Source organism: Medicago sativa, chromosome 3, assembly GCF_051527215.1.
Source record: "Medicago sativa cultivar Bolivia chromosome 3, Bolivia_mono, whole genome shotgun sequence".
Lineage (NCBI taxonomy): Eukaryota > Viridiplantae > Streptophyta > Magnoliopsida > Fabales > Fabaceae > Medicago > Medicago sativa.
In genome coordinates this window covers 68,362,627-68,416,848 of record NC_140751.1, presented here as the reverse complement: position 1 = coordinate 68,416,848, position 54,222 = coordinate 68,362,627, and the positions used below count along the sequence as shown (strand labels likewise).

The window sequence follows — 54,222 nt, the reverse complement described above, 5'->3', positions numbered from 1 at the left end:
TTATTTATTGAATGAATCCAAAAAATATATTTTTATTTATAATAGTGATCGGAAAGTGTGTTATATAATACAACCCTCTCTTTCTCTCTCACACACGGATTGATATCTTAAATCGAACACAAGCTATAAAATGTTTTTATCATTCTCAATACTTTGCATTGAGAACTCCCAACCACAATGATGCATTTGAGTAAGATGGAGATGGGGTGTTGTGAATGGGTAGTTGAAGAAACGAGAAAGAAGGTGCGGTGTGCTTTTATTTTTGTTATAATAATTAAAATTAAATATGTCATTGATTCCTGCACTTTCACCATTTTTTTGGCTTTGTTCATTGCACTTTTTTTTTTGTTTGGCTTCAGTCCCTGCAGTTTGTAAATAATTTGTCATTGGTCCTTCTGTTAACTTCAAGTTAAAAAATTGTTAAAATTAACGGTGTGCCACGTGGCGTGAAATAACTGGTCCACGTGGCACACCGTTAATTTTAACAATTTTTTTAACTTGAAGTTAATAGAAGGACCAATACAAATTATTTACAAACTGCAGACCAAACAAAAAAAAAATGAAAGGACCAAAGCCAAAAAACGGTGAAAGTGTAGGGACCAATGACACATTTAAGTCTAATAATTATTATATAAATATATTACTTATTACGGTATTTTCAACCAAATACAATAAATATAGGAAAATACTGACATGTGGTCTAGACAAATGTTATGATATCAAAGATAAAATTATGCTTTAGAAATTGTGTCAATTTATTTCATAGAGATTGAAATTGAATTTTTCTAAATAAAACTTTTCTTTTTGTGGAAGAGAAATGATATTTGATCAACAATCATTTTTGACAATTTTTGTGATAACTTTCTCCCTCATACTCACATTATCTTTTTACTTTTTCTCTCTTTATTGCTTTGGTTTTTGTGTCAATAACTTATTTTCTTTGTAAAATTATTACGGTATTTGCAACCAAATACAATACATAAACAAAATACAATAATCATACATAGGCAAGATCAATCTCATCTATGTATTTTATTGAAAGTTGCACGTTATTAAATTAATATTTACTCATTTATCGGTGTTGAACTTAAGACTTTAAATTTTATATCCTTTTGTTCAAACCAACTGAATTATTCAACCCTTAAATTAATGGAGGGATTTTCTTAGTACATTGTTTGCGGTTATTGTCAAAAAAATTATTTCTTTTTTTACAAATTTATTAGTATAAGTAAATATAACAACTTTTTTTAAATTAATACATGTGAACTTTGTAAGTAGGTCTTGAAGGAAAGATGTAGTATTATAACCTTTGATTTTGGATCTTCTGATAACTTTTTCTAACCCTTCGATTTTCATGGGAAGAGAGTCTTGTAATTTAAAATCCAGTGGAAAGGTAAATAAAATTTGAACAAAAATTGTTTCACTCAGAAATTAAACTCAAGTATTTTTGATAATGTTTATTGAATATTATGCAAGTTCTTTTTTATTTTGGATACTTTTTATGAACGACTTTGAATTTGGTATGCTTTAAACATGTCATATTTTATTATTGAACCCTCACATTACTTCTTTAGACCTAAATGCAACATTTTTTTATTATTACTACAAAAAATTGTTATGTAAGTATTATTAGTTATTAATAATTAATTTAAATTATGTAAATATTATTATGAATATCTGCTTTTTTTTACGACATTACAAAATATAAGTTTTAAAAATTATAAATTTATCCTTAAAAAAAATATAAATTTAAGTGTAAAAAAAATTAATTTAAGTGAAGAATTTGAATGTTGATACATTATCTCAAATTAATAATAATTTGGTATAATTTTAGAATTTCATAAATATTATACAACATATTATATATGAAATAAATAAGGCTAACAACCCTCTTTCTTATACTCACTCTTTTATTGAAGGCTTAATTGATCATCCGGTCCTTTAACTTAATTCTTTATTTCACAATGGTCCCTTAACTAAAAAACGTCTCAAACTGGTCCCTTATGTCTTCTGCCGTTATCTATTTTGGTCCTCGCAGTTAGTTTTTTGATGTCTAATATTTTTGATATGATTATAACCGTTTGATTGCAGGTCCATAATATATTATACTGAACCACCCATATCTATTTTTTTTCCTTTCTTCTTCTCCTTCCCTATTATTGATCTTCATCATCTTCAATATTGTTCATATAAAACCCAGAAAAACTTAAACTAACAAACCCAGAAGAAAAAAAAATTGATTGAATCCTTCACCATAGAACACAAAACCCGAATTGTAGATGAACTGAAATATTAAGAATGTTAAGGAAAATGAAATCAAGATGACAATGAGTCTGATTCAGGTGGTAGTATTTTTTTTCCCCTACCGTTGCTCCAGATCTGAGAATTTTAAAATTGTAGTATGCTTCAAATTAACAAGTGATTGTATTTGTACTTAATTGAATATTCTCTTTGGTATATGAGCTTTACATCATGTTCATATTTTGGAACTGCAAGCAACTGGTGTTCTCTCGTATTCAATTCAATTTTGAGGTCTTTTAATCCAATTATTTATATATATACATGTATGTTGCTATTGTATATGGCTTTGAATTTCGATTGATTTTATTTTGATTTGTAGGGTTATAAAGGTTAGTTAGGAACTCATATTTCTAAGAATGTTTTTTTTTTTCCTTAAGAAAAAATTATGTTTTTTGTTTGTTGGATTTCTCCAAGTTTTTTGTTTTTTTGTTTGGGTTAATTGAAGATTGTTGAAGAAGATGGAGAAGAAGATGAAGAAAAGTAAGAAAAATATTAGCGGTTAGGGTTCACAATAAAATACAATAGATCCTATATGATCCAACGATTCTCTTTTAAAGGAAAAATCAAAAGGTTAAAATTTAAAAATTTAATAAGGTCTATGGTAGACCACTATTAAATATGGTTCACCTTAGACATTTGATGTTAAAAACTAATGGAGAGGACCAAAAGAGATAACGGCAGAAGAATGCAATATATGGATTTTATGACTAGATATAAGATCTATTTCTAAAGTGACGTGATTCACATATATTTCACATGTTAAAAAAGTCAATATTAAAAAAAGTGTACTAAAATGATAAATTATCCTCATTTCATATGTAATCATGAGTTTTTTCGTCGATATTTTTCCTATAAGTAGATATTTTTTCATCCTCATTTCATATGTAATCATGAGTTTTTTCGTCGATATTTTTCCTATAAGTAGATATTTTTTCTCGGATTCCTCTCTCGTATCCATCTTTTAGCTAAAAACATGAATCTTTTTTGTAACTTTGTATGTACAGTCTCCATGCATTCCACGAAGGATTATTTTTGAATAAAATAATGATCGTTATCATGCAAACATGACAAACAGTCGACGATGAGATTAGCCATAAGACGTAGGCCTCATATACACCCTGCATGTTTCGCCATCTTTAAACTAATGCACCACATAAAAAATTGTTTTGTGTGTGTTAAAATCATAACTATTGTGTAGAATCTTAAATAAGCAATTAAAAACTGATTTAATTCATGTTCCATAGGAATGAAATAGATCGGTTTGAGTTTGCAATTGTTAAGTATGCTCTGAAGGTTTAATCACTTAAGATGCATTTGATTTATAAAACAGTAAGTATTGAATAGATGATACTTCTTAAATCTTATGTAGTGTATATTTGGACTCACAAAAAATGATTGAAGAACAAAATTATGGTTTTCGCAATGAAGATGCCCTAAGCTGTCTGTCCCCTCCATTCAAAACAAAAAAAGTTGTCCCCTACTATTCGATAATAATTATCGGATCACTCATTGTTATGCATGTTCTTCATGCTTGTGTTGCTCAGGGGCGTCCCTGAGGGGGTGCAAACAGCTCAAACGAGCTGGGCCTCCCTCAAGGATGGGCCTCAAATTTTTTTATACCCAGTAGTAATAGTATCTCCAATAAAAAATAGTATTGCTTTTTAGGCCCCCTTAATATCTCCATTCCAGCAACTTCCATTCCAATCATAGATGGCTGGAAAAGGACTTCTAGGCAACGGAACCTCTCAGCCCCAATTATGATAACTTGTCCATTAGGAAGTTCATAGTTTTTCTACTCTAGAAGATTAGTTTTGCCACATTATCTACTCTAGATAATTATCACCAAATTGATCTCTTAATAATCTTACATGTCTAACCTCACCAAATATACAATACGAAGAGTTGATTGATGAATTTGCTTCAGTAAATACACGTAGGAAGTCTCGTTTTGGTGCGAATGAAGACTCTTTTTGAAGGTATTCGCCTAAACTCGTTTTATATTATCTATTGCTCTTTTAAAAAAATACGTTATGATTTTATCACTGGCCTCTTTTCATTCCCTGAGCCGAGCCTCCGAATTCTCAGGGACGGCCCTGGTGTTGCTGCATGTAAGACATCAAATATGGCCAGTCTATATCACAACAAGAGTAAGACACCAATGGTGCTATTGATTGATCATTATCTTCATCGCACGGCACACCACACATTTATAGTACAATCAGCTCCACTGATATTTTTTCCTTTTGTGGCCGGAGATGAAGATAAGGTTTTGCTTGAGCAGCTTAGTGTGGCCTACCATGGGGCATGGGCTTGTTTTTTATAAGATCAACTTAAAGTAATTCAAGCAGGGATGATTACGGTTCGGTTTAGAGATAAAAATTATTGATTAAAAGTACCATTTGATTCAGTTTAGCCCAATTAATTATCTATTTACCAGAGAGATGAACGTAAGTGATAGTTTAGTGGAATATATTAAATCACTAATTTATTTCTTGTGTCTTTTTTTTTGAGCAATTATTTCTTGTGTTTTTTTTAGGAAAAAAAAAACAAGAAATAATTGCTCAAAGTAAAACAATAATAAATGAACAATAAATAAAACAAAGTAAATGGAGCAAACTCAAACTCGTGTGATAGTTTGTTGATTTTATTTAGTTTGGTCTTGTTGTTAATTGTGTTGTAGAATTGCACTCTTTTTTCCTTCACCGGATTTTAGTTCACTAGATTTTAATAGCAAAATTTTTAATGGGGCATTTGTCCAAACTCTTTGTTGTCTTCTTAGATTTTGGTCTAGTTCTCCCAAGATATTTTCTGTATTTTGCTACTTTTTGTTTACTAAAAAGGTTATTATATGATACATTAGATCCGTTAAAAGATAAGTACTGGATAGAACAACATAAAACATGACAACATAACATGAGACATGACAGCACAAGACACGTTTTTATGGTATTGAACAATTTTTGTATTATACCATGTTTGTCATACTAACACAAGACAACACAAGGCTATATTGGTATTTTAGTTAACGTGTACTTAAGACAAAATGTGATGTAGTTTAGTGAATGACAAAAATTTAAGTTTTTGTCATCTCCCTTGTCCACCAGTTTGTCATGCTCGTAGAACAGTTTAACAATGTCGTTTATTTTTTAGCAGATGAAATACACCCATAGTGTTGTAAATGATAGAAGATAAATTTGAGGTGTCAATATAGTTGAGATGTCAAATTCATTTTTTTTTTAAGAAATGTCAAGTTCATCTTATGATCCTCAACACTCTAATTTTTGCTTAAAAAGGTATATAAATGGTCATATGATAAATAACGCAAGTGATTGAATTTAAATGGTGAATGAATTTCATTTAACAATAAATCATGAAAAGATAATGAAGTTTCAATTACTTAATGAAATAATCATCGATAAGATTATAATTAAATGGTCCTATATATTTTTGCAAAAGCCTAAAAAAGAAATTGCATTAAAACACGTACAAGAGGCTTCGAGTAGTACATTATTATTCATCAGTGATGTAGCATGTAGCTATTCAAATAAGAAATGTTTCCGTGGTATACTATAACTGCACATAGCAAATTGAACACAAAATTCACACATTTTAGTTGTCAATCTCATGTCTATATATATTCGTTAATCTTCGAAGAGAAAGCTAATATCGAAACACTTCGCATTTGGATTATATTGTTGTTTGAAAGAAAGAAAGAAAAAATATATTTGTACAATTATTGTAACAACTTTTGAAACAACTTTTTTATTTCATACTTTCATTGTGTTCTTCTTTTCTCTCTATTCTTTTGATTTCTATATCAATATCTGTATTTCTTTATATATCTTTCGTTGTTTTATAAGTTATCTCAAAAATAGTTGTTCGAATAACATATCTCTTTAAAAATTGAAAGGATCATCATTGCATGAACGACTAAGAAGGATATAACGAAACAAGTTACATGAATTTTTTTACGCGGATTGATGTGATTGTATCGTGTGGGGTCTAGATGGGTCAAATAAGTGTGAAAAGTCCTATTTTGAAATGGAAATATTATTTGTTTAGATACTAGTTAATAGAAAAACATCATGTAAAATTTACGACTAAAATTGTGATTCGTTGAGGAAAGTAAATACTTACCTTTTAAAAAATTACACACTCACCATCAAAACAAGAAGAAAAATGGAAAAGGATTGACGAATATATGTCTGATAAACAAGTTTGGCTAAGTCGCCATCATAAGTCGATTAATGTTATAGATGGGATAGCTGATGTGATAAACAAGTTTGGTGTTATAATAATATACCAGTTATAATATAAAAAAGAAGTAAAAAACCTTTAAGCAAAACAAGGCGCAATTTATTTCTTTTTCTTCTTTGAGAAAGATATAGTGAAATGCTAATATCAGCCTCAGTATGAGTTTTAGTATCAGTCTCAAAAAATTAGGCGTGCATTAGACTTACTTATGGGTTTATTTTAAAAAGAATAAGGAAAATGCTAACATGGATTCTTTGGAGCACTTTGGTAAGTCTAGATATTTTAATATTGATGAAGTACCATTATCTTATACATATCCTATATCGATATGTGTCTGATATGTATTGAGATACGCGGGAGATACTTTAAAACCTTTAAATACATTCGAGATACGCGAGGGATACGGCGGTGGGAGCCGAAACTCGTAGGATACGAGATTTTTATATTATTTTGTTATGTTTTTTCTTTGTAAAAAAAAGAAAAAAGAAAACATGAAACCTGATTTTTCTAAATGAAAAACATTATAATATACTAGCGTTAAGACGGGCACTCTGTGTCTGTCTTTCTGTCCATTCTTTTATATATATATTGCGCTTACGTTAGTAAATTATAGACAATTATTTTATGAAATTTTGATTAAAATTATAACTATAGATAATAGATATTTTGCATTTTCATATTATAACAAACTATAGTTTTCTAATTCAATGATACCAATATAACAAATATAATATCTTTAAAAAAAATATAACAAATTCTTATCTTTTTGAATGACACCAACAAAATAGCATTCTTATAATCAAATTTGTTTAATGGTGTAATTGGAATGAGAAAAAATCAGCCCAAAACGGATTATGTTTTTTATATATAGTATAGATATAGCCTAACAATTATTACACAGATGTGGAGTTCCGTTGATTTTTATATGTATCATTTTGTCTTCTTAAAAAAATTGAATAATAGGTGAAAAAACTTTTTGTCTTCATTTTTGAAGGGAGATTTATTTTATTACTCTTAGTAATTTATTATTCTATTAAATGTTATATTAATTTAATAAATATGATTTTTCAAATTTTATCTATATGAGAGTGTAAGATGAGGAAACCCAATTTAGGCAATTAACTACCAGGAATGGGGAGGGGGACCCAAATTCCAATCTCTATTGAGAATGGGCGCATGATTTCTGCAGAGATGAGGAAGGTAGGCCCCACCCTATGTCTTGTGTAGTGATCGCTTCTTTTTTTTAAGTAGTTGATGGTTAAAAATTCACATTTTATAAGGTGAATAAGTGGACGTTTGTGGTTCGAACCTCAGCCTTGTAAATATTATGCAATGTTCTATCAACTGAACTAAATTTACGATAACAAAAATATGTTATTATTGCTTGCATAAATTATGTTGATATCAAAACAAAAATATTATTGCTTGCATATATATTATCATTGTTATTTCTTCAAAAAAAAAATAGTATTATTATTGTTATTATTTTGCGAATTTATGTTGTTATCAAATCAAAAATATCATATTTGTTATAACACAACATGTACATGGTGGCCTGAAACACGAAATTAATAATTAGAGGTCAACTATACAACAACCATGTGTTCAATTTCACACACATTTAGTACTATCAAAGCAACTTCCTTGGTATACTATAACTTCCACATACAAGTTTCACTGCATCTTCTTAGTCACTAAATTAATGGTCCCACCCTCTTCACATATAACGTGGCCTTCAATTTTGGTCCCAATCACATGAAATTTTTTATATAAATGACCCCCCTAATCTCATTCTTAACCACAACACAAAATTTCTCATTTTTTTCCCTCTCACTTAGGTAACTACAACTAATTCCAATGGATAACCTACCAAAATGTCGAGCAAACTATACCATACTCACTCCTTTAACTTTCTTGATGAGAGCTTCTGCATCTTATGCAAACCGAACCTCAGTCATCCATGAAGGAACCCGTTTCACTTGGTCACAAACTTATGACCGGTGTCGCCGCCTCGCTTCCTCCCTCCGTGCTCTCAATATTGCAAAGAATGATGTTGTAAGTTCGTCACTAAATCGTGTTTTTCAAGTAGTACACAAACATCAAAGTATATAAGTATTCAAATCTCAATAAAAATTCATGCATTCATATATCTTGTATTTGATTGCAATTTTTTTGCATTATCGAGTATTGTGACTTAAACGAGATTGCAATTTAAAACGTTACATGTTCATTTCCTAGATCAGCGACCGCAATCTAGGATATGATATCAAGTAAAATTGTATTGCCAATATTTGATACTGCATTTTGTCCGCAATATCAAATATTGTAATAATACACTAACTCAACGTGACTACAATTCAAAATGTTACATACTATTATGATTAAGATTCGCGCGATTTATAAAAACTAAATTGGTTTTTGTTTAATAAAACAGGTATCAGTTTTGGCACCAAACATTCCAGCAATGTATGAGATGCATTTTGCAGTACCTATGGCCGGTGCTGTCCTAAACACCATCAACCACCGTCTCAATGCGGCCAACATAGCCACCATTCTTCGACACTCTGAGGCGAAAGTCTTCTTCGTAGACTACGAATTCGTATCAAAAGCAAAAGAGGCCTTAAGATTACTCATGGAGGAAAAGGATCAAAAAGAACAATACTCATCACTCCCACTAGTGATTGTGATAGATGACATAAACACTCCCACCGGAATCCGGCTAGGAGAGCTCGAATACGAGCAAATGGTTCATCATGGTAATCCAAATTACCTTCCTGAAGAAATTCAAGATGAATGGTCACCAATTACATTGAATTACACATCAGGTACAACTTCAGAACCAAAAGGTGTTGTTTATAGCCACAGAGGAGCTTATTTAAGTACTTTGAGTTTAATCCTTGGTTGGGAAATGGGTAGTGAACCAGTTTATCTATGGACATTACCTATGTTCCATTGTAATGGTTGGACATTCACTTGGGGTGTAGCTGCAAGAGGAGGTACTAATATTTGTATCAGAAACACTGCAGCATCTGATATATATAGAGCCATAAATCTCTATAATGTGACACACATGTGTTGCGCACCCATCATTTTCAATATTATTTTAGGCGCGAAACCAAGCGAAAAGAGAGTCATAAAATCTCCGGTGAATATACTAACTGGTGGAGCACCACCCCCGGCGTCCCTACTTGAGAAAATCGAGCCACTTGGTTTTAATGTAACACATGCTTATGGACTAACTGAAGCAACAGGGCCAGCACTTGTTTGTGAGTGGCAGAAGAAATGGAATGTGTTACCGAAAAGAGAGCAATCGATGCTTAAAGCGCGACAAGGGGTTAGTGTTTTGACACTTGCTGATGTTGATGTGAAGAATCTTGAAACAATGGAGAGTGTGGTAAGAGATGGGAAAACAATGGGGGAGATTATGTTGAAGGGAAGTGGAATCATGATGGGGTATTTTAAAGATAAAGAAGCGACGGCGAAAGCTTTCGGGGATGGTTGGTTTAGAACTGGTGATGTTGGTGTTATACATAAAGATGGTTATTTGGAAATTAAAGATAGGTCTAAAGATGTGATTATTTCAGGAGGTGAAAATATTAGTAGTGTTGAAGTTGAAAATGTTCTTTATAGTCATCCTAAGGTTTTAGAAGCTGCTGTTGTTGCAATGCCACATCCAAAATGGGGTGAAAGTCCTTGTGCTTTTGTGACACTAAGGAAGAATGAGGAGGAAAAAAGTGATTTTTGTTGTGTTACTGAGGATGAGATAATTACCTATTGTAGGAAGAATTTACCACACTTTATGGTACCTAAGATGGTTGTTTTTATGGAGGATTTACCAAAGACTTTAACAGGTAAGATTCAGAAATTTGAATTAAGAGCCAAAGCTAAGTGTTTTGTGGTAAATGATGAGAAGAATAAGAAGAAGCCTAATAATCAAGTCAATCATAATAATGACCAGATTATGGCTCTATCTCGTCTTTGAAAGTTTTCTATAAGTCTTTGTTTATTTGAATGAAAAAGAAAGAATAGTGTGTGCTGTGTTGTGTACATATATTTAAATAGTTCACACTTCAACAATTTGAGGGTTTAGTTTAATTTTTATGCATGTATTTATCTGCTTCAGCTTGTTATGTGGAAGAGTGTGCCACAATATATAAAGAACTTTTTGTATTCCAACTTTCTTGTTAGTTGTTTCCACTTAGTAGGTTGAGCAGTCCTAGTTATATCTTCCATAATTTAATTTGAGTCATTTTCAATCTCTTTCTGCTTACTCCAAATTTTGTGTTTGCCTCATGAAAATGGGCTTCCTCATGCACAAAACGCTATTTTTAACCTGGCTATAAGTAGTATACCAAGATTATCATAGCCCTGTTTGGATAAATAATTTTAGTACAGGCGTTTATCATGATAAACACTTACGTATAAGCTCACATAAGCTATTTATGTAGCAAAGGATAAAATAAAGTTAAATTGTCTTTGTATATGATACAAGTTGTTTCTATAAGTTATATTAGAAAACTCATTAAAATAAACTGAAAAAGCTTTTGAAAATTGTCATAAGTTCTCTCAAACAGTCTCACAAAACTTATGTCAGTAAACAAGCTCAAATTAGTCGATACTAATAATATGTTGATTTGAGCGGAATCAAACTTGGATCTCTTGAAGAAGATTAAGGGTTCAAATCTTTTATGTTGGATAAAAAGTGTATATGGAAAGAGGTAATTCACTTAATATAGTTAGCCAAAAAATTTAACCAAAATTATCGATCGACAAAACCAAAATTATTTGAAAGACTAGGAACTTGTTTGGATTAACTTAGTTTTGAGCTTATAAAAAATAGTTTAGCAAATTAATAAGTTTTTGTGTTAATTTATAAATTCTCATTAACAAAAATTATATCTTTATAAGTTTTTTTTTATTTCATAAATTACCTTGGTAAGTTTATGAATAATACAAAAGTTTATTTATTTGCATAAATTGTTTTGTATAACCTCAAAAATAGGTCAATCCAAATGAACTCTATATTTTCAAGCTTGATAGGACTACAATGTTCTCTCTCAAGAGTTTAAACGTCGTATAATCTCAAAGTTAAATTTGAATCATCTCATCTAAACACTCTTACGTTTAACATATATTTTACTTTTATGAAATGATGAAAAACAAAACAAAAAAAAATCTTTAAAATACATTAACCAATTATTAAGAATATTTTTTATACATAGATGACCATACCATAATTTGTCCACGTGCATCATATTATTCTTAAGTAGAGTCTACGAAATGAAAAATGAAAAATAACACAAAATATAATCTGCAGCGTAGACATATTTTGTTTATAACTGGAAAAGTCAATTCAGTCTTTTATAGCATATAAACGACACCAAGTCACCAACTATACATTTGTTTTATTAGTGGACAATTTTATTGAAAGTCTATTCAAAGTCTTTTTCTATGAGCACTTGTGAACTGGGCAATTCCCAGCTATCATACCATTATTACTCCATGGTGGTCCTCATTCAAAAAAACAAAAACAATGACCTTATTTTTGCGTAACAATTTAGAGATGTTTTTTTTAAGTAGTTTAGTGGATGAAACTAACACGTTTTAAATGTGGAGAAATATGATGTCCGAAATTTGAACTTTGGTCCGATCCCTGTATATATTATACAATGTCCCTACTAATTGATCTAAGTTCACGGGACATAAATGTTTTTTATTTTGGTAGAAAAATATTTTAGTTGAAATTTGGGTCAGTAAAGAAATTAAACTCTTTTTATGGAAAAAGACTGACCTGTGGCGTTTGATAACTGCAAAGCCTTTTCTTATCTTTGCACCATTTACTACTATTTTTACTTTATGGTTTTGTTTTAGCTGGAATTAATTTGGACTCATTTTTTACAAAATCAATAATTTATACTAATTTGATCGATTTTATGGTTAATTTTTATTTCAACCTCTATTATTTTTCTTAATTGCAAATATAAGTAGTTAGAAATATTCTCCTCATCAACTCCTTATTTTTCCAACTTTCACAAACCACCAAACCTCTTTATGATTATTCCATTCTGGTGTAAGAAAAGAAAATCCTTTTGATGGAGTATCAACTATTTGGCTTTAATGAGAAAAGTTCTCTACAAGAAAATGAATTAATGAGATTATTGAACCTATAAGCATTCGAGTTGGTAATAATGTTAGGGAAGGAAGGTTGGAGCATTAAGAGTGGTGGCCCATAACAATTTTAGAGGCACCAAATATTGTATACCTCTAAGTAGAAAACTTGAGCATTAAGGAAGGCTGATGTATTTTTGAATTTTTACTTCTCATCAAAAGATTTAGTTCATTCTCTATCAATTATTTGAAATTATGTGACATTTATATGTTTTTTTGGTCACAATGTGACATTACCTAAAACATGAAAATTATTCCTTTAAAAAGAATATGAAAATTATTATAATCTTGATTGTGAATATCTATTTGAAGTATTAAAAGTTATTGAGATTTTTATAGTTAAATTAAAATCAAGTTTTATAATTTTGATTTTGTTTAAAGATATTTAATAGTTTCTTATACGCATACTAATATTAACAATGATAAATATTTTTTGTCTCAATATCAGGAAAAATATGCTGTCTTTACTTTTTGTGCTTTGTTCTCTCATACTTTATTTATCACTCTTACATCTTCAATATCTTTCTTCTACTGCATTTTTACGCATTGATAATGAAAATGTTATACAATTTTGTTGTGTGCGCCTTCAATTCTCACCCTGCAAAGGTTGAAGTTTACAAAAACATGGATACAAGGCTGAATTGCATAAATTTTTGAAGTTTCTTGCTAGCCATTTCTGCGCGCAAGGCGCCTAATGTGGAGTAATACTTACTTGGACACAAGCCTAAATAGAAATATTTGGAAATACACTCAAAGCTTCAAAAAAATTAAAAGATGATAAAATTAAATAATGTTAAATGATCTGATTAAATTATTTTTGCTTAACTTTATTTATTTCATGTAAGTGTCCTCAAATAATAATGACTTGAGGTTTTCTATTAGGAAGACTTGCTCCCAAATGTATCTTTGGGAAACCATAAAACACTGAATTGCTTGCTTGGGTGCAAATCGCCCGCGTCAACACAACATCTCTATTTAAAGTTTTATTTATTATTTTGTTGTATAATTTTATGAAACCGAATGAGATAACTTTTAGAAACAGAAATGATATATTGACCACCTAAGTTGTCAATCCACCGTATCCATATACAACTCTTCCAATTTTTTATTTTTAATCATTTTCTATGTGCCTTGATTTGCGCATCACACTTGATTTTGAAGCATTAAATTTACGGTGTGCATACTAACAACTTATCATTCAGGGGTGTTGTCAAAATATCATAGCTCTTATAGAAAATTTAGAGCACCACTATCTTGTATTTTAGTTTTGTTGGACAACCGTATGTCAGAGGAAAGACACGTTCTCTTGGATAAGTCGTGATATTTAAATTCGCGATAACTAGCATTATTGTTTAATAAAGCTGTTCCAAGAGAAATATTTAGTTGGTCATGGGACCAACAGATTGCAATTTGGTCACAGCCAATCAACATGTGACACCTGTCCAAGGCCTTATTTTTAATAAAAAAAAATAATAGCTGATTAAATGTGGAACACAGGCGCCTTCCTCTCTTTCTTTCTTCTTTCTTTCTTCTTTATATCCACACTGTGTTTTTTCACCTTCCCCACTTTCTCTTACTTCAACCTCAATTCAACCCACCACCTCCGTCTGCCAAACCTGCTTCAGCGCCATCAACCATATTTCCACCATTGGCCGCCGTCGTTTATAATGATTACCCAACCAAGGAAAAAAAACGAATTTGGAAAAAGAAGAAAAAAGAATAATTAAAAATAAGGTCCTGGACAGGTGTCACATGTTGATTGGCTGTGACAAACTGCAAACTGTTGGTCCTGTGACCAACTAAGAATTTCTCATGTTCCAATTCATTTTGGTCGATGTAAAATATAATGGGACCCATTTTATATTGATGTAAAATATAAATTTAGAGTATATTTTGAGTTTAGTGAGTCCCGTTTTAGAGTTTTTGAAGGATGGTATGAATACTCAGAAAATGTGATTAAGTTGTTGAAATAATAGGGAAATGTGAAATAATAGTATATTAAGTGGAGTCAAATTATACTGCTCAATTTGGTGGTATGGATGCGGTTATTTTTTGAGGTTAAGTGTTTGTTTTTTTAAGAAGACAAACTAACCCATCGAATTTGATATCGGAGATAATCGAACTTGAGGTCTTGAGAAGAGTACTCATAGATGTTAAGAGTTGATTGTCTTAGAGTCGGATTTTTGAATTGTGAAACATTATAAACACCTTAGATGAGTGAAAAAAGTTTAATCTCTTGTTTATGAAAAGAAAAATGAAATGAGTGTATGAATTCACTATGGACTTCTACAATTCACGAGTTCACAATTTCACACATAAGTTATTTGGACATCACATTGTATGGTTTATGTATTGTTCAACTAACACCAATGTTGAACATTTATTTTTTTGTAATAAAAGAGAGCTACCACTCAAAAACAAAAAAGAACTTTAGGGTTACATGAATGTTTCTAGGCTTGCAAGCCCTAGAAATGTCATCACGAATGAGACTAGAGACTTCACCGGAGGGTGTTCCATAAACATGAATGTTAAAAAATTTCATAGAGAAGTTAAGATTAGCTAGTCAATTAACACTCATATTTCCCTCTCGCAATGTATGGTTGAAAGGGTCCTCGTGAGCTTAGCTCAGTTGGATGGACAATGCATAATATATGCAAGGTCCGCGGTTCAAACATCGGCGACCGCCAAAAAGGTATGGTTGAAAGGAACCTTTTAATTCAACTTTAAGATCTCGTGAATACGGCGCACTAAGGTGGTGGATAATCATTGATTTTGACTTTCTTTATGATCATGTCAATGAGAGTTTTGAATCGCTTTCCACTTAAAGATAGTAAAAACCCAATCTCCAAACAAGTTAGATTTCTAAATACATTCTCCACATTTCATCATAAAACGTATAACATTTTCCAATTTTACCAGAGTATATAATGTCAGACATCAAATTCACGTTAATGCAATTTTCATAAGCTTAGGTATTATGGATTATTACTTTTTCATAAATGGAAATATCATAGACTATTTTTTGTTCCAGCGAAGTAAATAAAAAGCTAGTTTGTTATTGAATGAAACCAATAAGAATACTATGTGGGCATATTAGTTCCTTTTATCCAGAGTGTTATTGCAGAGCTTCCCTATCTCTTAGTCTGCAGTGTCACTACGACTCGTCTTTGGTTTTTTTTTTTTCCCTTTCCTTTCGTTACCGAAATAATAATAAAGGTTAAACATGTTTTTAGTTCTTATAAAATTACATGTATTTTTTTTAGGGAAAAATTACAAGTTTTTTATTCAGTCTTTAAAAATATTTGGGTTAAATATATTTCTTGTCCCTATAAATATGTCAACTTTTCGTTTTAGTCTCTCTAAAAAATTTCTTCAACTTTTAGTCCCTAAAAAAATTTCCATCTTCACTTTTGATCCCTCCTTTAAAAGTAAACTCATATGTAGAAATCATATTTTTGAATAAACTTTTGCAGAAAAATTCATAATATTATAAGAATCTCGCCCAAAAAAAAATTAATTTTTTTATTAACAAAACATGAATTTAATATGAATTTTTATATTTTTTACAGTTAAAAATTTATATCTAATTTTTGTTTGTTAAAAACTTCTAATTTTTTTACAATATTCTACACATTTCATTAAAAAATACAAAAATTAACTTAAAAATAGGGACCAAAAGTAGTGATTGAAAATTTTATATGGATTAAAAATTGAAGGAAAATTTTAGAAGGACTAAAACGAAAAGTTTGTATATTTATAGGGACCCAAAATATTTTACTCATCTTTAGTCCCTATTTGTATTTTATAAGGACTATTTCTGAGGACTAAACATATCTATTTTTTTTTGTAAAAAGTTTTTAAATTAGGAACTATTATTACAAACTACAATACTATGGAGGACTAAAACTACGATTAAAGTTTTATAGGAACTAAACTTGAAAACTCTAGATTTTGTGGGGACTAAAAGCACATTTAACCTTAATAAGAATGCATTTCAATTTTTTTAAGAAGCAAAGAGAATCTTTTATATAGATTCTTCACGGTCTGTCTTGCTTGATAGAAATTAGGGTTCAAGTTCAGACCTTTTCTTATCCTTCCATGGAACGCGCCTTAGTAGCTGCTTTTGCTTATGGGAAATATGTATCTGCTGCTGTCCCCCAGAGACTTATGGTGGGTTTCAATAGATCTCTTTTCCACCTAGGTCAAAGGGGTATCTTTATGCTCCTATGGAACCTAGGTCTAAAAAATGGAGAAATAGAACCGTCTGATTTTAAAAGCGTATCTGAGGTAGAGCGAGTAAGTCGACCGTCCTAGGCCCCAAAAAATAAGTACGAAATTTAGGCCCAACAAAAGAATTAGGGGTTCATTAGGCCTTAAATCAATTACTTAATTTCTAAATAGAGGTGTGATTGTTAGTACGTAGTGGGCTTAGTTCTTTGTTGACTCATTTATAATTTGTTGTGAGGTTATAATGAGAAATCAAATCCCTAGCCTTCCACCATCCCATCTCTCAAAATCAAAAGAAACCATCCACATCCTTCTAAGGTTGCGTTTTCACGTAAGGATTTATCGGATGTTGATGCAAATTATCTTTTTTCTAAAGTGTTGCAATGTCTTTGCCAAATATATCAATGTCAGCATTTGAAATTCTCAAGTTTGTCAAAGTCGTAGATTGTTATTTGAATGTTTCAATTGCTTATTGAATTCTCGAAGTTAAAATTATTGAAAAATTACTTGAGATCAAAAGTGTCACAAGAAAGATTGAATGGTCTAACCATTTTATGTATTGAGAAAGATGTGATAAATAATATTGATGTTGACACAATTATTAGTGAATTGCATCTAGAAATGTTTGTAGAAATTTTTGCGTTTGAACATTTGAATATTAAATAAAAAACTCAGTTTTTTTTTTATGAATTTTATGTTTTTTTAGATAATTTCTTAACATAGTACTCCCTCCGTTTCAAAACGAGTGTCGCTTTAGCCAAAAAAAATTGTTTCAAAATGAATGTCACTTTCGGTTTTCATGCAATAATAACTTTTTCTTTTCAATTGTACCCTTCAATTAATTCTATGTTACACTACTTCCAAAGTATTATTTTTTCTTGGGGTAATAGTCACTTTGGTCCCTGAATGTGTAGCAAGTGGTCACAATAGTCCTTCAATGTATCAAAATTCCAAAATAGTCTCTGATTGTCCACTTTGTTAGTCAAAATAGTCCCTAAAGCTTAAATAACCCCTTAATACTCATAATAACTCTTTTGATATAAGGAATAAAATGATAATAACTAAGTACGTATAAGGACTAATATGACAATAAGTAAGTCTATTGAAGTACTAATATGAATATTAATGAAATATTTTAATATCAAGGACTATTATGACTAACAAAGTGCACAATCAGGGACTATTTTGCTATTTCGATACATTGAGGGACTATTGAGACTACTCGTCACTCATTCAAGGACCAAATTGACTATTTCCTCTTTTTTCTTTAATGAAAAACAAACCAATAGTTGATTAGGATAATTTGGTAAAATTGCTATGACATTTGACTACTTTATTTCATTCCTTAATCTTTGTGCAATTGGCTAAAGCGACACTCATTTTGAAACGGAAGGAGTAAAAACTATCTTTTTTCAAATAAATTATTTTCACATTTTAGAAATTTAAATTTTTTTATTTTCTCATTTTTGTGATCCAAATTGTAGGCTCGCTCCGGCCTATCAAAATCTCAGACACAGACCCTGATTAAAAGTTTCAATTAATGTTATGTTAGTTATTGTTACAAGATCAATAACAGCATGTCATCATTTTCTTGATGTTGCTTTCGGAACCTCAGAAAGTCGTCTCTAATATGCCTATAATTAACTCCATGTTGGTGGCAGATACTACACCATCCGGTCACTATTATAAGCAAAAATTTACTTTTTAGGTTCATTCAATAAATGATGTATGTGGTCTATTTAATGGACCACATACATCATTTATTGAATGAATCTAAAAAGTAGATTTTTGCTTATAATAGTGACCGGAGGGTGTACTCCTCACGCATTAAATCAACCAGAGACAAAGTACTCCCTCCGTTCTTATATGTAACCACCCATTTGATTTTATATTTGTCCCTAAATGTAAACTCCTTTTCAAATTACTAGATGCATTTATTATTTTTTTCCTAAACATGCCCCTAATTAATACTACTAACTTGTCTTGAAATATGTAAAGTCAAATTTAATACACATACAAACAAAGGACAATTTGGTAATATTAACACAAAAAATAGACACATTAATTACACTAAAAAATTTTCTTAAGAAATGTGAAAAAGGCAAATGGGGTTTACATATAGGGACGGAGGGAGTACAATATTAGGTAGGTAGCGAAATTTGGATTGAAATTTAGGGGATTAAAATTATCTCATTTTAAAAGTTATATAATGATGATGATAAAAAAAAAATTAAATTTATGAAATTGTTAAGTGCGAGTGCTTTTAGGTTAATCATACATCGCCTGAGAATTGGTTAAATATAGATATATAAGATGATTTTATATACGTGTCTTAAAAAAAATTATGGAGATATGTGTCTCCCACACTTGTGGTGATTTCTTCTCTTTCACTTTTTGTGGAAGAAAAGAAATGAGATCCTAGTGTTTGGATTAAGAATAGGATGTGAAACAGTGAAAGACTTGTCTTTTAACACTCATATTTCCCTCTCGCAATGTATGGTTGAAAGGGTCCTCGTGAGCTTAGCTCAGTTGGATGGACAATGCATAATATATGCAAGGTCCGCGGTTCAAACATCGGCGACCGCCAAAAAGATATGGTTGAAAGGAACCTTTTAATTCAACTTTAAGATCTCGTGAATACGGCGCACTAAGGTGGTGGATAATCATTGATTTTGACTTTCTTTATGATCATGTCAATGAGAGTTTTGAATCGCTTTCCACTTAAAGATAGTAAAAACCCAATCTCCAAACAAGTTAGATTTCTAAATACATTCTCCACATTTCATCATAAAACGTATAACATTTTCCAATTTTACCAGAGTATATAATGTCAGACATCAAATTCACGTTAATGCAATTTTCATAAGCTTAGGTATTATGGATTATTACTTTTTCATAAATGGAAATATCATAGACTATTTTTTGTTCCAGCGAAGTAAATAAAAAGCTAGTTTGTTATTGAATGAAACCAATAAGAATACTATGTGGGCATATTAGTTCCTTTTATCCAGAGTGTTATTGCAGAGCTTCCCTATCTCTTAGTCTGCAGTGTCACTACGACACATAACCCCTATATTAATTGATTGTATTACTCGTCTTTGGTTTTTTTTTTTTCCCTTTCCTTTCGTTACCGAAATAATAATAAAGGTTAAACATGTTTTTAGTTCTTATAAAATTACATGTATTTTTTTTAGGGAAAAATTACAAGTTTTTTATTCAGTCTTTAAAAATATTTGGGTTAAATATATTTCTTGTCCCTATAAATATGTCAACTTTTCGTTTTAGTCTCTCTAAAAAATTTCTTCAACTTTTAGTCCCTAAAAAAATTTCCATCTTCACTTTTGATCCCTCCTTTAAAAGTAAACTCATATGTAGAAATCATATTTTTGAATAAACTTTTGCAGAAAAATTCATAATATTATAAGAATCTCGCCCAAAAAAAAATTAATTTTTTTATTAACAAAACATGAATTTAATATGAATTTTTATATTTTTTACAGTTAAAAATTTATATCTAATTTTTGTTTGTTAAAAACTTCTAATTTTTTTACAATATTCTACACATTTCATTAAAAAATACAAAAATTAACTTAAAAATAGGGACCAAAAGTAGTGATTGAAAATTTTATATGGATTAAAAATTGAAGGAAAATTTTAGAAGGACTAAAACGAAAAGTTTGTATATTTATAGGGACCCAAAATATTTTACTCATCTTTAGTCCCTATTTGTATTTTATAAGGACTATTTCTGAGGACTAAACATATCTATTTTTTTTTGTAAAAAGTTTTTAAATTAGGAACTATTATTACAAACTACAATACTATGGAGGACTAAAACTACGATTAAAGTTTTATAGGAACTAAACTTGAAAACTCTAGATTTTGTGGGGACTAAAAGCACATTTAACCTTAATAAGAATGCATTTCAATTTTTTTAAGAAGCAAAGAGAATCTTTTATATAGATTCTTCACGGTCTGTCTTGCTTGATAGAAATTAGGGTTCAAGTTCAGACCTTTTCTTATCCTTCCATGGAACGCGCCTTAGTAGCTGCTTTTGCTTATGGGAAATATGTATCTGCTGCTGTCCCCCAGAGACTTATGGTGGGTTTCAATAGATCTCTTTTCCACCTAGGTCAAAGGGGTATCTTTATGCTCCTATGGAACCTAGGTCTAAAAAATGGAGAAATAGAACCGTCTGATTTTAAAAGCGTATCTGAGGTAGAGCGAGTAAGTCGACCGTCCTAGGCCCCAAAAAATAAGTACGAAATTTAGGCCCAACAAAAGAATTAGGGGTTCATTAGGCCTTAAATCAATTACTTAATTTCTAAATAGAGGTGTGATTGTTAGTACGTAGTGGGCTTAGTTCTTTGTTGACTCATTTATAATTTGTTGTGAGGTTATAATGAGAAATCAAATCCCTAGCCTTCCACCATCCCATCTCTCAAAATCAAAAGAAACCATCCACATCCTTCTAAGGTTGCGTTTTCACGTAAGGATTTATCGGATGTTGATGCAAATTATCTTTTTTCTAAAGTGTTGCAATGTCTTTGCCAAATATATCAATGTCAGCATTTGAAATTCTCAAGTTTGTCAAAGTCGTAGATTGTTATTTGAATGTTTCAATTGCTTATTGAATTCTCGAAGTTAAAATTATTGAAAAATTACTTGAGATCAAAAGTGTCACAAGAAAGATTGAATGGTCTAACCATTTTATGTATTGAGAAAGATGTGATAAATAATATTGATGTTGACACAATTATTAGTGAATTGCATCTAGAAATGTTTGTAGAAATTTTTGCGTTTGAACATTTGAATATTAAATAAAAAACTCAGTTTTTTTTTTATGAATTTTATGTTTTTTTAGATAATTTCTTAACATAGTACTCCCTCCGTTTCAAAACGAGTGTCGCTTTAGCCAAAAAAAATTGTTTCAAAATGAATGTCACTTTCGGTTTTCATGCAATAATAACTTTTTCTTTTCAATTGTACCCTTCAATTAATTCTATGTTACACTACTTCCAAAGTATTATTTTTTCTTGGGGTAATAGTCACTTTGGTCCCTGAATGTGTAGCAAGTGGTCACAATAGTCCTTCAATGTATCAAAATTCCAAAATAGTCTCTGATTGTCCACTTTGTTAGTCAAAATAGTCCCTAAAGCTTAAATAACCCCTTAATACTCATAATAACTCTTTTGATATAAGGAATAAAATGATAATAACTAAGTACGTATAAGGACTAATATGACAATAAGTAAGTCTATTGAAGTACTAATATGAATATTAATGAAATATTTTAATATCAAGGACTATTATGACTAACAAAGTGCACAATCAGGGACTATTTTGCTATTTCGATACATTGAGGGACTATTGAGACTACTCGTCACTCATTCAAGGACCAAATTGACTATTTCCTCTTTTTTCTTTAATGAAAAACAAACCAATAGTTGATTAGGATAATTTGGTAAAATTGCTATGACATTTGACTACTTTATTTCATTCCTTAATCTTTGTGCAATTGGCTAAAGCGACACTCATTTTGAAACGGAAGGAGTAAAAACTATCTTTTTTCAAATAAATTATTTTCACATTTTAGAAATTTAAATTTTTTTATTTTCTCATTTTTGTGATCCAAATTGTAGGCTCGCTCCGGCCTATCAAAATCTCAGACACAGACCCTGATTAAAAGTTTCAATTAATGTTATGTTAGTTATTGTTACAAGATCAATAACAGCATGTCATCATTTTCTTGATGTTGCTTTCGGAACCTCAGAAAGTCGTCTCTAATATGCCTATAATTAACTCCATGTTGGTGGCAGATACTACACCATCCGGTCACTATTATAAGCAAAAATTTACTTTTTAGGTTCATTCAATAAATGATGTATGTGGTCTATTTAATGGACCACATACATCATTTATTGAATGAATCTAAAAAGTAGATTTTTGCTTATAATAGTGACCGGAGGGTGTACTCCTCACGCATTAAATCAACCAGAGACAAAGTACTCCCTCCGTTCTTATATGTAACCACCCATTTGATTTTATATTTGTCCCTAAATGTAAACTCCTTTTCAAATTACTAGATGCATTTATTATTTTTTTCCTAAACATGCCCCTAATTAATACTACTAACTTGTCTTGAAATATGTAAAGTCAAATTTAATACACATACAAACAAAGGACAATTTGGTAATATTAACACAAAAAATAGACACATTAATTACACTAAAAAATTTTCTTAAGAAATGTGAAAAAGGCAAATGGGGTTTACATATAGGGACGGAGGGAGTACAATATTAGGTAGGTAGCGAAATTTGGATTGAAATTTAGGGGATTAAAATTATCTCATTTTAAAAGTTATATAATGATGATGATAAAAAAAAAATTAAATTTATGAAATTGTTAAGTGCGAGTGCTTTTAGGTTAATCATACATCGCCTGAGAATTGGTTAAATATAGATATATAAGATGATTTTATATACGTGTCTTAAAAAAAATTATGGAGATATGTGTCTCCCACACTTGTGGTGATTTCTTCTCTTTCACTTTTTGTGGAAGAAAAGAAATGAGATCCTAGTGTTTGGATTAAGAATAGGATGTGAAACAGTGAAAGACTTGTCTTTTAACACTCATATTTCCCTCTCGCAATGTATGGTTGAAAGGGTCCTCGTGAGCTTAGCTCAGTTGGATGGACAATGCATAATATATGCAAGGTCCGCGGTTCAAACATCGGCGACCGCCAAAAAGGTATGGTTGAAAGGAACCTTTTAATTCAACTTTAAGATCTCGTGAATACGGCGCACTAAGGTGGTGGATAATCATTGATTTTGACTTTCTTTATGATCATGTCAATGAGAGTTTTGAATCGCTTTCCACTTACAGATAGTAAAAACCCAATCTCCAAACAAGTTAGATTTCTAAATACATTCTCCACATTTCATCATAAAACGTATAACATTTTCCAATTTTACCAGAGTATATAATGTCAGACATCAAATTCACGTTAATGCAATTTTCATAAGCTTAGGTATTATGGATTATTACTTTTTCATAAATGGAAATATCATAGACTATTTTTTGTTCCAGCGAAGTAAATAAAAAGCTAGTTTGTTATTGAATGAAACCAATAAGAATACTATGTGGGCATATTAGTTCCTTTTATCCAGAGTGTTATTGCAGAGCTTCCCTATCTCTTAGTCTGCAGTGTCACTACGACACATAACCCCTATATTAATTGATTGTATTACTCGTCTTTGGTTTTTTTTTTTTCCCTTTCCTTTCGTTACCGAAATAATAATAAAGGTTAAACATGTTTTTAGTTCTTATAAAATTACATGTATTTTTTTTAGGGAAAAATTACAAGTTTTTTATTCAGTCTTTAAAAATATTTGGGTTAAATATATTTCTTGTCCCTATAAATATGTCAACTTTTCGTTTTAGTCTCTCTAAAAAATTTCTTCAACTTTTAGTCCCTAAAAAAATTTCCATCTTCACTTTTGATCCCTCCTTTAAAAGTAAACTCATATGTAGAAATCATATTTTTGAATAAACTTTTGCAGAAAAATTCATAATATTATAAGAATCTCGCCCAAAAAAAAATTAATTTTTTTATTAACAAAACATGAATTTAATATGAATTTTTATATTTTTTACAGTTAAAAATTTATATCTAATTTTTGTTTGTTAAAAACTTCTAATTTTTTTACAATATTCTACACATTTCATTAAAAAATACAAAAATTAACTTAAAAATAGGGACCAAAAGTAGTGATTGAAAATTTTATATGGATTAAAAATTGAAGGAAAATTTTAGAAGGACTAAAACGAAAAGTTTGTATATTTATAGGGACCCAAAATATTTTACTCATCTTTAGTCCCTATTTGTATTTTATAAGGACTATTTCTGAGGACTAAACATATCTATTTTTTTTTGTAAAAAGTTTTTAAATTAGGAACTATTATTACAAACTACAATACTATGGAGGACTAAAACTACGATTAAAGTTTTATAGGAACTAAACTTGAAAACTCTAGATTTTGTGGGGACTAAAAGCACATTTAACCTACTAACTCTAGATTTTGTGGGTATAGAAGAGAGAATAATATAATATGACCAATGGAAAGAGAGAATAACAAGGTTGTCCCAAAAGTTATCTCAAAAAGGTTGTACAAATATCATTGCTCATTTAGTTAGGTGAGGATCCTTCAACTTTAGGGAATATACAGCTGCATGACATATAACGATGCTCTCTTATTTGGACTTCATGATACATTGTTTTCAAAAATTCATATTATTAGCTTTTGAAAATTGAGATGACTTGTGCCTTCACAATATGAGAGCATTATGACATTGATTTGTCTAGTGATATGGGATCCATTCCACCACATTATTTTTCTACACAAGATATTTACATTACATCTCTCTTTTGCTAGAGGTTTTAGCCCCTCTAGAATTTCAAAAACTTCATTGTATATGTGTATGCACAAATAATCAAAACTAAGCAATATTTCAACATCAACTAAGCAATATTTTAGAAGTTTAGAAGAAAAGAAATAATTTCCATTTGTTAACCGTTAAGTTCGTGATAAAATTTTATTTCTACTTATGTCATCGCTATATTAAATATTGGTCAAAAAATCATATCTATCTACTAACTTTGCAACCAATAACCTCCTCTGCCCACTTTAGAGTTATGATTTATGAGCTAGGAGATAATGTGTCTTTTTCCATCCTTTATAATGGGTTCCCTTTATTTTGTTTTGACAGGAAATGGGTTCCCTTTATTTGTGTGTTGTATTTAATATAATGGGGCCTCTTGAATTTAATGTGTAATCGATCCCCCTACGTATTTTATGTTAGGGTGTAATTTAGATGTTTTATGTCATTGTTTTTGAATATGTTTTATGTCATTTGTTTATTTATACGAAATGAAATAATATATGGTTCGTATGATTGGAACAAAGGATCAATAAACAATTTTTTTTCTTCTATAATGAACAAACTTAGTTACGTCTCTGTAAACTTAACTCAATAGGTAGAATCAATGTATTAGAATATTTAAGGGCCAAAATTTAAACATCGGATTCCTCGTTTATTCACTTTTAAGATAAATATTTAGCTATTACTAAACCAATAAAAAAAAAAAAACTTATTTACCGAAGGTGCAACAAAACAAAAAACTTATTTCGATTATAACATATATGATTCATACTTATAATCGAAATAGGGTTATCTGGCAAGAGTTTTCTCTCATGAATTTTATAGTGTGTTAATTGTTACTCCCGCTTTTTCAATATCTCAGCCATGTGAGAATTGTGATCCATTGACTACCCTCACTAATATAAAAAAGACAATATTAAATAAGGGTTAAAAAAAATTAATTAAAAAATATACTCGATAGTGTTTTTCTACGAGTTTTGCTTAAAATGTCTCTTATAAGAAATAAACGGGATATGTCTAGATTAAATACAAAACCATTCAAGTAAGGTGTTTTATTTTGTCCATGTTGATTATTTTTTGTTTCATAGTATGAGTTGAGAATATCTAGATTATCTTCCGGGCAAAATCTCATTTTATTATTTCAATCAATAATAACCAGCAGATATTTTAGACTATAGATTTATAGCAAGGACCCAAATATGCATCCAAGGGATATTTTTGAACCAACAAGTTCTGTGTCGCAAATTGCATTCATATACTGTTGGAGCTCCATATAACAGTGATAACCCAAGTTCTGTGCAGTACATACAAACCACTGAAAACAATACAAATTAAAAAGAGAAGGCCGGTAAAACTTATGAACAACACGATGCAGCCCTAGATCCTTCGGCAGGTCTATCAACAAGAACCATCCCTGCTGGGTTTTGAGCTGGTTGAGCCCTTGGTAATCTTTTAGCTGTTTGCACAAGCAATTGTAAGTTAGGCAATGTAATCAAAGTTCGCAGTTTATGGAAGAACACTATTTAAAAGCATTGTATGATCATAAAATGTACACCCTCCGGTCACTAATATAAGCAAAAATCTACTTTTTAGATACATTCAATTAATGATGTATGTGACATATAATAAAGACTACATACAACATTAATTGAATGTATCTAAAAAATGAATTTTTGCTTATATTAGTGACCGGAGGGTGTAGATCAATAGGCAAGATTTCTAGAACATGAGATTTAACAGAAATTAGGAATATGTCCCATATATGTGGGACATATTTATGTCCCACATATATAGTCCAATTGGTGAGCCAAGAGACACCAAATGAGTTTTAAGGAGGTTCAAGATTCCAACCCTGAAAACTAACATTACTACCGACTTACTAACATTTTGCCTATGAAAAAACAGAAATTAGGATATAGAGCGTGATAACTGAATAAATAATATTCGATACGCCAATAACATAAAGTGGAAGCCTGCTAGGAACAGAAGGAAAATAATCCACGAATGTTGCAATAAAGTGTAATAAGGACAAAAGGGAAAAAAATCGTGGCAACATTAAAGTGACCAAAAAGGGTACATATAATATGGACTGAAGACAAGTTTCAAGAACAAAGCATGTCATGAGAAGGTTTGGATAACTGTGCCATGGCCAATAACCAATTAGAGAAGACTTTATGAATTATGAGAAGGTTCGGATTCAGACAACTGTGCGCCATGGCTTATAACCAATTAGAGAAGATTTGATGAATTATGAATTTAACTTCAATCGCTAATGAATATGATAGCAATGTCTTGGAATGTAAAGTGGAGACCGATATTTTCTCACTTCCCTCGAAAGAAAGCTTCCCCGCTCCTCCGGCTAATAATAATCCCCTAAACTTTCTTTTTATATAAGGGATTCAACCAAGAATAAAATAAGACCATTTTCTGCAGATTAAAGTATATATAATGGAATTGACTCACCTATTTCATAAAATACGTCATTAACATTGGCTGCAGATTTGGCAGAGGTCTCCATGAAAAACAGACCATTTTCCTCGGCATACACACGAGCTTCCTGCAATATCAATGAATCGAAAGTGATAAACCAGTAGGTCCAGGAAAGGTGATTATTGATCATAAGTATATTGGTTCTATAATGTCAAAATTGAAGTTTTATGATGACACACACGCAATTGAATTATTGACCAATTAGTGAAATCTGACAATGGAGACATCGAGTGTTATGCCTGTGATTAACTTCTTTGCCAAAAACTGATGTGTAAATATCAACTCCTGATGCTATGTTATTCATCATTTAGGATAGATATGTGCATAACATGTGACATTGTTCTTTTTCTATACTCTCTGCACACAACCCGTACTAACATGGTACAAAAAGCAATATTGGAGAATAATGACACTTACTTCGGCAGTCACTTTTCTTTTATCTTCCAAGTCAGATTTGTTACCAGCAAGAGCCATGACCATGTTTGGATTGCCTGCAAGCAACAACATGAAAATTAGAGCATTATTTGACAATCTAGTTAAGCAACTAGTACAGCTATCATAAACCAAATATTGCTAGAGAAAGGAAAATCCAAAGCAGACAATGTTTCATTGATACATATATCAGGACAAAGTCTTAAATTTTCAACACAATGTACCTATTGTATGTTGATTAAGAATGTACATCATTGATACCTGAGTCCTTCTAGCAAGATGTATAGTAAAAAAATAACTAGATATTTATTCAAATCATTTAATATCATATGTAACTCATTGCACTCAAAAGTTAAATGTGTTTCTGGATCTCTGTACATGGAATCTTGAATCACTCCCTAACTGTTCACAATACTTTCATGCACATAATCTTTCTGATATCATCTCAAGTGCAATTCATTCATATATGTGCCATTCTGTTCTATTATAAAACATGACTTCAGAATTTCCTCAAATGATTAATAAGTTATTCCAAAATTGATATCTAGTAAAACATAAAAGATAACATGAGCGACATTGACATCGGCAGATGTGGAAAATGCTTTACTAGAAGGTAGCATCCAGAAGTTTGGAAATGGTTTTATACAAAGCTTAAACTCCTTTTGCAATATATCAATTCTATTCTTTTTTAGAAAAAACAAAAATTCCTGAACCAATAAGTTAATACCTTGCTTTTGAAGCTCTTGGACCCACTTCTTAGCTCGTGAGAAGGAATCCTGTGAATAGAAGATGGAAGTAATCATATTAAACCCTATTTAGAAATTAGACGAATAAAATGCTAAAAGAAAAGTACCAGATCCAGCCCAACCACAAGACAAAAGAAAGAACCCCGTTAGCATATTTGATATCTTCCACGTTTAGGGAAAAAATGATGTTTTAGTAATATAAATTCAAAATATGTTGTTGATGCATATGCAATACTCAATTTTCCAAATTTTGTATCAATTATAGTTGGAACAAGTGGACCCTGTGCGGCTGTGCATACAATAGTAATGAGGGTTTTTCTGGAATATAATGTTAATCCCTGATGAGGAGCTGATAATATGTTATCAAATAATAAGTATCATTCTGGATTCTACAATGCATACTTATTAAACTTCCAGGTCTGAGTTGTGACTCATATTCCATTTTAAGTTATACCTCGCACATATATTTGCACCCAGTCAGAATCAGAACATATTCAACATATCAATTTTGAAATAGGCAGTACAAACAGGAAGCAATTTTTTCCTATGTCTGTTAACTAACCATCATGGTAAATATTAAAGATAACACAGAAACAAGAAAAAAATAACAGCACGAAATTACAAGTCAAAAACTGGCAAAGATTGCTCAATGAATTAGGTATTAAAAAATATACAAAGGCAAAGATATCATACTGAGCTAGTGATGTCATAGACAATTATAGCAGCAGCTGCGCCTCTGTAATACATAGGAGCCAAGCTATGGTATCTCTCTTGTCCTGCTGTGTCCCAAATCTCAAATTTAACCGTTGCGTCATTTACTGCTAATGTCTGCGAGAAAAATGCTGCCCCTATTGTTGATTCCTGCAGCACAAAAGACCATATAAACTCATGAACAAAATCCACATGTTTCCATACATTTAAAGCACATTGTCAAAATCCACATGTTTCCATACATTTAAAGCACATTGTCAGCCACAAAATAACAGGGCTCAAAATCAGAACCCAGAAGCATCATTAACATAATCAGTGTACACAACCTCAGAGAAAAGAAAGAAGAAAAAGTATTTTCCCCCACCCCACTACAATTATTTAAAGCTCCAAAATTTTAACTTATACTTACTAGCTACGAAGCAGACACCGACACGACACTGACACGGATACTTCGACACAGGTGATAATTAGAGAAAATGAATTAATTGAATGTAAATTTATGTGTAGGTGCTGTGTCAGTGTCAGACACTGGCGCGTGTCGGACACAGGAAACACCTAATCTAAGAGACGTCCGTGCTTCAGAACTTACTAGTAGCAACTCACTACCTATGAAACACTGACATTGACACCACTAATAATTTAAGAAAATGGAAGTAACTGAATGTAACCAAACGCTGACATGGGTTGGACACTAAACACGTCTTCAATGAGTGGTGTCAATGCTACACGGCTCACTACAACCTCCATAACCATCACGAAGTTATTTATTGTAATTATTACCACAGTAGTGCAAGTGTTAGACACCAGACACCTCCTTAATCCAAAGCATCGGTAAGTGCTACATAGCTCACTACTACCTCCACTGTGGGACATCAGACAAAACTTGAATCCGAAGTATGGGTAAATGGCTCACTACTAATAACTACCTCGATAACCATCATGATCAGTTCATTACAGTGACACATGTCGGACACGAGACACGTTTTTAATCAGAAGTCTTACAACTACATAGCTTACTACTACCTCAATAACTTTCAAGATTAGTTATTTATTGTAATTAATACGAAACACTTGATAAAAAACAACAAAACCCAGCTTCTAATTAGCCAAATCAGAATAAACTAGCTCAATTCAGCACATGTCTATGATACATCGTAAACCCATTGAACTTAAACAACTTCCTAATCAAATAAAAAATGATGAAAATAACCTGAAATTCGAGAAATTGACCCTTGACAAATCTTAAAACAAGACTAGATTTTCCAGCACCCATATCACCAAGAAGAACCTGATTAAAAAACGAAGTTAGAGGGTATAATCGGAATTAAAAAAAGATGAAGGAAGAGAAACAGAGGAAATAAATACCAATTTAGCATTGAGATTGTTGTGTCCGATCGTAGCCATGAGAAGAGAATTGGATCGATCGGAAGTGAAGAGAGAAAGGAGAACCCAAAAAGCGAAAGATTTAAGCTTTGAAGTTAGGGATTAAGAAGAATTTGATCAATTTGAAGAGACAGAAAAATAGTCTCTGTCGAAATTCTATTGCTTTTTGCTTACGGTGAGTTTGAGTTTTCTAGCGTCTGCGTCAAAACGCTTTCGTTTTGTTTGTTTTTAGTGTCGTTTTTGTTTTCTCTTGTTTTACTTTTACTTTTGTTTTTTAGCTTTTTATTTTGTTGGTTTTATTATTGTTATTGGTGGCTTGACTTTGACACATGCAGTGCAATTGCAAATTGGTTTTGGTTACAAAGTTGGCTAGTCAAGAAAGAATATAATAATACGTTCCCATGGAAGGAACATTTGCATACAAATTTGATTTCTTTCACTTTGTTGGCAAGGCTAATATGAATAATAATGCATCAAGTGTTTTCATCTATCATTGACTGTTCTAATCTAATGTCTCCTCTTACGGGGTAGATATGATGTTCAAATTCTTCTTTTTACTCTTTTTTTTACTTTCATTCTAAGTCATTATGATTTTAACGGCAAATATTAGCTAGTTTATTATATTTTTTTTTTTGGGGAATAGTTTATTACATTTGTTAGTTTCTTAACATTCAAACTTTATCCCCATATATTTTGTAAATTGTGTTTAAGTTATATATTTACTTACCTTTTTCTTTTTCAGGAAATATATACTAACCTTTTCGAAAATTGAAATACATTGACCTTTATAATTTTCTAACATATAGGAACTTCTGCATCAAAAAAACTAATTGAGATGCTACCATATAATGTAGTATTTGATGCTCTAAAAGTTAGATCGGAGCTCAAAATGATTTATATCATACAAATAGATTGTGATCTTGATTTGTTAGCACGTTAGTCTATGTAAAATAAATAAGATAATTTATTTATAAATGTTGAAAGTGACTTCAGTTCGCTAGTTTAGACTCAACTCCTTGTTTTACATCAGTAGATAATAATAATAAAGATTTAATTAGCAGGATAACAAGTAATACTAGTCGCTTAGAAACCTATAGCAAGTCACATAGCAAGCTTAAGCCTTACATTTTTAAGTTTAACTGACTAATCATTCTTAAAAAAAATATATATAACTAACCTATCATATCATATCATACTTATTTTTAACCCTACTTAACATTGCAACCCTTTTTGCATACATAGTCTAAATTTAGGGTTCATGATTTAAAAAGTTAAAACTAATTGGATTTGCATCCACTTATTTTGGTTGGCTTGTCATAATGTGGTACCAATTTTATCTCTGCTGAATCATAGGAATATAGCTCCTTCTGCTATATGCTCTCGTTGTGGTCTTCATAACGAGACATTTCTACATTGTGTTTGTGATTGTACTTTCTCCGTTATGTTATGGCACCACATAGGCTTCACCAATTCTGAATTCTTCTTCTATTGATGCTTATGATTTGCTTAGAGAGGGATCTAAGGGTCCTCAAGCTATCACTTTTTATGTTGGAGTTTGGTGGTCATGGCGGCATCAGAATCTTATGTGTTTGGGTGGTGAAACTTGGTCTTTACAAGGCCTAAATTACAACATTCAAGAATTCGATTGAGAGCATTGTTCTTAGCTTTTCCCCTTCTTTTTCTGTTGTTACAGCTAACAGATACATCAGATGGAGTAATAATAATTATTTGGGTGGTATTCTTAATGTGGATGGTAACTGCGATGGCAACCCTATTAGGACCGGGATTGACGGAGTCTTGCGTAATGAAATAGGTTTGTTTCTTGCGGTCTTCTCTGATTTCATTCCAAGTTCAGATTACATCTTGCTGACTGAACTTTCTGCTATCTATCATGGACTGGTCATGGCGAAGGATTTGGGTTATGCAGAGATTGCTTGCTATTCTGATTCTCTTGTTTGCATTAATCTTATTAATGGCCCCATTGAGAGATATCATATCTATGTTGTTCTCATCCAAGATATAAAACAATTGCTTCACCACACCAATGTTACGGTTTCACACACTCTTAGAGAGGGGAATCAATGTGAAGATTTCGGCTCTGTTTGGTAAAATTAGCTGATAGCTGATAAGCTAGCTGATAGCTTTTAGCTGATAGCTTTTAGCTGATAAGCTAGTTGAAGTGTTTGGTAAAATTAGCTGATAGCTTTTGCTTTGAATAATAAGGGTAAATATGGAAGAAAAAATGAGAAGCTAAAAGCTATAAGCTCAAAAGCTACTTGAAGTAGCTTCTGAAAAATAGATTATAAGCTCCTGAAATAAGCTATAAGCTCGTTGTACCAAACAGAGCTTTTGTGTTACCAAACAGAGCTTGTTTTGTCAAATGAGCTTATAAGCTAAAAGCTAAGAGCTAAAAGCTCTTTTCTTGGGTTTACCAAACAGAGCCTTCATGGCAAAGCTTGAAGCTTCTTCTGATACTAATCCTCTTCTTCACAAGTCGACCCCTGTTGATCTTGTCAATCTTCTCAGAAGTGATGCCGCTGACACTTTATTCCTTAGGGAATAGTTAGTTTTTTTTGTCCGTTTGTTCTTTTTTCTTCTTGCGTTTATCTTTGTAACAAAACTAAAAACTTATTTATAAACCCTTTAGTCTTTAATTAGTTGTGACTTTAGTATATAAGGTCCAACTCAACTGCTAATGCTAATATTGCTAAAACACAAGAAATAAGTCATGACTTAAGTTCCTTAAAAAAAAATCGTGAATTGAGTACACAAGATGAAACGGCTTATAAAAAAAAAGTATAAGCGACGAATGCGGTACAGAGTACTTAATAGATTCCTTAAAAAAACTAGAGTACTTAATAGGTTAATGTAGTTGGACCTGAGAGGGAGAGTCGAAATAAAGTCAGCCTTACATTGATTAAAATAGCAAAGACTAAATGATTTATAAGTAAGGTGAAGTGTAGTTCAACTGAGAAATTAAAAACTCTCACTATTGATAGGAATTAAAAGTGTTAAAAATATTCAATTGTGAGTAATTACCTACTATTTTTACCGACATTTCATTTTGAGGATAAGGTGTGTTTGAAAGGATGGGAAATGATTTATCTTCTTCGTTAAATGAAGAATTTTGTCACCAAATAGAGTTGCACTTGATTACATTCCGTTATTTCTCTTTTATAATTTTCCGGTTCAATTTATTTCCTTTCCTAACTTAATGATTCTGTTATTTCCCTTTCTTTAGATTGTGCAAGTTGTTATGCTAAGATTGGTTATATATGATGAACCCTTTATTATAAAAGCTAGACTTGGTTAGCAAACATGTTGCCCTAATTCCTAGCATTTTTCCCTCCTAAACATGCTAATCTAATCTCACCCGTTGATTCGATCTCTATTCTCAAACTTCTCATTATCTCTCATATAACTTAGTTAATGCTAATTGAAAACGAATAACACACTTTTAATGCAATTGAAAACGAATAACACACTTTTAATGGGAATTGAAAACAAATAACACACTTTTAATGGCAATTGAAAACATAGTTAATGCCAATTCGATTAACAACCCCCTACAAACTTTTAAACCATATCCTTTCCTCATTTTAACTTGAGAAACTTTCATCAAAAACACACACCAACCCTTCATCTTCTACCTTCATTTTGATCATTTTCCGTCCTTCTCCCACTAAAGTAAAAGCATCAATATCTTCATCTCTTCATCCACTACAAAACCCACTCACTTTCCACCACACCGGAGTTGAACCACCGCCGTTGACCACCGCGTCGGAATTTGCTCTTCATTGCGTCGGGGTCGCTCTCGGAAGCTTCTTTTACTTTGCAAGGTTAATTGTTAATTTCGGCTTTTGTATTTCTCATTTCTAATACTGAATAATTCATTGTTATTCATTTTGTTCTTTGTTTGGTTTTTTGCATTCAATGAATTTGTCGTAAACGCGATCAAGGGGTTATTGACATGTATGATGCAGATGTGATATTCATCAACGACTCATTTTTAATTGCTTTTTTTTTCTGCATTTTTCTATTTAGTTTGAGTATTTATGTTCTGTGTTGATGGTTTTGTAATCCAAACAACATCTATGGATAAAATTTATAATTCTGCACTTATGGAATCAAGTATTCTGTTTCAAGATCTATTTGATAATTTTTTCGAGTAATATGTGTGATCTGTTCTGAAGTCAACAATGGCTAATCACATGTGTATTTACAATTAGGCTAAAACTCTGAAAAACAATATTATTCGAAACTTATTTCAGTGGTTATTTCGACTCGACAACTAAGGCTTTGTATGTACTTTCACTTCTTAGATGTGCCTGAATTTTAACATTTTTAATTTAAATATACTATCAACGTATTAGCATGTCAAAAAATTTATGTCAACATAAAACAGTTTACACATGACAGTCACTTTTAATTGAAATAGCATATAACAATTAAGTATGGTTAGGAAAGAATAATTAGTTTATTTCCATACATATGTTGTTCATCAAGTCTAACATTTTTCAAATATCATTTACAAGTACTAAACCTTCTTCAATCACGTCATTCATATGAAACTTAATGATATTAGTTATAGCTTATAGGCGACACCAGTCGAATTTGAAAACACATTTAAAGACCTACAATTCAAATTTCAAATATTTATGGAACTTAATGATATGCAATTTATGGAACTTAATGATATGCAATTGTGAATAAAAGATAAATTAATACTTATTATTGCAGAGGTCAAATTATTTCAATCAATAGATAGTTCATTAATGTTATCCAATGACCACACCAAATGTCTACTATTGGTATTTATGATTGACACTAACAGCTTCTGGAATTGAAAACGTCATAATGCATTACAAAGCATTTGACAATAATTGCTTTTATGCCTGCAATGAATAGGAATTATTACTGCAAGAAGTGAATGGTCACTCACATGTAATACTTTCTATATATTTGTGTCGTTTCCTTATAATTTAGTTGCAGATTTTCAAATCAAAATACTAAACAGTCAGAAGATCCTGTAAATCAATCATGTTAGATCTGAAGTCAACTATTATAGTTTACGATATTGTGACTAAACTTCTATCTTATTAATGCAAGCCATTATTCTTCCTTCTTTTTTCTTAACACAAACAACATGCCTGCAGAATGTTTTTTTTAAGCTTCATAGAATGGTGTCCTTAATATAGTGACAATACATCCGCAATAAGAAAAGTCATAATATTGCTACCTTATTGATGCAACTTATTATTCTACCTTTTTTTTAACATAGAGTTTATGCCTACAATTTTTTTTAAAAATTCTAGGAATGGTTTCCTTAATATAGTGAGAATGCAACCGCAATAACAAAAGTTGTAATATATTTCAAGGTGTTATCCTTCTTTTTTTCTCGATATTCACCTGAATTTCAAAAAGTGATGTTGCGTTGCCAATTATAATGTACGGGTCTATTTGAGCACGGATCTTTTAAATTTTTATAAAACTTCTAGTAACTATATAAGTTTACATTGTTGCGACTTATTCAATTAAATTCTAAGCGGTAGGACCCGTGCGGTAGCACGGGTCAAGAGTCTAGTAATAATAAAGTTTTCACTTTCTTCCCTAATTTCTCATCATTTTTTATCGTTCCCATTTAGCTAATCGTACCCATTTTAACAACTCTCGATGGAAATATCCTATGTAGAGTTATGGGTAGAGCAATTTAAAAGAGAAACAAAAAAAACTTAACAATTCAATTAATCTCCAATTGAGGACATGACATGTGTATCAATGGCGGTTCTAGGAGAAAATGTTATACATAGGTCAGGGCCGGCCTAAGGGGGATGCCACTAAAGAAAGGGCTTTAAGCCCCCGGTTTTTTTAGGCATCATATTCTTATCAATCTAATTCGATGTTGATTGTTTTAAATATATTAAGACGTAGTGTGTAATCAAAGTTTGTAAAAGTAAAATATTTATTTATATTTGTATTATTTAAATATTATTTTTTTATTTTAAGATTTCTAACAATTGGTAAATAATGTCTATATTAAATATTATTTTCAACACACACGCGCGCGCGCACGCGCTCGCACACACATATATTAAGAAGGTCACGCACTAACGAAGTTGATTATAGCAAAAGAGGATATACTCTCACAATGTGACAAACCAAAGTTTGATTTCTAGCTGATAAAATATTCATTTATTTAGTGTCTGACACACATCATATAGAATTACTTTCGGTTGAAGGAACTTATGAAATTATATTTGTGAAGACTTAATAACTCTTTATCTATCAGTAAGATGTTATCATCGGCCCACCCACGTAATAGTCTTTATGCTTTGATGTTATCCCACTTCACATTAAAGTTTGACTACATATGTTTTAAGAATAGTGTCCTTGTGTTTAATGATGTCTCACGATTAAGTCATACTTAATGTTCCGTTTAAACGAACTAACTATTTTAGGGACTTTATTATTTTAACACACAAACATAGTAAAGATATGTTTTAATTTATTAATAAATAAATATTCAATACAAGTAACAAGTTTAAATATAACTATTAGCCTATAAGGCTTACCCCAATACAAGGGACACTCTAACTTGCAAAGTAGATAAGGATTAACACATTACAAAAATATTAATTGTATCATTATACAAATAATGACCAGATTGAACATACAACCTGGATGAAAGTAAACAAAAGCAGCAATACAACAGTAATAATAGAAGCTATTTTCCAAAGAGTGTTGAAGTACTCATGTACAAAGATAGCCTTATATTTATTTCTGGGGTTTTCATAGAAACCATTTAACCCATCGCATATAGATAGATATTTTGAATTGAGTCTAGTCATTGGGACATTTTTGCAAAGATTATTAACCATTGTGGCCACTACATTAGCATCACCCATCAAATTCACAATAATTTTCTTATCAACTAAAATGCTCACATCCTTTTCTGTATTAATAAGAAAATCTAAGATAGCTAAGTACTGAGAAATATAGTCTTGACCTGAAATGTGACATTCTTCAAATGCCACAATACTCCTCATGTATATCTTTGTTGTATCATAGACATGAATGCATGGCATTTTCAACAATCCCTTATCAAATTCCAAGTCAAGTAAGCATTTACTTCCACTTACTTCAAATACTAATCATGCTTCTCATAATTGACTCGCACCGTATAAATGTCCAATGTCATCTCCCTCTTGTACAAAATCAAATGATGATGGTAGCAAAAATGTTCTTAGAAGATATGTGAAATGTTTTGGACACTGTGCTCATTCTGAGTTTATGTTCTGTGGGTTGAAATGTTGAAAATAATACATAGTAATTGTCACGGCCGGCCTAAGGGGAATGCCACTAAAGCAAGGGCTTTAGGCCTCCGATTTTTTTAGGCCTCATATTCCTATCAATTTAATTCGATGTTGGTTGTTTTAAATATATTAAGACAAGTAGTGTGTAACCAAAGTTTGTAAAAGTAACAAATTAGTTTATATTTGTATTATTTCAATATTATTTTGTTATTTTAAGATTTCAAACAAGTGGTAAATAATGTCTATATTAAATATTATTTTCAACACACACGCACGCACACGCGCGCACACACATATATTAAGAAGGTCACGCACTAACGAAGTTGATTATAGCGAAAGATATACTCTCACAATGTGACAAACCAAAGTTTGATTTCTAGCTGACAAAATACTCTTTATTTAGTGTGTGACACACATCATATAGAATTACTTTCGATTGAAGGAACTTATGGAATTCTTTTCTTAATTTTGTCTTATTCTATCTAAACGCATATAAAAGGCCTCTGTTTAAATTTCGCTTTAGGCCTGAAAATACATTAGGTCGGCCCTGACATAGGCTCGTGAGATTAAGGATATGAGGTGGAATAAAAAAAACCTAACCTAATTATGAGAATTATTAGTCATTAATCATAACCATTGATTAATATAAAAATCAAAGGTCTACATTTAGAGTAAGTTTAAGTACTTTTAATTTAGGGTCAATATATCTCTCGTGTGTGTACGTGCGTGCGTGTATGCATGTGCGTGTGTGTTTTTTCTTTCTTTCTATCTTCTTCCCATTAAAAAATAATAATTTACATGTGTTTTTTCAAGAATTTTATTGAATTCTAATAATCATAATATGTAATATACTTAACTTTTTTTTGACAAATATAATATACTTAACTTGTAGACTTTTTTTTTTGACAAAACTTAACTTGTAGACTTGAGAAGCAAACTTTGTTTGGAATATATATTTTTCCTTTTTCACTTTATATTGTTACCGATGAAAAATAATCAATTATAAAAATAGTTGAAATTAGAGACCAGATAATACTCTACTATATGATAAACAAATCATATAATTTATTTCTAATTTCGCCGCTAAATACTATAAAAGAATACATCAATAATAAGCGATGGTAACTATTCTTATTCTAAAGATCTTATTCGAAGCAATGGGATAGTATCTTCAGTGTGCAATCCGGAGAGAATTTTTTGGTAATTATCAAGCTTTTAATTAAATTGCATGTTTTGCTTCATATTATGAATTTTGCATTCGGTGATTGTTAGGAATCCGAATTCATGAATTTCTATGTCGGTTTTCTAATGCGTGCAATGTTTGGACTTGATATGAATATCTAATTACATTTTCTAAAATAAAAATGAATATTTAATTACTCACATTTTGGTTTATTAATAAATTGCATGAAAATGAGTGTTAAGGGATTGGATATGATTTGTGAAGAATGGATTGAATATGATTTGAGAAGAAGAATATCTAATTACATTTCCTAAAATAAAAATGAATACTTAATTACCCACTTTTTGGTTTAATTGCATTTCCTAAAATAAAAATGAACACTTAATTACTCACTTTTTGGTTTATTATTAAATTGCATGGAAATGAGCGTTAAGGGATTGGATTGGATATGGTTTGTGAAGAAGGGATTGGATATGGTTTGTGAAGAACCAATACCTTATTACTGTAGATTAAAAGTTGAATATGTTGGGAGGTGTACTGGTGTGTGCGTGCGTGCGTGTGGAAGAACGTAAGAGCAACAACAAACCAATGCTTTAAGACTGGAAGAGAGTGAGACGCTACATCTCCACTCAAAATCTTAAGTCATCATACATAAGTCGTCTCTTTTATACATCCAATATTTTACTGAATTATAAGCGATGTGGGACTTAACCGTTCACACTTGAAACCCAACAATATCTCCATCAAGTGTGAGTTTCCACCTTGTATAACATGATCCAACTCTTGCTCCTCCACCAAATCGAACCAAGACTCTGATACCACTTGTTGAGAAGTTCAGACGTCACGAGAGCAACAACATGTTAATGTTTCAAGACCGCAAGAGATGAAGACGCTCCATCTCCATCCAAAATCGCAAGGCCTCAAGTATATGAGTCACTCTCTTATATAATATTTTACACATTCATTAACAGTGTGTGACTTAACCACTCACATTTAAAACCCAACAGAATATTCTCTACTTTTTATAATGCTCAAATAAGCTAATGGTCTGTTTAACAACCTTAGGGAATTTAGAAAGAAAAATGCAATTAAAAAAAGTCCAGGAAGAAAAATTGTTTCTATTATAGTAAAAAAACAAAACTCATTCTAAATTACTAATATTTGGGCACTAGTTCATGCAAAGGGTGAGTAATCACATAATACAAGGCTTCACCCGAAAGAAACGACAGCGTACCCAATTTCTATAGCAATTGGTTACTGCTTAGGAACATTTTTTTTCAACTAAAAAAGATGCATCATCTGTTTATCTTGAGAATTTTGTTTAGTTCATATCTTGAAGGTGCAGCATCACTTTTGATAGGATCAAAACATCTCTTCTACTAATATGGATTTCCTTTTTTCCCTTTTCGAGCTAATTCTGCTGGGATTATATTATTATTGAAGTTTATTTATAAATGTTATTCTCAAATAAAAATTTGACTTTGAGGACTCGAATCAAATGTATATTCATATATGGATAGTACTTTTTAGTACCTAATTAATATTGACTTGACGAGGACTCGAGTAAAGAATATTTGAAAAAGTAGATGCCAAGCAGATAGTGTGTTAAGAACTCAAAAATTAAAATAGATTACTATCCAAAACAGTAATTAATTATTATATCCAAATGGCCAACATTTTGCCTTTGCCATTGTGATATGCAAATTCAGATAAAAGCTTTCATTTTCAAAAGCAAATGAAAACAAGTCATATCCTCGAAATTTGAAGAGGAAAGTTTGTTCCTAATGTTTCATGTCTAGCAGAAACTTGAGACAGGCTTTCTAAGTTGCCTTGTTTTTCCCAAAGATATCTTTGACAGTTTTCAGCAGCCATAACCCCAGCAGAATAAGCTCCATGCACAGATCCCTGATTGTCTAAGCTCATAGCTTCCCCGCCAAAGAATATATTACCTAAGGGTGCACGAAGCTTGTCATACACATCCATTGATTTTCCAACCAAATCATAAGAGTAACAACCAAGAGAGTTTGGATCTGTTCCCCAATGTGACACAAGATACTGAACCTGCATTAGTCCAATACAAAAAGAAAAGGTCAAGTTCCCGAAGTTGGATGTATACACACATGAGAAAGCAAACTTTTAAGATACAGGAAGAAAGGTCAAGATACTCTCTACACTTCTCAAAAGAAATAGAGGACTCCATTTGCGAGAGAGATAGACGCAGATGAAATATTGGTAGAACCCATTTTTAACAACATTTTGCAAATGGGCCTCACCAATCTTTCATTTGTTTTATCTCTCTCGTAAATGGTAAATGAAACATCAATTTCTTTTGAAAAACTGAGGATCTCAACTCGAGCAATGAGGACAGTATGGAAAAGTTAGTCCCCCTGTAAACTCTAGTCAGAAATCCACTACATTCACACAGTCAGCACCTCAGCACCGCTGATCTTTGAAAAGATGGCTTGGATTTCGAAAGTTTCCAAATATTTTTTAGATCAATTTAGTCGGTTCAAAATTAGAGAAGTCGGATCAAAATCAAATGATACTGAACTGCAGATTGTGTGAATGTAAGGAATCTCTTACTACAGGGACTATGGATCCGGACAACATGAGAGGTTAACTTACTGGCTCACAAGCATCAGGAAACATCTTCTTAAGCTGTAACATCACGAAATTTGCTGCTGCCTCATCAGATAACTTCTCAAGGTCATAAGCAAACCTGCCAGCTGCCATATAAACAAGAACCGGATTGCCTGTTGCTTTATGGAGATTGAGAAAATAGCCACATGCATAAGAGGTAGGAGCAACAACACCCATAAGTTCTACGTCAGGCCAAAACACTTTGTCGAATTTCAGTGCAATTTTATTTTCATTGCCTACACCAAGATCTGAAATTGCAGAAACCTTCCAATCAGGAAGTCTTGGTTCAAACTCAATTAAATTTGCTTTTAGGATTCCAATAGGAACAGTTATGATAGCAGCATCAGCAACAAAGTTTCTGCCATCCTCCAAGGTAACCATTACCTTATTGTAGCCACTGGATATCTTGGTCACCCTGCATAGTGAGGTTTTACAAAATGGTCAAAATCTAGCACCCTAAGTATGTAACCATAAAGAGGGGATAAAGGAAAAATCATTGAAGCATTCTTATTAAAAACTAACAATAAATCAAATGAATCGTTATCTTTAATCAATAAAGAAAATATTTCAGATTCAATCAAGTGACATAAACCTAAGTGATGTTTATCTATATCTTCAAAATATCTGTTTCTTTTTAAGTTTTGTTTTAAAATAAAGAATCTCTTCCAATTTAACTGTATCTTTAAAAGATCAAGACAGCATTGATTATTATTTTCCCAATCATACATCTATGATTTATCTTCATCTAATTAACCAATAAGAGATGTGTTTATTACTCTGTTGGCTTCAAACATGGCATCAATATATTTTCTTCTTTCTTTCTGTATTTATTGCACGTTCTGTCATAAATCATGAAAAATGACCAAGTAGTTAAGTCGTGAACATTATTTTGCAAGCATACCTGTGGTTCAAGCGTATATCAATATCTTTTGCAAGAGCATTTATAACTGGCTTATATCCTTGCACCATGAGCCCATGACCACCAGAGAGTACATGTTCCTATAATTAGAAAGTATAACAGTGTAAGCAATACTTCAGGTATTAATTATAAATAATGTTAAGTTGATCTTCTATATATTGGCATAATATAACAATAATAACTAATAGGCGTGTAAGACCTCGTTTTGTTAACTTAAACGAGGGGAAATGAGGAATATAAACTAAGGAATACAAAAAAATCCTTCTCCTGGTAACGACGTTTGAAAAAATTATCATAGGAAGCTCACAGGTGATCTCAAGGAAACAAAATTTCAGTTGCCAGTTTTTTATACATCATTTATCTCGCTTCATTATTTTCATTTTTAGAAAGAAAAAAAAATCTCAGCATGCAAATTATATAATGAACAGAATGAAACAAATTATCCAACCATTATGAAAAAACTAAAGTTTTAGATTTATGTTTATTGTACTCCAACTCACAAGATTCATCATTTATTCATTTATATCAACAATTATCTTAAATGAAGGATTCGTCTGCAAATTAAGATTTATGAATAAAACCATGTAAAAAGTATAAATAAAAAAGAAACAGTTTATATAAGTTCAGAGACCAAAAGATATTTTCTATACATCAAATAATACAATGGCACTTGCCTGATCCCAGGTTTTCAGTGAAATCATATCTGCATCAGCAGCAAACCAAGCTTCCATTCTGCATATATACCATTGCAGCACTTCATGGGAAAGTCCTTGTTGCCTGCAATTAACATAGTCAATTACAATGATAGATTGGAACGTAAAGCCTAAATGGTTGTACATTTATTCTCTTCTTAATCTCTACCTTAGTTGTGGATGCCTATCCAGCACAATTGAAATCGCTTCAGAAACTGAAATGTCTTCAGGATGCTCATCCCTCACTTTCCCTGTCTGCAGTTATCAGAAGGGTATTAAATTCAACATCAAATTAATAATATTAATAATGGTATTGATGATTAAAAACATCACTAGCCATTTGCTGCACTGTGACAATATCAAGAGCTTAATTCTAAGAAAAATGGAATTTCCACGACACTGGCAAAACCCTCTGATATTATTTGAGAATAAAAATTCTTATTATAGCCCCAAAATGGATTTTTGTTAGAATCATTAGCCGAAATGATTAAATGATTATGTTGATACATTCGAGTAATTAAATGTTTTACAATTAGTAAACTATATTTACTGTCAGAACCTACCTAGCTATTAAATTGCGAATCCTACATTGTATAAAATCTCAAGATTCAGAATCAAAATAAAAAATAGTTTAAATATATCATGTAAATGTTAATGAGGTATGGTCCTTACTCTAATTGTGTAATAATTGAAAACTGAGTAATTGACAAAACATTTTAACCATGAGCCTAACAGAATAAAATCTGAGTTCTGTTTCATATTTCAAATTCAATATGAAAAGAGTAAATGTATAGTCAAAGGAGTGTCTAATGCAAGTAACTGTATGAAGCCCGTGTATGAGCAAGTGATTGAATGGCTATATAAAGCAATAAACAATTAAATGTATTTAATAGCAACCCTGTAGTTTTGTTTTTCATTTATCAGTTTAATCTTGTCCGACTTTTGAATATATTTGATGGGAATTGGTTCAAGAAAAGTGTGGGAGAAAAGAAAACTACAAAATATTGAATCATATAATTCATGTTGTGATACTAATAGCACTGGTTCATACATAAATGGCACTAACTAATCAAAGCCATTTGTGAGAAAAGAAAACTAAAAAACATTCAATCATATAATTCATATTGTGATACTAATAGCACTGGTTCATACATAAATAGCGCTAACTAGTCAAATCCATTTGTGAGTCATCGTATGATATTAATCGTTGAATTATTGACTTATTGACTCATCAAACCAAGTAAATCTATTTGTGAATTGTAAAAATTCTAATAAATATGCAACTTACCTCCTCCAAAATTCTCTTGAAAGTTTCTCCAACTTCAATGACCGTCTGTTGTGGAACTTGATGGCCATCAATGTCAAAAAGCATACAACTGGAAACACAAAATGCAAAAGATTGAGTATAAAAAAAACTACTACTGGAATTGCAAAAAATTGAGTAGTTTTATTGTTTCAAACATAACAGTTAATGATATACAGGTCAGTGGAAATATTAATATTAATGTATTTATTTAAAAAAACTGCATTATAAACCTTCAGATATAACAATTGAAATTGAATTGCAGAAACATGATGGATAATTACCTTTCCAGATCATGGTCATATAAGACAGAGTCGTCACCGCTTGTACGATATAGTGTAAGCCCCAGGCAACGTATCAATGGAGCCAAGGGATTCTCATTACAAACTCCATGTAGCCTGGAAAGTAATCGACAAAGAAATAATCAATATAAAAAATCATCAATTCCTTACTTGTTCCACTTACTCCAAAGTTCATGATTACAATGCACAAATTCTGCTATGATCATCTATGTTTGCAATAAATACAAATTCAATAGAGCAAATTGAACTTGCCACGAGGCTCCCATGTCAACTGGACAACCAAACGAGTAGTCAGTATGAATGCGACCACCAAGCCTATCTCGTGACTCCAATAGGGTGACCTGACCAAATGATGAATGAAATAAATTACAGAAAGCAAGACAAAATATTTCCACTAACATAATACACGTAAAAAGAAAGACTAAATAAATAGGAAAGCTGATCATAATGATATGACACCTTAAAAGATGCATCGTGGAGAATACGTGCTGCAGCAATCCCTGAGATTCCAGCACCAATAACTATAACTGACGGAGCTGATCTTTGTTGGCTATCAATGAGTGATGTAATAGTGCCTGACCATTATACACAAAAATCAGAAGTGGAACTATCCCAACACACGATGAGAAACAAACCATATAATGAAAAATCTCTCCTGTTTTTCAGTATACAAAATCATAACTACTGGAATAACCAAACACTAAGATGTCAATTGCGGATTGTGGGGAAAAGCGGCTTGTTCAAATAACGATATGCTACAGTGCTATGGCGGCGCTACAGCCACTATTTGACAACATTTAGTCTTTTCCAATTAAAATGCTATTAATTCCTTATAACTAACAAACACTCACTTAATCATTCAGCACTCATGAGCTTCAGAAAAATAATATAAAATATTCAAGTCTATAGGTAAAAACAATCAGTGCCATTCAGATTCCAGATCACTAAAGAAAAGAAATCCAGCAAATACCACAACTGCAATAATATTATAATCCTAAAACATGGACCATGGACAGTGTACTTAAATTAATAATAGTGCTAGGCTGCTAGTACAACAAGTTGACAACAAAAACCTTGTCTTGTCCCACCAGATGGGGTCAGCTACATAAATAAAACCAAACTAAAACATCCCACCAGAAACAAGTTCAATAAACTTATAAAAGAAATCAATTTTTATGCAGTAATTGACATAAAATTCACTTTTTGATTATACCACAATTAATCAAAAACCATTTAGAAAACATGTCTTAACGGATGTTCTTGTACAATCACTGACATGACACAATCATTGTTATTGAGAAACACCATTACCCAAACACAGCATTAGAGTCACATCAACAATAAAAAATAAAAAAAAAACTAACAAATTCCTAAATCCCAGTCATAAATCAACAAAATCAGAAAGCAACAAAAAAACCAAAATGTTCAACCCAATAAAGAACAAAGTGACAAAAAAACAATTATGTAATAAAATGAAAAAGGGAAAGGAGCATATAGGTAGAGAAGAACTAACCATCGAGAAAATTATTTGAGAAAAAGAGCTTAGGGTCCATTGCAGAGGAAGGAGGAATGTGAGAATGAAATGAAATGAATTGAATTGAAATTGAGAATGAAAGAATGAACAGAGAGATGAAATTGAATCAAAAAGGGTGGTGGTGTATAGGATTAGGGAAATTGGAAACTAATTGAAAGGAATTACAAAAGATTAAAAGAAGGATGCCGGCAATGAAGCGGCTGAGGTAAGAAGAGAAGCTCAATTTCTCGAACAATATCATAAGGATTGGATAATTGGATCAAAATCGCCGAAGAAGAAGAAGAAGAAGAAGATTCGACGATTTCTGCATGTGGTTCTTGTTATACAATTTGTTTTGTATATCAAAAACAAGAATAAGAAGAAATGAAATTCTCTCTCTAAATCTCGTTGTTTCTCTCTCCACCGCTTATGCAAATAATAATAATGAAGGAATAGTAAGGTAACGATCTATATTTGCATAAGACTCTATTTATACTACTTCTTAGGAGAGAGAGTGGACCTACCTTTTACTATTACTTTATCATTTTTTATATCAAAATATCTTCTCAACAACTTACTCCAAGTCCAAGTAGTAGTACTACTCCTCTTCACGGAATCAATTCTTATTTAATTTAATTATTAGTTTGTTTTTTTTGGTGTTGTGTATATAAACGCGATAGCCATCGGGGCATGTCTTCACTCACACGTTAAGACAAGTTGCCTTTGTAAGTGCAAGGTAAGTGCAACTAAGTTGGTACTAGCATGTAGGGCTTGGATGTTCTAATTCTGGTCTCTTTATTTTTTTTAAATACTTTTTTTACAAAAATAAACAATATTTATGAATTAAAATTGATGTAGTGCATTGATACAATAAAAATATGACAATATTCAAGAAGTTAATATAGTGCATAATTTGGCTACACGTGTGAGTGCGCAATGTTCAAAACATAAACTACTAGTTTAACGTCATAATTCTCCTATTTTAAAATATAACTAATGAAGTACACAATCAAAAAATATTTTAAAATTTTGATACATTGTTTGAGCATCGTAACTACTCGTTACATATTCATATATCTTTAACTTCTTTTCCATTTAGTGACATGACTATTATAATGCTTGTAGGTACCATCCTTCATACATAAACATAATTATCTCCCTAAAAAATATCTTCTGAATCTGATTCAGATCAAATAATTTTAATATTTTTTTTAAGTAAAAAATCATTTCTAATCAAAAGAGTAACAAACAAAAAAAAATCTTAGTTTTGATGAGTTGCCAAATAAATCTCCTTTTGGATAAAAAAAAAACTGAAGTATGAATCATTTTATATTAAAGTTTATCCAAAAAAGAACTTCAAATTAATTTATAAATGCTTATCTATTTAAGAAAAAAATTGTGGATAGCGGATAAGAGATAACATATGAGTTAGCTTATAACGACTTGTGTGTTGATTGATGAACCTTTAGCTATTTTGAATATCGTTTTCTATGAAGCAACTTCGTTAAAAGGTTTCTTTGTTTGTCCATTGGTCCTTGAATAATAGGATTTTTACTAAGTGCATTTTTGGTACGATGTGCGATTCTTCATTTTGAATCTTTTATTTTTTGTCAAGTATTCTAAATCTTTCTTATGCACAAGAAAATGTGGAAAAGACGAAATTGTTAATCTTTCATATGGTGTTGGACGACCAAAAAGTTGTCAACGTCAGGTTTTTCTTCTTCTTTTGATCATGCAGTCTAAGTTTGGTGGTTTATTTTATTCTCTAAAAAGATTCGGTCTAGTTTGTAACTTATTTGGCTGGCTTATGTCTTGATCATTTGGAATGAGCAAAACTCTTGCATTTTTTGTAATAAGGAGTTACTGTTATAACATGTGTTGGATGAAGTGAAAATTTAAGTTTTTCTTTAAGTGAAAGAAATTAGATTAAATAAAAAGGAGATACAAAGTAAATCCACACAAAAATGTAGTCAACCATAAAAGGTTATATAGACCAACTCAGCAAACCCACGTACGGACACGAAACCAGACTGCCAAAAAAGTGGTTGTGAACGTTTACAGTCACCAAACCATAGATTATCTCAGTCGAGCCTGAATCCGATCTTGAAAATTGGCGAATGAACCCGTCCACCAACACATAAGCACATCCACTAACCAACAATTAGTTGCGACGAAAATGGCAACAACAGACATCAACGACCATCAAGAAAATTTGAAACACAAACACAGCTTCTAGAGTGCGAAACCAAAGCCCATTTTGAGCCAAAGAGTACAAAAGCCAATTTAAAGGAAGGAATCCAACAATTGTTGTGACGAATTTAACAACAAAACTACAACAACATGACCTAAAAACAACCAGATCATGAAGCTTACAAACCCAGCAAACAACGCCGTAGAGGATGGTGGCGTGAGCAGTGGCTCAAACCCTTAACAACTTATGAAGCATTTTAAATTGATCAAACCCCAATATAAAAAAACATACTAGAGTCATGTCACAAAATGGGAAAATCAAACTAGATCAAGGAGAAGAAGAGAGACCCATAATCAAAGCTTCACAATCTCACCACCATATAATCAAATATGCCAGCAAAGAGGTTGAGACGACGCAAATCCCAAACCTAACACCGAACAACTTTATTTAAACTTGTTGTAGTGAAACCCAACGAAGGAGAAAACAATCATAACTTAGAGATAGAACAATCTCACAACGACGAAAAATGACAACAACAAGGGTAAGAAACAACTAGTCAAGAAACGTGGGCCACCAAAGAACCATCAGCAGACATCACCGCTGGAGCAAAGGGGAAGATTTCACCTTAAGAGACAATGCAAATAAAATAGGAAACACAATAACTGTCATTGTATGTTGAGGCGGCGGCAAAGACAGAGTTGATCCTCACATGTTAAAGGAAACGCGAGGTAACACATTGAGAGACCCTAACCAGGGTTTGACGGAGCTGTTGTCACATAGGCACCACCAACCTACAAGGCTGCATCATTTTCTCTTCCCACAACCGAGCTTAAATAAACACGTGAAAAACACATATTCCAACACTCATTTGGATTACACCACCATTGACTCCCGGTCTCGAAGCAAAAGAGATCGGCCCACCATACTCCATAAACAAATCACTAAGGCACTCCCAAACAAAAAAAAATTATAAATACTTATCTAAGCAAACACCTGGATTAATTCTTTCCTTTCAAATTATATGGTTGTTTACTTTATATTATAACACTTCTATTGGGGCAGTTCAGGTACAATCAACACAGGTTGAAGTGGCGACAAAAAAAAGTGAAGATCAACAGAGCAACTAAGTTCTTGATATATGTATTGTTGGTCAACAGAGTGATGTCATGACAGACTTGGACTATATTTAAGTACCCCGTCTTGGTATGTTTTGAGTTCTTCCAATGTGATTGTTACTAAAGATGTCTTAAATCACAACGTCACCCATAATTTGGAGATTTTACAGTCGTATTGGAAAGGCAATGATGTTAATGAGCCTCAGGTTTATACCAATGAGGAAGAAAGAGCTGCAACTATCAACTACTTCAAGAATTGTTCTGCTGCTAGAGAAAAACATTTCATTGATGTGTCCAAGACTAGGAAAAAGAATGTGCAAAAAGGTTTCCGCATTCATAATACCCATTTTAGGGCAGACTTCTAAATTGAGTTAAGTTATATATGTCAGTTTCATTTCTTTCCTTGCTATTTGTCTTGGTTTTTGTTTTGCTTTTTATTTCCCTTTGTTTTATTTTTCTTGTTTCTTTTTTTTCTTGTTTGAGAAGGTTATGGTCCATGTCCCCCTTCGCATTTTATTCTTGTTTTCTTTTATCCATATGTTTTTAAGTTGTTGCAGTTGGTTCACCATCTTCACCTTTTTCTTAAAAAAATTGCACTAATTTGATCTCTTCTCATATATAGTTGACAAAATCCTTTTTTTTTTATAGCAAAAGTTTACCAATTTCATTCTTTAAAAAAAAATGAATTCACATTTACAAAACTCACACAAGCACACACTAAACGACCATCAAATTTTCCTTTCATCTCTTACCATTTTTTAGATCAAACATAAAATAAAAACATGTTTTGTACTTTTTTTTATTCAAAAGAGGCGTGCCTGCTTTTTCTTATTAAAAGAACAAATTGGTGTCCCTCATTTCACTCGTTCTAGTTCTAATTAAACGTGATAACATCGCAATCTTTTATAGTATTTGGTAATAAACGTGATAACATTGCAATCTTTTTATAGTATTTGGTAAAGTAGAATGGGGATTACATCTCAACTAAAGAGGAAAAAATGGCTATTAAAACTTCTCACGCGTCCAACGAGCATTATAGTAATATTTAGTGGATTGAACTCTTGAGGTATAAAGAAGTTTGGTTGAGTATTTGTATCATGTAGACAAGATTCAATCAAAAAATTTATTTCTACGTTACAAGAATTTATATAAAAATATAACACGATATTGGATGATTAAATGATAAATACAAATTCTATAAAGAGGTACGGAGTGTTTATCATTTTACTTTTGTAGGGAGAGCTTTTGCTGGGGCAGTAACCTAACTAGTAGGGAGAGCTTTTGCTGGGGCAGTAACCTAACTAAATCGTCCATTTCCTTCCTACACACTTGCCTCGTCACATGCTAGGGACAGATTTGGTATTTAAAAAGGAATATTCTTCCTTTTTTGTTTTTATATAATAACACAATATATGTAAAGACAAATGCAGAAAAGATGAAATCAAGTTTACTTGAAGAAATAGAGGAAAAACACCATACACCACACTAACTTATGCAGCAAGTTATCGCAAGCTTTTAAATGATTGTAATTGTTTCGTTAATCTTAGGAGAATTAGTTATGATCACACAGTTAAATACACCACACTAACTTATGCAGCAAGTTATCGCAAGCTTTTAAATGATTGTAATTGTTTCGTTAATCTTAGGAGAATTAGTTATGATCACACAGTTAAATCATAGATTAAGTATAAATACTTTGCAAGCTTCTTCATTATTCTATCATGTGAAAATTAAATACAATTTACAGTATCATTTTTCTCATTTTTTCTTGTTTTCTATCATTTTCTGATTTGCTCAACAAATATCAATGATAATAAATAAATATCATAAAAACTTAAAACGTGTAATTTTTGTGTTACATCGACCACAAGGAATGTGAGGATATTGAAAGTTGAAACAATAAAGAAAAACTATTGTCAAATAAGGATAATCTTAATTTATCTATGGAATGAATCTATGATCACTTTCCACCATATAAATTTTAAAAAATCAGTCAAAAGTCTATGGTGCACAAAAGACACAAATTTTGAACCATGAACAAAACCATTTTTTTTTTGGTACAATGAACAAAACCATTTTTACTTGGATTAATAAATTTGATTATTCAATTAAATGTATTATGATGACTTATTCATTCAATGTTAACTTGTGCATGATGTAAAATCAATTTACTTGTACATGTTAGACAAAGATTATAAGATCACGTCATTTCTTTTCATATCACTTTGCCTCTTAAGATGATTAGATGAATAAGTGAGATGTTCGGGGTTTGAATCTCAGCTCTACAAACGTTATACAATGTCTCTATCAACTGATTTAAGTTTATGGAATTGTTGGTTCTATTTATAAATTTTGAATCGTTACTTTTAATAATAACATCAACTTATTAAGCCATGTACACATTTTTTTTAATAATTTTTTTTTAGTTTGGTAGATAAAATTTTCACCATGACTTGTATTGTTGGACGTTGGCAAAAGAACAATATCACCTCATCATAGCATGAGTTCCTTTGCTTTCTATAAACAAAATTTTTAGAAGAAGTTGTAACCAATCAAGATTCAAAATACTTTGAACCTTGTAAAAAAAAATCATCAGATTCCTATATACTATAAACCAATTCTATCAAAGAAAATACTTTTCCTTTAACCTGAATATGAACTCCCAACTATGGTATTGTGACCTAATTTTTAGCTTTCTTTTTCTTGTCCTTTTGTGACAATTCTTCTAATAATGGTTACTGTTTAATCATCGGTTAGGACACGCTTTTTCCTAGTGACCGACCCACTGATTTTGCTTATGTTAGTTTTATTTTTTTTATAATGTTCTTTTTTTAGGGGATGTTTTTGATAATGATGTTTGGTCGTTTTCTTTTAAATGAAATAGTATCATATATTTTGCTCAACTTGTATCATGTGCTCCACCCTGGAAAAAATAATGGTGTACGTCCTTTCTTTGTATTGCTAATGCCTAATGGCTAATGCTGACCCTACCACCAACACCAACTGGTCCAGCTTTGATTTTCTGTCTCTTTTGGTCCCGAATCTTTGTTGGACCAAACCAATGTGCTATGCTACTGGCTATGATTCCATGCATAGTTGAGGAGTACCGTTGTGTCCATCAAGTCTATATGTATTTTCTCTTGTCAAAACTATGACACGTTACATTTATACTCATCTTATTTATTTTATTTTTTAAAAACAAGTTAAAAACATTCATATTGGCATATTGCGAAGTGCAAATAATTATATTGTAGAGTACATTAAGGACTTGTAAAACCATTCAGGTCGTAGCAAAACTTGTTGGATTTGGAAGACCGTTCATGTTAGAATTGAACATTATACTTATGATCTTGTTCAAGGGACAATCATCATAACCACTTATCCGGCTATCCGTATGATAGCAATCATCATCGTACTCATAGTCATACGTGAGTAGTTAGCCCTTTTGAGGGGTTCAACAGAATCCCTTGAACTCTTAAAAGATGCAAATATACCCCTATATATTTTGCATTTTTAGCACCTGAATTTTCTTTTTCACCACTAGCTCAAGAACTCAAAAGTTCAACGGTAACATGTGCCCCAAGGGCACATGCTAAGAAATTTAAAATATAAATAATTGTCTTAAAAGTTGTGCATTCAACTTTTTAAAGTCAATATTTTATTTTTTTCCTATAAAAAACTTCTAATTTTGGATTCGTAGACCAAGGTTTGGGATCTGTCACTACCTAATGTTCCTCAAATTTTGACGATGATGTTAATGTATTATAAAATTGTGTTCCATTAATAGATTTTGTTGTTCATTTTAAATTATATCATTTTAATAAATTTAATCGAATCTGGATAAATACAGTATGAATTTTATAATTCAAAAAACGTCAAATATGTTTCGGAATATA

General features: G+C 31.4%; 4 protein-coding genes and 1 pseudogene across 4 annotated transcripts; 2 read left to right on the top strand and 3 right to left on the bottom strand.

The window, feature by feature from the left end:
• The first annotated feature begins 8,351 nt into the window (after positions 1-8,351).
• On the top strand, positions 8,352-10,731 carry LOC146939515 (trans-cinnamate:CoA ligase, peroxisomal-like). Its single transcript, XM_085753121.1, has 2 exons — positions 8,352-8,610; positions 8,990-10,731. Exons 1-2 carry the CDS (start codon positions 8,413-8,415, stop codon positions 10,535-10,537), a joined length of 1,746 nt encoding a protein of 581 aa, XP_085609247.1. The 5' UTR covers positions 8,352-8,412; the 3' UTR covers positions 10,538-10,731.
• Positions 10,732-26,608: 15,877 nt separating this feature from the next.
• LOC146939514 (ras-related protein RHN1) lies at positions 26,609-31,338 on the bottom strand. The gene is made up of 7 exons (XM_085753151.1): positions 31,138-31,338; positions 30,983-31,060; positions 29,755-29,922; positions 29,043-29,091; positions 28,301-28,374; positions 27,857-27,950; positions 26,609-26,849 (listed from the first exon to the last, which is right to left on the bottom strand). The coding sequence occupies exons 1-7, from the start codon at positions 31,174-31,176 to the stop codon at positions 26,749-26,751; spliced, it is 603 nt and encodes a 200-aa protein (XP_085609277.1). The 5' UTR covers positions 31,177-31,338; the 3' UTR covers positions 26,609-26,748.
• On the top strand, positions 31,175-33,264 carry LOC146939513 (uncharacterized). The gene is made up of 3 exons (XM_085749781.1): positions 31,175-31,249; positions 32,616-32,742; positions 32,849-33,264. The coding sequence occupies exons 1-3, from the start codon at positions 31,175-31,177 to the stop codon at positions 33,262-33,264; spliced, it is 618 nt and encodes a 205-aa protein (XP_085605907.1).
• A 4,535-nt stretch (positions 33,265-37,799) lies between these two features.
• LOC146939512 (UPF0481 protein At3g47200-like) lies at positions 37,800-38,556 on the bottom strand (annotated as a pseudogene).
• A 2,698-nt stretch (positions 38,557-41,254) lies between these two features.
• LOC146939511 (putative polyamine oxidase 4) lies at positions 41,255-47,482 on the bottom strand. Its single transcript, XM_085753150.1, has 10 exons — positions 47,021-47,482; positions 45,967-46,082; positions 45,760-45,848; positions 45,490-45,603; positions 45,191-45,278; positions 44,072-44,157; positions 43,885-43,987; positions 43,193-43,290; positions 42,277-42,706; positions 41,255-41,712 (listed from the first exon to the last, which is right to left on the bottom strand). Exons 1-10 carry the CDS (start codon positions 47,058-47,060, stop codon positions 41,398-41,400), a joined length of 1,479 nt encoding a protein of 492 aa, XP_085609276.1. The 5' UTR covers positions 47,061-47,482; the 3' UTR covers positions 41,255-41,397.
• Positions 47,483-54,222: the final 6,740 nt, after the last annotated feature.

What these genes read in the sequence shown, in the direction of transcription:
- LOC146939514 (XM_085753151.1), bottom strand. Translation starts at nt 31,176, where the DNA reads ATGGCTACGATCGGACACAACAATCTCAATGCTAAATTG. An exon ending in TCTATGACATCACTAGCTCA is followed by an intron (nt 29,092 to 29,754) that starts GTATGATATCTT and finishes TTCTATTCACAG; the next exon opens with GATTCCTTCTCACGAGCTAA. An exon ending in TGACGTATTTTATGAAATAG is followed by an intron (nt 26,850 to 27,856) that starts GTGAGTCAATTC and finishes TTGTGCAAACAG; the next exon opens with CTAAAAGATTACCAAGGGCT.
- LOC146939513 (XM_085749781.1), top strand. Translation starts at nt 31,175, where the DNA reads ATGAGAAGAGAATTGGATCGATCGGAAGTGAAGAGAGAAAGGAGAACC. An exon ending in CGAAAGATTTAAGCTTTGAA is followed by an intron (nt 31,250 to 32,615) that starts GTTAGGGATTAA and finishes GGCACCACATAG; the next exon opens with GCTTCACCAATTCTGAATTC. An exon ending in GCGGCATCAGAATCTTATGT is followed by an intron (nt 32,743 to 32,848) that starts GTTTGGGTGGTG and finishes CTGTTGTTACAG; the next exon opens with CTAACAGATACATCAGATGG.
- LOC146939515 (XM_085753121.1), top strand. Translation starts at nt 8,413, where the DNA reads ATGGATAACCTACCAAAATGTCGAGCAAACTATACCATACTCACTCCT. An exon ending in ATATTGCAAAGAATGATGTT is followed by an intron (nt 8,611 to 8,989) that starts GTAAGTTCGTCA and finishes TTAATAAAACAG; the next exon opens with GTATCAGTTTTGGCACCAAA.
- LOC146939511 (XM_085753150.1), bottom strand. Translation starts at nt 47,060, where the DNA reads ATGGACCCTAAGCTCTTTTTCTCAAATAATTTTCTCGATG. An exon ending in CTCAAATAATTTTCTCGATG is followed by an intron (nt 46,083 to 47,020) that starts GTTAGTTCTTCT and finishes TATAATGGTCAG; the next exon opens with GCACTATTACATCACTCATT. An exon ending in TCCACGATGCATCTTTTAAG is followed by an intron (nt 45,849 to 45,966) that starts GTGTCATATCAT and finishes TCATTTGGTCAG; the next exon opens with GTCACCCTATTGGAGTCACG.